The 71744-nt window shown below is 43.0% G+C and overlaps 2 protein-coding genes across 6 annotated transcripts; both read right to left on the bottom strand.

Moving 5' to 3' along the window:
* Positions 1-27842: 27842 nt before the first annotated feature.
* Positions 27843-56009, bottom strand: LOC125698644 (monocarboxylate transporter 2-like). Of its 4 annotated transcripts, none has more exons than XM_048957286.1 (6): positions 55648-56009; positions 51905-52061; positions 51393-51650; positions 36614-36757; positions 31971-32846; positions 27843-30186 (listed from the first exon to the last, which is right to left on the bottom strand). In XM_048957286.1, the coding sequence occupies exons 3-6, from the start codon at positions 51607-51609 to the stop codon at positions 29894-29896; spliced, it is 1530 nt and encodes a 509-aa protein (XP_048813243.1). In that variant the 5' UTR covers positions 51610-51650; positions 51905-52061; positions 55648-56009; the 3' UTR covers positions 27843-29893. The 4 variants fall into 4 exon arrangements, with proteins under 4 accessions (XP_048813243.1, XP_048813242.1, XP_048813244.1 ...); XM_048957285.1 differs by having other exon boundaries at positions 51905-52058; XM_048957287.1 differs by lacking the exons at positions 51905-52061; positions 55648-56009 and adding an exon at positions 44759-45018 and having other exon boundaries at positions 51393-51410.
* Positions 56010-62093: 6084 nt separating this feature from the next.
* On the bottom strand, positions 62094-71179 carry KBTBD8 (kelch repeat and BTB domain containing 8). Of its 2 annotated transcripts, none has more exons than XM_048957283.1 (4): positions 71050-71179; positions 68909-69119; positions 67279-68393; positions 62094-64685 (listed from the first exon to the last, which is right to left on the bottom strand). In XM_048957283.1, exons 2-4 carry the CDS (start codon positions 69055-69057, stop codon positions 64222-64224), a joined length of 1728 nt encoding a protein of 575 aa, XP_048813240.1. In that variant the 5' UTR covers positions 69058-69119; positions 71050-71179; the 3' UTR covers positions 62094-64221. The 2 variants fall into 2 exon arrangements, with proteins under 2 accessions (XP_048813240.1, XP_048813239.1); XM_048957282.1 differs by lacking the exon at positions 71050-71179 and adding an exon at positions 70959-71029.
* Between the last annotated feature and the right edge of the window lie 565 nt (positions 71180-71744).

Below are 71744 nucleotides of genomic sequence, written 5' to 3'. Positions count from 1 at the left end.
GCTGCTGTGCCTTCGCAGCTGCTCCCAGTAACCTGGTTGGGACCACATAAATGTTTGCTGGAATGCCTGGCACCAGTACCAACCTTCTATTGCTCCATCCTGTAACCAGGGTGCTCTCTACTTCATGACCTTTGAGAAATGAATAATCTAAATAGTACATAATAGCTAACCAAGAAACTAAAGGGTCCATCTTAGTTTAAAAACAGGTACGTTCCTTCAGGCTGTGGAAAATTACTCATGCATGCACCGCCAGAGGATCCAGCTTGTTTGGAACCATGTCCTTCCTGATCTTCCCCCAGTGACACCATTAAATGCTGCCTGATCCGAATGCAATAGGACACCTGAGTTTTACCAGCTGAGTCTGTGTGGCTTTTAGGACGAGAAGAAATCTGTCCTTTTAATAGTCTTCCCAAAAGACTTCATTTATTCTTGTCAGGGCATGCCAGCACCCATTTTTAGATGCATTGAGCCGATTGTCTCTTTTTAATTGCATCAGTAATATTTTATGTGTGCTGAAGTGGTATTAAAATTTAAATTATTTCAGCAAGCTAATAATTTATTTTCTACCTGGCAGACAGACAGTCTCCCATGCATAAGACTAGACCAAGAGGAGTGAGAAATTGAGTATTGGATGTACTTTAAAACTGAAGCACCTTCTGCAGTCCTGGAGGGTGCAGAACAGACACTTTTGACACAGTTGTTGCGGTTTATCGATCCTATTAACATTATTTTGTGGTAAATCAATGCTGGAGTTTCAGTCTTGCAGGAGACATGTAAATGAGAAGATGAAAAAGCATGCCAAGACAAATGGTTTCCTGATGGAAAGAGAGATGAGCAGAAGGGAACAAGGCATGCATAGAGCAGTGACAGTGCATAAAGGAGGAGCACAGGACTTTACTAGAAGTCATCCTCAGTTTTTGGTGCAGAATGTGGTTCCCCGAAAGTCCTTTCAGTAGCTGGGACGAGGCCTTGAGAGGCACTGAATTCTTGTAGCTCCTGTCACTTGGGCAAACTCTGGGCCACATGGCCTGCAAAGATCTGTAGATGGGTTTCTCAATTTTGGTTCCTCTATGCACTGACCTAGAGAATCAGAGCATCCTGGCACCTGTGGCCCTGCATGTAGAATGGTCTTTGCTTGGATTTGATAGCAAGAGGAAGAAGGGAGACTGCACAACCTGCTATCTGGGGTTGGATGGATGCCGTGCAGCCAAAATGTGCTGCTCACCTCCCTGTGCTGTGTCTTTGGTGAATGCTGCAGCCACACAGCATCAGGAAAACCCAAAGGTGTTAAAGAGGAAGGGCAGGAAAGGAAAGTCTTACAAAAAAGTTACACTGCTTCTAAAGTGTTTTAAGGGGCTTTAGAATCAGATTTTCAAGTAACTGAAACCAGCTGTAAGGCACTCAATCTTGTCAAAGCATTAGTCCGCAATTAAGTAGTTTGCACTCTTCTCTATTGCAGTTTCTGAATCTTCTTTTTCTGTAATCTGACCAACTCTTTGAAAGGAGCATGAATTTGCACAGTCATTTGTCTGAAATAGGCTATGTTTTTTCAAATGAAACTAGAAGTTGTGCCAGAGAAGTGAAATCCAGCTCAGTGCAGGAGTTCCCCGATGCTGCAATCTGCAGGTTGCTCTGCTTGTGTCTGTACCCTTGTGCATTGCTGCAGGAGGGAAGCATCACTCACAGATAATAGGGAAGGTCCAGGTCTGCAGGCAGTGAGGTGACAATTCATATTACAGAATGACAGATTAGAAGTTTCTTGTGAGATCACTTCCCCATTTGTACATTACAGTTACTGTGGCTTTGTTTGATAGGCAGCTTGATCAGAGGAGCTATCTGTGCATGAATGAATGTAGATACATTGTTGTTTTCGAAGTCGATTCTGATTTTACAGATCAAACCTTGTTCCCTGGTCATTCATCTGGGTTCTTAATGACAGGTAAAATAAAATTTTTGGTAGATATTTTGGTGACAGGCTGTAAGTTGTACACTAAGTCCTGATATCCATCAAAAGTCTTGTGATTATTTAAATTCTGGGGCTATGTCAGACCTTTCTGGGATGCTGCAGCCCTTGGTATACTGGATTTAACACTGACTATGAGCTTGCTGTATAACTTTTTTTGTTCTAAATCAGATTGTAGTCCTTGCATTTATGATATCTTTTCACTGGGGACTTTTGCAACAGCATTTCTCCAGAACATGTTTCCTTTGATCCGTTTCTTACCTGCTCCCCAGTGCTTTGGTTGGGTTCTTCAGAGCTCCCAGTTCTTTGCCAAACAGGGAGTAGCTTGTTCAGCCTCAATTCTCCATTCATTTTAGAGCTGCAGATCTGGAGCTGTAACCAGCAGAATGAGGCACCAGGTCCCAACCTTTCCAAAATCCTCATCAGGGATCATGAGTCCATAGATGAATCTGTACGTTACAGCATCCTTCCAGAAATGATAAATGTAGTTCAAAAATACCCACGATGACTAAACAAATAGATCGGGGCTCATTAAAAGCTGCAGACTCCATTGCCAGTTTAACACAAGAAGCAATTTAATTGGGACCTAGACTGCTTTGTGTAGCTTCGTTAATGTAATTGAGTAATGCATATTGATTTTTCATGGGGCTCAAATTCTTTTTCTTCATCACGTATAAGAAAGCCTGTTAAGGAATTATTAATCACACTATAATTGCTTTAAGATCTATGCTCTAATTAAAACCATAAATTCTTTATTACATCTTTATTTTAATTAGACATCCAGAAAGACAATAATTTTTACAAGAAAACTCGTACAATAAAATTACCTCACTTAGCAATGCTACAAGGAGCCCGTGCTTAGGACACAGACTTCAATAGGGCTTCCTAAATTAAGACATGCGTGATTCCAGTCATAATCAAAATTAAAGATGCCCTCTGAATGTAATTAAATAACTTTAGAATAAAAAGATTTTTTTCCTGTGCAACAAAACTGTGCTCATCCACTGGAGTAAGACTTTACTTTCTACTTTTCTTTTGTCTTTTGAAAAATCTGGGATTGAAGAAGCACGTTCTGAAATTTTAAGAGTCTAATCAAAGGTTTAAAACATAATCCTTCTGTAATGAAAATAAGCTTATAATCATAACCACCTTCTGGTATTTTCTTCTGGGTGTCTTTGTTCGTGCTGTGATAGGTACTTTCCACCTGCCAGGAGGAATAAGAAATAAGCATATTTGTTCATCTGTGTCAAAGGACTTGGTATTTCTCTCATTTAACCTACTGGGAAATTAGTCCCAGGGAACAGAGTTGAGCCTATAGTTTGTGTGGGTTGTTTTTGTTTTTGTAAACTGTGGTCCTCATGGTTCTCTGTTACTGGAATGCAGCTGAAGAAGCTTATTGTGTACTTCTAAATCATTGTTTCTTTCTCTAATGTGAAATGGCTTTGTGGTTTGAAATGTAAGCTAACCCATGGCTTGCTTGTTTATAATCTAAAACTTCTTCAAATAAGATCAGTGCTTCAGCTGACTCAGAGTAAAAACTTCCATAGTATGTAAGCGTAACTGAGAGTTCATCTCATCCCATTTCAGGATAAAATTGCTTTGATTGTTTGAAGTGTTCATGGAGGAAGCCTCATAGGTTCCCTGCTGAGGTTGCCATGTGCTGGAAGTGCTTGTCATGGTTCCACGGTCTGCTCTTGCCATGGTTTATGGTGTCAGCTCATTGCACCCAGGAGAGGACCCCAGGCTTCACCAGACATGATTTTACCTGTATTTATTTTCTGGGACAAGTGTGCTACCTCATTTCTATTTGCAAAACAAATCTTGAATTGTGGCTGTGTGCAAAGCACCAGATGTGTGCTGCAGTGGTGCGTTGGTACAGAATCGAATTCCCATATCCTGTTTTCCTCAAAGAACCTGTTGTGTGTCTCCTTTCAAATCCCAGGACATCATTTCAGAGTGATAATTTACAATTTGGGCTGCTATGGTCTGATTGAAAAGCCAACACAGTGCATAAATGACATGAAGAGGGGTCTATTTGCTGCTACCTACTTCACTCATCGCTGAAGGAAGCCAGCACACAGCCAGCACGCTTGTAAGGTGGTGTCCTGATAGTCACTTGATGTTCATTCAGAACAGGTGAAATAGTTTTGCTGGAGGGTTCATAATAGTGGCAATTAGATTTGCATTCCTGGCTCAGCTGCAGCCCTTACCTGTGCTCAGCAGCCACCGCTTACCTCTGTGGTGCCACACAAGTATTCGGGCTGCACGTTTAGTGTTCAGGTACACCAGACTCAAACCATTGCCTCCACCTGGGACCTGAAGCCAGTGTCACCTCTCTGGTCCAAATCGTGGGGAGGCTTTCCATTGATTTCAACGGGAATTAAATCAGGAGGCAGTGGAGGAAAGGAAAAATAAGTAAAATGTGAATGGAAATGTTGGAGAAATTTCCCCAGAACAGGCTGCCTTGGCAAAGCATCGCAGTCAGTCGGGCGGATGAGAGCACCAGCTTTCATCCAAGGAGTAATGATGTTATGGGGTGGGAAGGTGCTGGAAAACCAGTGCTTGAGATGCAGAGGGCTGTCTGCCACAGACAGATTAGCAAGTAGATCAAACAGCATTGCCAGCCGTGCACTCCTTTGCCTCAAACGTTTCACTTATTCGGCAGTCTTTGTGAAGTTTGCAAGACATATCTGCCCTGGCTCCCACTTTAGAGAGTGGGAACAAGATGATTTTTTCAGGCTTGAGTTCTGAGGCTTTGCTTTCCTGATCTGTCTTCGCTTAGCCTGAAAACAACTCAGCAGGTCTTCTGTGGGAATTAAGCAAACAGACTACGAGGCTGGGAGCATGTTTTGGAGACGTGAGCTGAGCAGCTGAAGTAGGGAGTGAAGGGATGTGCATCAGCAAAGCTCTGTTTGAGCTATCTGTCCTGTGAGGGTGGGTAATCTGAATTGCTGGGTTCGTTGTTGCTGCAGAGGTGAGATGAAGTAGAGCAGATTACAGCATTGCCTCTAGAGTATCTGGTCCCCTCAGGTGTGATCTCACCTCAGTGATACTGATTGGACCACTGCAGCTTGTGCACCTGGGTTTACTAGGATTATTTTTTCCCCCCAAAATGGAACAAGAAGTCTGGGATTTACCTTAGAGGTAGTTAACAATCTTCTTACTTAGGCAGCTATGTTATTTAGTCTGTCAATATATTTTGCCAATAAATCAAAAGGGATTTTTGACATCTCTAGCTTTTGAGCTCCACTCAATACTATTCATTTCATAGGAATCCTTGTGTGTATACCATATGCAAACATTCAGTATTCCTTTAAGAATCAAACAATGTGCAGTAAGCAATTATTTAGTCAGATAATTTGTATCTACTTTGTACCCCTAAGTCACTGATATTATTATTAAATTGAGATAGAATCTGTTTTTCCCATCTGAGAAGTAAATAATCTTTTTTTTTTTTTTTTTTTTTTTTTTTTTTTTTTTACCATTGGGAAATGTAAGGAAGCAGTTATTCTCAGTTTCTCATGTGTGTGGCAGGGAGTGAGATACCACATGAGTGGAAATGTTGAAAAAAGTAATGCATACTGAAACTGTGGAGCTCATAGCTGCAGGATGCTGCAGGACCAAGGGAATAAAAAGCAATGGAAAAATTAATTGAACAAAGCTCCATTGGAACCCATTAAATAAATATCTCACCTGCAGATTTCTAGCAACTGGGAACATTGTGTAACTGAAGGCCAAGTGGTCACTGTGAGAACCAAGGCATCTCTTACTTGTCGCTTTGGAGAAAGGATGCTAGGCTAGAATGGGTCTTGCTCTGACCTATGTTGCCTGTTTTTAAATGCTGGTAGATATGACTGAGAAGCTGTGAGTGATTATTTTACACAGTTACTTACACTGGAGATTTTCCTCTGTTTGGACTGGTATACTCATTTTTGACTTCCTTTCTCATTATACCTGAGCAAACCTGTAGGGATGTGAACTGTGGGCTTACCTTATTTCCTGAGCACAACATGACAGAGCTGCAGAAGGAACTGAGTGAACTCTATTTTCTTCTGTTATTACACTTCTTGTCTGCACTGAAGATTTTGCATAATCCCCACTTGTTCTGCGCTCAAAACATCTCCCAGGAAGTTGATGCAAATTCCACACGTTAGTACACTGACAGGTATTTCAGATGGGCAGAGAAATCAGAGTGAAAATTAAAATCTTAAGTCCTTTAGGCATCCATATTTGGCAGCACCACTTCTGCCATCTAAGTCATGTTGCTAGTGTCTCGACTGGGTAGTGAGATACTTCCATCTGCACTGACCTGCTGAGGTCTGCACTACGACCGGAGACTGAACCTGGCCCTTCTTTCACTTGGTCCCCTGTGAAAGCCCCAGAAGTGAGCACCTTACTCAGCCAGTCCTGTGGCAATTGGCAAACCTCCAGCCCAAACACTGCTCTGCAGGTCCTGGGCCACAGCCAAGCAAGCAAGGGCTTTGAGAGGGAGAGGCAGCTACAGTGCAGAGAGTGTTTTGTCCATCAATTACCCCCAATTCTTCATCCAGAAAGATTAAAGGCTGTTTGTTTGCAGTTATGTGTAATGTCATGCTCTGTTTGTCATCTTAATAGCTCTCCTGGGATCATAAGACATGCCTAAATGCTACAGTGCCACCTCTCAGAAAACAGCCTACTAAAACTAATTAATAGTGCACCCTAGTTAACACATGCAAACTTGGCATTATTAGTCTAATTAAAAGGATTTTAGCAATTGGAGTTTCTTTCTCTCTCCCCCTTGCAGATTCCAACATATGCAAGTCAAGTAAATTAAACCCATTAATCACCATTGGTGCAAATGATATAGGTTCCTGTAACATGGGATCATCTGTGAAGAGAGATGCTAACAGGCCTCATTATGTTTAATTTCGCTCCTTAGCAAAGGATAATAAATACAAATTATAACATCACAATAAAATATTTAATTATTCACGAGTTTGGTAAGAAACGCAATTAGCTTACTGGTATGTGTCTTCATTTGGGTGATAATGGATCCAATTTAGGAGCTTAACCATTTCAGGAGAAAGGTTGAAAATGAGAGTTTTTCCAGAATGTTATTATGAAAACATGGAGAATGAGCCCATTTGCATGCTCCCCATTACCTCCTGTGGAGGAATCCATACAGGTACCCAAGCCTACATCTGAAAGTGTCCCCCATATACCTGCTGTGTGTAGGCTGCAGACCTCTGCAGTCCTGAAGGTGTGTGTGAAGGTAAGGGCTGGCTGGTGGTATTTTTAGACATAGTTCCAGTCCATTCGTGCCATGGGGCACAAATTTGCTCATAATGAGAACACCCCAAGAACTGCTGGGGTTCAGAAGCTAAACTGGAGCGCTGCCTGCTGCAGTAATGGCTGCTGCTTGGTTTTATGGAACCCTAATTTTCTGTACTTTATGTTCTCCTTATTGCACATATTTATGTGACAGATGTGCGCGTTCCTTAATCTCTTCCTCGTTACCCTATGAAATTGTAGCTGCGTTTTAACTGCTTTCAGACTAAGATAAAACAGGAGAAGAAAACTTCAAACGTATGGAAATTTGCAGAGACCCCGGACTGACTCATGGCAGGGAGATTGCTGAGCACATCGTTAGAGGAATTAGTTAAGAGTGGTGGCCTTTGGGTTCCTGGTGTCTGCATGCAGATGTAAGGGGAAGCATTGCTCAAGTAGCCATGATCCCAGCTTCGATTATGCGTCATGCAGGAGCAAAGGAAGCTTAAGAGTGGATTAATGCTCAGAACAGATGAATTTGAAAATGTATATCCAATGCACTTGCCATGCACCTTGAGCTGTAGCCTTTGCTTAAGGAAAAAGGGGAAAGGGGGGAAGGGAAATACAGTCAGGAGATCCAAAGGTGGCTCAGCCCTTGCATGAAGATGTGATTAGCACAAGTCAAACTTTCTTTGTAAGTTAATTAACAGTAAGGAGAGCTGATGGATTTGGCAGAATATAGTGTTTTTACCACAGAAGGAACAGGACCTTTATGCCAAGATTAAGAAAAAAACTCACTATTTTTGCTTGGTTTGAATTATTTGGACATTACCATACCCATTTTACTAATTCTGGCATGATATCCCCTTCACAATTTCTCATTTCTAAACAGATTTCTAAAGAATTTGCCATACTGTGAATTATATTGTCTTTATGAGGAAGGCATTTGCATTAGTGCAATAGCGTGTGAATATAAACGTGCAATCAACATTATAAATGTACTGTGAGTGTTATTTTTTCCTCTACTAATTCTTCTGAGCAAGATTTACTGTCTCGGTGAGATTTTCTTAAAATAAATTAAATATAACATGAACTAGATAGTTGTTCACATGGAGCTGGAGCTAGAAAGGCTCATTAATCACTGGTTTAAATCCCAGAGTATCCAGTCATCCTAATTAATGATTCAGTGCTGAACTTTACTCGGGCAGTGGCAGCAGTTATTGCCATCTCAGCTGATGGGGAGAGATTGCAGAGAAGGAAGCAGTGCTTTGGGATGGTACAGAACCAGAACTGCCAGCAGGCATTTTTGTCCCTACCAGCATCAGGGCATCCCGACCCATAGCGATGGAGCCTAGTGCTACACGATGGCACCACATGGATCGGGGGTGAACTGCAGCTCTTCAGATAGCAAAAAGACACAGTGAGGTGGAACAAGAGATTTATGTTGGTTTTGCAGTCTGATGCTACAACATCTGTAAAGGGGAAGCTCTGTAGGGGATGCTCCAGCAGAAATTTGGGTAATGTGGAACATATTGGAGTGATTTCAACCCCCTGGGTTCCTGGTAGATTGCTGACTAAGTTGGTCCTTGTGGTGGAAAGCAGGACCCAGGAAGGGGAGCATCTTGAGCCAGGGCTGTGCATGGTGCTTGAGGGGTTCTGGGGCTTCATGCAAGGGAGCAGAGCTGCTTTGGCACAAGCCAATGTGTAATTAAGGACTGCAGAAGGTAAATTTGTTCTTGCAATAGGCAAATCATAAATCAAAATCCCTTCGTTCAAATGAATTTACCTGCTTTTCAGGGCTACATTAGTTCTGTATTTCATTTATCTGCATTTCTAATGTAAATCATTCTCACCATTTCAGTACTTTTTTTTGCTGCAACATTTTAGCATGTAAATGCATTGCATTCCTCATAAATGCTAGGAGAGGTATGCTGTCTTCCTGCTTTGCTTTAGGTACTTTGTTTATTATATATTGGCAAGAAAGCCCATTAGAAAAGTGTTTTATTGTGCCTTGGAGAACAGAAGACGCTCAGCCCCTAGATCAACAAAGCAACAAATTACAAACGTCTTGCTACAGACCCACTGCCTGGACGTCCATTAGTTAGGTGGTCCTGAGGGGTTGCATTTTGCTAACATCAGGGACAGCAGGTTTTTTCGTTGGAGTGCAGTTATGAGGGAATTCTTGTGGGAGAACATTAGCTTGAGTGTAATCTCAGGACACAGAAAATCTGCAGACAATACCTTTTGTCACCTATTTGGACTTACAGTTTTTGTCTGTTCTTGGTGTAATTAACTCAGGGCCATTCTCACCTGTTTGGCAATGCAAAATCAGGGGCTCAACAGCAGGAGTAATTTTTCTTCTCGTTGGTTTTTAGGCTGGCTGGTGGGAGCTGGAAAATTTTAGCATATGTAATTTGAATTATTTCATGAAACATTTAACAAGGGCCTATTTCATTCTTCACTAAGGCAAGTTGATATAAGAAGGATGGTGTTATGGTTAATGTAAATCATAATTATTACCAGGTGCATCACTGAACTGGGAAATTGTGCTAAAAATGTAAGTTTTGCTCCATTTCATATTGAAAAATTACTTTGCAGCCTGACAGCCATTAATCTCTGTTACAGGAATGTTATTCTTTATTTTGGTAAATTACAGAGCTAAGACATAACAAGGCATAAATAATCCGGCCGTGGGAGGCCTCTGCACTGAGCTGGGCCAGGGGAAGCACCAAACCCTGCACCTGCCACCCCCAGTGCCACCCCATGGACACTTTAGCTGCATGTGCAGCCAAGCCTACAGCAAATCCTCCCCCTGAAACTTGTCTTCTGGACATATCTACGATCGTGCTGGTTGTAATGATGCTCAGCAGCTTTGTAGCTCCCACAAGGCTGTATCCGGGAGAGATTGGTGGGCTGGCACTCCTTGTCTCTTGGCATTGTCAAATACTTTCTAAAAATAAGTTTTTCTCTTAGTTTTTCAGAAAAGGCTCCCTTTTTATCCTTCAGCTTTAATCCTAAAGCAGGGTGTGTTATCTGGCTGTGCCCAGCGATGCAAAGGGAAATGCAAGGCTGTGTGGCTTTATTTAACCACAGGGATGAGTGGCCAATCCAAACAGAAGCTTGAGATCCTTTCTGACATGAGGCTAAGGTGCTTTCCCAGAAGTGATCAGCTCCATTTTGGGCTTGGCAGATAGATAAAACCCTATGGCAAGTAGGGCTCTAATAGTTGTCTGTGTAATAGTCTCTCCTTAATAGAAACATACAATTGTTAAGGTTGGAAAAGACCACTAAAATCATCTAGTCCAAACACCAACCCATCACGTATTTCTGGTGACGTAGGTTCTGTTGGCTCTACTTGATTCTCCGTGAATCCTCCTTCAAGGATACTGGGTGGGTGTTGGTGGGCAATTCAGAATTGGTGATACCGTTCCGCGCACAGACCATACCTCTTCTCTTCATCTTAAATGCTTTGAGAAGACTCTCCATGCTGGTGTAACCACTGTCACTCTTTATAGTTATACTTCAGAAGACACCACAGGACGTTTGTTCGCGCACAGTTGCCCACCATGCAAAGCTTAAGGCTAAACTTCCTTTGTGTGCCTGTATCTCCAGTTCTGCTGGATCTCAGCTCCTTGCACTCATGTGGTGCAAGCAGCAGAGCTGAAGTGTAGCCTGTGAAAATGATGACAACAGCAAAAGGGGAACCATAAAATGCTGGATGTGTGGGTTAGCTTGACAGCACAGTGAGGACTTTGCCAAACCTGAAATGTATGCCCGGATAGTGCAGAGTTGGCAGAAGAGACCTGAGCCAGCTCTATTGTCACGATTGCACTCAAAGAAATTGCAGCAACAGATACAGGTTGTGTTGTACTTTGGACTTGGCTAGAAGTGTGTAAGGCAATATTGAGCTGCCCCTTACTCCCAAGCAAGCAAGAAGTGAAATTAAATACGTTTCCCTAAAGCTGATGACTAAGCCCAAATGGTGCTCGTGACCTCATTAGTAACTTACCTGATGAAATCTTATTTACATAGGGATGTAATTACATGCAGCTACCTTCAAATGATTTCTAAAAAAGTATTGGCTTACTCCTTACTTTAGCATCTGGCATATTATGTTATAGAAAGCTTATTTCTCCTGGAAAATCATTGAAGTGAAAGGGGTTTTAGAAGGACCATAACCATTTGATAGCAGGGGATGCTGCTCCACAAACATTTCTCTATGAGCCATTTTCTGGGCTCTTAAAAGAAATCCAGCATCTCAGCCAGAAAGAACAGATGTGAGGAAATTACAAAATGGTTGCCAAGCACTATGAATTAACTCTGCTGGTCAGATGTTCGCCACCCCCAGTTGGTTGTGTGCTAATCTAAGAGTAGAGTAAATCAATCATTATCCATTCTCAGGATATCTAGGTGGACCACAGGAAACCACTTGATTAATACGCACATCCTCACCTAGATGGTGGCGAGCTCTGCAATTCATGGTTGAACTGAAGGCGGAAAGAATTGCTTTTTAATAACCTTGATAATAACCCTTCTGATAGCTCCATTTAGGCATCATTATTGAATAATAGCTTGTGCATGTCATCAAATCACTCTGACATTAGAACAGAAAATACACAAATACCCCTGGTCATGCCACTGAGCAAAACAAGAGACAAATCCTCTACAGGGGTAAATTAAGAGAGCTCCCTTGATATTAACAGAGTGGAGTGGAATTTCTAAACAGACACTGAACCAAAACGATGCTTAAACACTTGATGTGCTGTGTATAATAATGATATTAAAATAAAGAGATTTTGTTTAAAAGCCTTAACCGTCTCCTTAGTTGTCTCCTACACCATCACACCAACAGAGAAGAATGTGGAATATTCCTGCAGCACTGAGAACACCTTATAGGGGGAGATGTGCTCATTACCAGAATACACTACTGTACACTCAGCAGTGCCAGCATCAGTGAAATGATGGTAAACTGCATCAGCTGCCTTTTGTCTGATGGCATACTTTGAGCTCACTCCCAGTGCTGGGCTGTCTCTGATTCAAGACTGCATCCAGCATGAGGTAGCTGATACCACTTGCACAGTTAGCCCAACTTCAGTTATGCCTGCAGTGTGAAATAGCCATTTTGTGGAGGCTTTTTTTGTTTTTTGTTTTCCCTCCATTAAACCAATTACTAGCTAATCATTTTGTGTATCACAATACGGCATTAGTAGAGCTGATCCGTGCAAGCCCCCTGTGTATAACAGATTTGGTTTAACTTCATTTGTGGGATTAACAAACAAATCTAACAGCAAAACTAGCACTGATGGAAGCAAAAGGCAAGCAAATAAATGTCACCATGTTCAGTGTTCGATCTCAGAGGTGCTGATGGAGCACTCTGCCCTGCTACACAGGCAACAGATGCAACCAAAGCCAATGGACATCTCTTTCAGATGCATTTAACCAGGGCAACGTATCTATTGCCTGATTTAGTAACTGAAAGCTGTATTTGCTCTGAATTTTGTCCCGACTTGTTCCTTATAGGTATGCTGTAAAGCAGAGATGATGAAGGAATGCCGTAAGAGGATCAGACTTCTTGAAGGGGGATTTGGAAGAGCATCTGCAGGGTGACCATTTCTTGTTGTCCTCATTCAGCGATCTCTGGCTCAGTTATGGAGGTACAGTGATAATTTGTCTTTTACATTCAAGTCCTTCACAACTTGCCATAGTTCGGTGCCTTCCAAATGCCAGTGGAAATCTCTCTACAGAATCAAATCCCAGCCTTGCTAAATCAGAGATATAACATGAAAGGTGCACTGTAAATCAGTGTGTCTTTGTAGCTCCATTCACATGTGAACAGTGTGCTAGAGCCTATGCACTAAAGCAATAGAACTCTGGCAAACAGATCCAATTCTGCATCAGCTGACAAAAAAATATGATTTACCCTAAAGATTTGCATATGGAAAAACTGTTACAAACTCCCAGCTGGTGTTTTTTCTCACCTCTTGTGTTTGTGGCAGAAAGGGATACTTGGAGCTGACAAGCTGGTTAGTTGTCAATTAGCTGGTGAATGTGCTGCAGATAATGCAGCCAAGCAAAATATGCCTGGGTGGTGAGGCACTGGCACAGGTTGCCCTGGGGTGGTGGATGCCCCATCCGTGCAGACACCCAAGGTCAGGCTGGACAGGCTCTGAGCTCCTGATGGAGCTGTAGGTGTCCCTGTGCATTGCAGGGAGGTTGGGCTAGGTGGCCTTTAAAGATCCTTTCCAACTCGAACAATTCTATGATCGTTGCAGGTCTGGAAGCACAAATTCCAGCCATCCTGGAAAACAACCCTGGTTGTTTTCAGGGGGTGTGAGAACCATCTAGGAGTGGGAAAAAATCAGGTCAAGAATATCTCACATGGCTTCACACTTGTGACCCCTCAGCATTGTGTTTTGTGGATTCCAGTTATTTTTGGCTTTGTCTTTTCTTTGCCAAGCTTCGGATTGCATAGTAGAAAAAGTGTCTGTGATTTCAGCATAAAATCACTGCTTGCTGGTTTCTGGGAACACTAGGTTTGTGTTAAATCTAGTAAACCTTACTGATGGTTAAATTCTTCCCAATCCCTTTGAGGTGAACTGATACAATACATTTGCTGTTAAAAGTGTTTATTTAAAGAGTATTTTGAGTTTTTTATTCACCTTCTGTGAATGTGTAATGCACTCAGATCTCCCTCTTATACATTGTTTATAAGTTAGAAGTCTCTAATTCCCTGTGTTGATTCAGTTGTGATGTGGCAGGAAAAGTGATTCAAACCTAATACTGTTATCACAGGACCTAAGTGAATGCCTTTCTTTCTGTCTCTTTGACTCTCTCAAGGCAAGAGTTTCAGATAAACTTCTGGCTGCTAATAACCAAGCTTCAGAAATCTGTTTGATACTCACTTGTGAGCATGTTGGCATTGCTCAATAGCCAAAGTTGCTTTTCCCCTTCTCAAGGACTTAGGTTACTTCAATAATGAGACTTAAAATGTTGGAGGTATTATTATTTTTTTCCCATTTCATAGAATCATAGATAGGCTTAGGTTGGAAGGGACCTTAAAGATCATCCAGCTCCATCCCCACCGCCCTGGACTGGCTGCCACTCGTCAACCAGCTCAGGCTGCCCAGGGCCACATCCATGGCCTTGAGCACCTCCAGGGCTGGGGCACCCACAGCTCTGGGTAGCTGTGCCACTGCCTCACCACCCTCTGTATAAAGAATTTCTGCCTAACATCACAAAAATGAATCTTTGTCATCAGCAAGTGGATCTCGATGGTTATGTGTGTTGGTAGAAGACATGCTGCCCTGAAGAGCAAAAGTGTGATGGGAGAGGGGTAGTCTCACTTGATGGGTCTGTCCCCACCACCATCCCTCTGCATTGCCAGCTGTTCCCAGTCCTGGTGCCAATCCTGATGGGGCACATGGGAGCTCAGAAGAATATCCTGAGCTTTTATTTCTGATATAAGCTTGGAATCGTTTCTGGAGTACAACCACCAGGCAGCAGAAGCAGCTGCTGGAGTGCAGAGTGATTTTTATTTGAAGAGTGATGCAGGTTAGAGAGGATCTGAAGTAGAAATGTGCTTGATTTCCTCAGCTCGAGGCACTCAGTGTCCTGTGAGTACTTGTGTGCACACCTGCCCACTATTCATCCCCATCTGAATGTGACAGCTGTGATGTGGGGAGAAGAGGGACCCTAAACATGCCAGCACTGGGCTTCACCAAAGCAAAGGAGGTGGGAAAAGACTTCACCTGAAACTCAAAAGCAGGGATAAGAGGAGCTTCTTCTCCTGCAGGATCTGCTCCTCCCTTTACCACTGTGACGCAATGTAAAGAGAATGCAACACAGGGTGCTCAGGATGAATAATTTAGAGGCAGACATGAAGCATAAATCCAGTGAGCTGTGAATATGTAGCCAAAGCAGCAACTGGAAGCTGTGTCTGTGCATGATTTTCAAGGCAATGTTGCCTTTTAAACTGTTATCTCCAGATGTTCATCCTTAATGGAAGCAAAGCTGGAGCTCGGCCTCCTTAACACAATTTGTACAATAGCAGCCACGTGTTCCCATCTTCCCTCCATTGTATTTATCACATAAAATGCAAAATTGCAATTTTTCTGCTTTATTTTTCTACTGTTCAGTCTTTCTATTTAAGAGCTATCACTCCCAAATCCATCAAGTAATTGTATTTTGTATCATCAAGCAAAGTATTTTGCTCTTATTATGGAAATCTGCAGTTGTACTGTGGTGGGCTACAAGTCTCAAAGACATGAGCTATCCTCTGACTGTATACCAGTTTATTAGGGTTCCAAATTGTTGATCCAATTTGGCTTCCAGGGGCCAAATCTGTATCTAATAGGAACTCAGCTGCTGAAGAAACAGATCGAGGCACATTTAGAGCAGCAACTGAGAGGTGCCAGGGCTGTGGGGCTGAATGGCTGTCACCTTATGACAGGTCACAAGGTGACAGGTTGTGAAGGATTGGCTGTTTTCCCTCTTTTTCAGGCTGCAAAGATGGGAGCAGTGAAACAGGTGGCCAAAATACACAGTGAGTTATGTAGGCTACGTTGAATTTATGAGAGATGAAATTTGCTACCTCATTCCACCCATAAAAATTATAAAGAGAACAGAAAGTGACATAAAATCAATCCATTTCCATGACAAAGCTCATTATGAGCAGAGAAAATATAGTCCCATATTAACTTGTTCTCATTACTGTTCTAAGATTTATCATGTTGGGTGCAGTGTGCAAGGGAGGAAAGGAAGACGTTCTGTGCTCGTACCTTTAAAAGCAAACAGACATATAAGCCAAATGATGCTCATTATGTTCAGCAAGAGTGTATTTCCCAAGCTTCTGAAGGGACACAACTCTAGCGGTGCCAACCAGGATGACTGCTCTGTCTGGGCTGCTGCCACCAACACGACTTCTCCCCTGGTGCCCATGGAAACAGCTCTTAGAGGTGAGATGCTACCTGGGGGCTTGACGAGGGGAAAGAAATCACTCTGAGTCTGTAATGTCTGTAATGTCATACCTCATTGAAAGAAGGTGTGTCATGGCTATTGAAATGAATATTTTTAATACTTGTGAATAAGTAGCATTAAAGCTGATAACGTGTGTAATGTTTTGCTCTATAGCATTTATCCTAAAATGCTTGCTGATGTGGCAGTTACCTGTTTCCTAGCACTTTACTGTAAATGTAGAAGTTGACAATCTGTGGAAGGCCGTGGATATCTCAAGGGCACTAATTATTTGGCTTACAAATATAGTAGAAAGATTTTAATTGGGAAAGCTGCTCCACAAAGCAGATCTTCATAGCTCCAGCTAAAAACCTGACCCTGTTCCCATCAGCATAGTTGCTGTCAGGTCAGACTCTGAATGAAACAACTGTGAAACCAAGTGTAAGTTTAAAGTTTTCTGACACTGCAAAAATCAGCCCAGACTCCAAGACTTGAGCAGCACGGCAGCCCAAGTGCTCGTTCACAGCATTCATCACAGACCTTCATCCTCCAGTTTTCTTTCTGCTGTGGCTGGGGCAGGGCTGCTTCTTCCAGAGTCTTTCCAAGAGTCCCTTGGGTAGGTGCCATCATCCACCTGTGAGGACACTGCATCCAAGCTGCAAAGGCTGACACACATTGTGTCTCTGATCTTCAGCTGAACTCGACCACCCATCAAAGTGGCATGAGTCATATCTGCAACAGGCTGTACTCAGCATTGGCATCTTTTCCCAGGTAACAGTGATGGGAAGAGAGGTAATGGCCTCAAATTGCACTGAGGAGGTTCTCGTTGGAATTAGGAATTATTTCTACTCAGAGTGATGAGGTATTGGCACAGGCTGCCCAGGAGGTGGTGGAATCACTGTCCCTGGAGGTGCTCAAGAGCCATGGAGATGTGATACTGAGGGATGTGTTCGGTGAGCATGGAGGGGATAGGTCAGCAGTTGGGCTTGACGTTCTGTGGTCTTTTCCAGCCTTAATGATCTATGTTTCTACACTGGAAGGCTTGTCCCAAAAACCCATCAGGAAGAACTGCTCCAGGCAAGGGCTGCCAAGGGGCGTCCGGGAGCCTGGTCTCACCCTGCCATACATTGCTCCTTGTGTTCTACTGAGCAGATGCAGCTCATTTTGGAGCTGACATCTGGTGCTGTCAGAACACATAACTGGTGCTGATGTGCAGTGCAAGCTGAATACTCTGACCTTCTTGGTGCATTCATTTGAGACGATAGTGTGTGCATTATAGAGATAAAACAGTCTGTGTGGTGTGTGTGCTTTTGTTTGAAAGGGTGACAAGGAAAGAGTAAATGCACAAAGGGAAGACCTACAAATGTGACTGATGGAAAGCCTTGCTGGCCAGCTGAACCAGGGAAGAGATGAGGATAAATGGAGGATATCATATTCTGATCAACACAGGTGTTTCCTCAAGCCAGGATTACCAGCACAGTTTCTGCACCCACTCAGACTTTGCCCAACTTGTGCCAACGATGCCTAACCTAGCATCAGCTTGAATGGAAACTTGTATGTGGAGCAAGAGCTGAAGGAGCTCGGTTCCCCCTAAAATGCTGTTCCGTTTCAAATTCAGTGCAGACAGCCCAAAGGATTCCAAAATCACTCAGAAGGAACAGACAGAGGCGCATAGCAGCACATGCAGTGTGACTGTGTGAGCTTTGCTTGCTTGGGATATAAGCTAAAAAATAATGAAATGCAGAAGCCTTGTTACCATCACAGCTGAACAGTCCTTTCTGACATATTCTATTAAGTCGCTTCTGTTTCACTCAGTTTTTGCATTACTAGCACTCCTTTCTGAGAATGACCTTTTCCATTCCAGGCTTTCTACAGCTATTGCCATTCTTCATTTAGAAATTTGCTTAAGTGTGTTTGCAGAAACCATAGATTTTTTTATTATTATTTTTAATTCTGATGAATCTTCCCTGATGAGGAGAAAGGAACAAAGAATTATGCTGCTGACCTTTATATCTATCTATCTATATATATTTAACAGGATCTTTTTCCAGGCTGAAAATCATCCGTTGACTCTAAGTAGGAGTAGTTCTTCCTATTCTGTGTCAGTGAGTTTATTTAAATGTTTCCTAAGCACAGCTGTAATGGTGTTTATAGCACAGCGTGGTTTGTGGGGAAAGCTCACTTCCTCATTCCATTTAATTGAGAAAGAATATTGTTAAAACATTTAAAGAAAAAGGGAGATGTTAATAGAGGAAAGTGCTGAGGGCGTTGTCATTCTATATTTTGATGAGACAACAAAATACCTCCTTTATTAGCATTATGTCAGTTATTTTGCAGGATTTGGGGTATAACTCAGACTTCCTATCTCATGGGCAGCTCTGCTGTCTCTCCATGGAGCAGGAAAGGAGGTGGTGGATTAATTGCTGCTGTACTGTACCTGCACCAGCACAGCCCTGCAAAGCACAGAAGGTAAATAAGTTTTAGCCTGACCTCTCACTGTATGCAAGATTTGTTTGGCTGCATGTTCATGAAATACTTGTTCCATGCAGTCTTACTGCATTCTCTGGTAGCATTACTTATTACTTAGGTCAGGGGACTTTGTTGGTGTAGGATATTTTGCTGCATAAAGAAAGCTACCAAGCTGTAACCTTCATCACTGAAGGAGTTGTTCCAGCCACTCTATCACTTATCCAAACCATGCTACCCTTCAGTGGAGTGCCTAAGTCTTGGTAACTGCACCTGGTGCTCTGAGCAATGATGCTTATTAGTGCTTCGTGATCCCTCTGTATATGCCAAAGATAGATGGATGAAACTGTGAAGCTCAAATTGCTCCTCCAGCAGCTCCTGCCCAGCCCAAGTGCACCCCTTCCCTGCACCTGTAAGGTCCCTGTGAGAGCAGGGCTGGGCTGGTGATGGTGACATTGACATGTCATGCTGTAGGTCCAGCAAGGAGCTTCTGCACAACTTTCTTTACAACACTGGCTCCTGGAAGGTTCTCTTCATGCCATTACAGTGCCAGCTGTGTCAGGGATGCACAGTTTCTGATAGCTGCATGCAAGGTGGGGAGAGATCACTAAGCCACTACTTTTTCTTCTGTTGAGTGATGGTTTCCCCTCTCTCAGTGTCCGGCTGGCATCTCACAGCACTGAGCAGACTTGAGCCATCAGATTCAGTTCTTCTATAGGGCTGGATAATCTTCAATTTTCCCTGTTTAAATGTGTCTAGGAGAGACTTGCTTTGTGCCACAGCCCTTTCCTGTGCGATGGTTCCCACTGATTGCAGCACTCAGTTGCAGAGCAGCTGCTGTAGGAACTGGAACTAACAGAGAGCTTTTTCCCAATCACGGAGCAGAGGAGTGGCACCAGTAAGTCCCAACATCTCCAGCACCAGGCAGGTGCACAGCAGGAATGCTCAGCCCTGGCTGCCAAGCGCCCGGGCTGGTTTGAGACAAACCCCTGTTGTTCGCCCATTTTGTTCCATCCAGTAACAATGAATCCCCCAAGGATGGAACACTTAGACTCGTTTCTGTTTGTTCAGAGCACATCAGTCTGTTGTTCTTCCTGGCTAATCAGATAGAGCGGAAGCTAAAACAGTCTCAGTTTGTTGTTCCATTTTATTCTATACATAATCACTGCTGCTCGTTTGCCTCTAAATAGCTGCATAAATACACATTAAATGCAGTGACATCTCTTTTGGGACTCGCTCCAGGGCTTCCTGGTTATTTTCTCTCTTGGAAAGAGATGAGGTTCTCAGATACTGCCACGTTTCTTTCAAAATCCTCTGTGCATGTGTGTGTGCAGCAGTGGATATCATCATGCTGGGCCCACGCTTCTCCCCTGCAGTCACAGAGGTTATAGTGACATTAAGTGAATGCATAAGAATCCCATGTGCCTCCATGCCACTTGTGAAAGAGAAATAAGCTCTCAGTCTGGACAGTGATGATAGCAGCTTTTTTCAACCAACACTTCTTGCACTGTTCCCACCCTGTTCTTTCTGTGCTCTTTCTTCCCACCCCATTGCTGATTCCAGGTTCCATTTTAGGGAGCATGTGGGATTACAGGCTCTTTGCTCTGGTTTCCATCATCCATGTGCAGCCACTGTCAGCTTTTCAGAAAGTCTTCCTGTTCATTGTGGAGCTAACAGGCAGACATCAGCATTTGGGGCTTTAAATCCTGAGGAACATACAGGTGCCAGGATCTAAATTTCTTGCCAGCTGATCTTTACCTTTCTGGTAGCCAAACAGCATCTTGGTGCTGCATACACCAACCATCGGCTCTAGAAAACCATGGTTACAAAAGTCTCAGCAGAATTCATAAAGAAATTAATTCTGGATGTATTTCTATGCTTCCTGAAGTCATTTTCCGGAGATGAGCAGGAGGAGGAAATTTTCCAGCACCTGAGAAGAGGAACTTCCAAATTCACCCATTTGGGTTCTTGCCCAGCATCATTCCCAGGGCAATGCCAACCTGCAGGGACCCCCAGCTCCTCAGGGCTGTGGCACTGGGTGGCTCAGAGCAGGAGGATGCTGAGCCTACATCTGCTCCTAGGTCCTACTGGTGCTCTTTATTTAGGAAGATGATCCCTGTTATTAGTACAAATCCTGAGGGTGAACACCTGGGGCAAACTTAAAACTGAGGTTCTGTGGCAGAAATGAAGACGGAGCCCAGTTCCTGGTGCATCACATCCTTTTGTGTTCTGCGTTTTCCTGTCTATGTGATAATGTGTCCTTGTTGCCGCCTGAGGGGGCAGTGGGTTGGGGTGGCAGTGCCATAGTAGACAAAGGAGAAGTGTATTTTGCTGTTCTGTTTCTGCTTCCCTTCCCAGATTTGCATGTAGCTGAGGTAAATGTAATACCTAAAGATGTAGCACGGTGATAGCGATCGTCTTCAGATCGTAGCAGTGATCTGACAAGCAGGTAGGAGTCTGGGGGAGAAAAGAAGCCTAAGAGATTATAATAGAGCACAGTTCTGAAAATTAGCAAAATCAAAGCAAACAGTCTGGAGAAAGAGCAGGAGAAAAACACGCGGTTTCTCTACCAGAAAACGCATCTCTTTTGCTATCAGCTAATGAACGACAACCAGGTTGAAAGGGGGAGGAAGAGAGCAAGGGGGGACGTGGAAGTGCAGTGCAAAGAGCGTGCGCGTCCAGAGGTAAAAGAAGTTGAGAAGGAAGCGAGGAAGAGAAGAGCGGGGCAAGGCTGCCCTCTAGCGGCCGCGCTGAGCTCCCGCCGCTGCTCCGCTTGGACACGGGCTGCTTGCGGGGCTGCCCGCTCCTGCGCTGCGGTTCAGAGCTGGGTGGAGATTTGGCCCTGATTGACTGATTTGGTTGGTTTCAGCCTCTGAATAACGCTGTTCGTTTCGTGTTTTCCATTAGCAGTTGTTGCTGAATGGCTTTACTGACAAAGGTTGCTTATCACCAAGGTTAGAAAAGACCTCCAAGATCATCCCGTCCACCCTCTGTCTTCAGAGAGAAGCCTACGAAGTTATTCAGGAAATTATCTCACCCATCACTATCATTTAAAATAGGCAATGATTTTTATTATTTTTTTTTCCCATGTACAGTATCACCTTTTTTTGATTAAAGAAGATAAGACTAAGATTCCTTCAAACTGTGCTGGCACAGTTCATTCAAGAGAGTTTTGCACATCCCATTGGGGGCGTTTCTCATTCTACAGCTAACATCATGTGCTGAGAGATGTGGGAATTCATAAGAAAGGTGGGTTTGTTCTGTCTCTCGGTGTCTGGTGCTGGTTTAATCCTCCTCCCACTTACCTCACCACTAAGATCCCCTTTTGTAGGTGAGTATCATCTCATATTATGCTTTCATTCCAGAAAAGGCTTTTCCTGCCTCTTGCTGACATCTTTCCTATTTTTTTTTTCCTAGAGCAGCGCCTCTTAAGTGATATCTGCTCATCTCAGCCCTTGCAGATGAAGCCTGTGTGTCACAAAGCTGGAGACAATCGGATGCCCATTTGGGTGGATGTTCAGCCTGGTCCACGCACCCTTTCTAGCAACACATGTCCTGCATGTCCTGAAGCCACTGTTCAGCCCTGCACACAGAGGAGGAGCCAATTCCTGAGCCTTGCTGTGGAATCTTCACTTCCTGCAGTTGTTACAGGTGACAAATGCATGCTTTGATATGCTCTTCTGCTTTTTTAGGTCTGCTTTTTCACATGCACCCCCACATCCAGATTTTCTATGCGTTGCCCAGACCTGTCCTTCAAATCAGGTGCGTAGGAGCTGTGGCCCAGCAGTTTGTCCTCTTGTGCAAAGCCTCTGAACCCACACTGCACACATTGCACAATGCAGGACCTCACCTCCATGTTGAGGGGAAGGCCCTGCCTACCTGCACCCACTGTCATTGCTCAAAGGAAATGGCTCCTTCTGAATGAGCCCCAGCACATCTCTCCAAACAGTGCTGAAATGCCTCCAGCCTTAGAGTACACCACATTTAGATGCCTTGAGCATGTTTCCATCTCTATTTTTATGCATTAAGATCAATTTCATGAACTTTGCTAGGTAAGATGATTGCCATCAGCAAGAAGAATGTAGTAAATTAATTATAGATGTGTGTTAAATTACTTTCATTACCACCTTCAGTTCTGGGAGGGAATCATGTGAGCAGGATGACTGATGAAACAGTGTTTTCACACGTTCCCCCAGTAATAGGTATTTTTACTTGACTGCCACTGTTGTTTCTCAGTTCAGAGAAGCTGGAATTACACATTAAAGGAAATGGAGGTTCAGTTTAAAATTAACATCTAAATATTGCCAAACAGCTGTGGCTAAGGCAGGAAAACAGTCTGTTCAGGGTCTTCTGTAGACATCCCAAAGTGATGTACGGAGGTGGGCTAAGGGAGGATTCATCATCTCTACCATCAGACACATCCAGCTCCAAATTAGAGAGCCCCTCATGTTTGAGGTGTTCCTTCTACACATTGTCAAAGACATCACAGCCAAACTAAAAGTCAACACGTGGAAAGTTATTTTCCATATTCACCTTATAACAACCTTGGTGCAGGGTATTTTCCAGGGATTAATGACCAGGCCAGTTTAATGGCTCTCTGCTGAACTTCAGGCTATCAACTTTTCACAGCCTATCATTAATCCCTGGAAAATATCTAGGTTCATGATAGATACGGGTGAAAAATAATACACTGTGTGAAGGTAAGTATATTGCTAGTATTTCATCATATGCTGGCCATAATTACTAACTTTAGATGCACTTCAGAATGCAAGTAAATTAGCTACAGCTTAGTTACACTGTAATTACAAAGCTACTTCACTGCACATCTATTTATATAGTGTGTAATTACCATCTTCTCTAGTTGAAAGTCGAAATCATGATGTAATTTTCCTTTGTGCTTTGTACTGTAATGTACTACATGATGCTGTATTTTGAAGTATGTCTTTAACAGGTAGGTCAGAGGACATACATCACTGAGTAAATGAAGTCAATATGGTTCTAGGCACAATGTTAATGATTCTGTTAAAAAAAAAAAAAGGCAATAGTTTGCTAATAATAAGGAACAGAGGAAAAGATAAGCCTAAACTGTAGGGCTGTTTTCCAAAATGTTGAGCTTAGTGATAGGACAACACTAACATCCTATGTGTTTGGGATTTTCTAAGCAATCCCATTAGCAGGAGGTCTCCAAATGGAGGCTTTTCTCCAGAGGAGTGGTGTTTCTTCTGTTTAAATATCATAGTAGAGATGATTTTTGCACTCCATGTAGGGGAAAACCCACATGGCTGTAGCCCACCCTCCAAGGCAGCAGGGAGGTTTTGCATCTGATCTTAATTAATCAGCACAGTCTTCCTTATTAATTTCTTGGATGAGATATGAGGTCTCATTCATCTTTCCAGTATCAATCCAGAAGATCTTCTGTCAGACAGACTCCTGACAGGCTTTCTGGAGAACACAACACTTCTTGCAGGAGTGCGTGCTTGAAAAATCCTTCCACATAATTACCCACTGTGGCATTAAGTTGACTTTTAGGAGTAGCACTAGTAGATTTCAGAAGAATAAGTACAAGGGGTAATCACAAATCATCCCCCGAGTCATAAGCTAGGAATAAATGTTATCATGTTGTTGCCCTGGTTGGAAGAGGAGAAAGGAGGTGATCAAGAAACGTGGAGACGTGGTTCTTAGGGTCATAGTTTAGTGGGCAGTATTGGTACTAGATGATGTAGAGGTCTTTTCCAAACTTTATGGTTCTATGGAGGGAGAGCCCAGCCATGGAGATCTCTCTTGCCTCCACTTTAAAGCAACCCCACAGTCTCTTAACACATCTGTCCTCACATCACTGGGGAGTACAGCCTCTCAGTGCAAGGCTGCAGCTTGTGGGCTTTCCCTCTGGTGTCTCTGAGACTGGGGTGTGGGTGCATGCATCTGCAGACAAGGTAGGGACCATCTTGGAAGCCTGAAGCACATCAGAGTTCCTTCCTTACTCTGACTCTGCAGGAGCAGGCCTGATGTGGTTTCCATTAGGCTTGTACAAGTGCCAGAAAGAACAAAGAAAAGAAAAAAAAAGCACCAAAAAACCACAGTAGTCTGCTGGGAAGTTAATTAGACTTGGCAAGTTTGCTCAACAAGCACTTATTATATGTAGTAGTAATGGGTGATAGGTTGAGTCTGCGGTTGTTTCACTTAATAATGCATGGATCTTCCTAGATATCCTGAGGATCTCTGTCTGGAGTCATGTTTGTGATCAGATGGCATAACTAATGGCCGGGGCTGATTACATGCTGATTAAAAACTACTTAAGAATCTCGTCTGTCCAAGAAGGGGATAAAAAGGCCTGCAGTACAAGGGAAGTGCTTGTCCCTATATATCTCCTTGCAGTGGTATTAATGCATCAGCTGCTAACAGCAGGCGTAGATCGACTCTGCTTTGCACATCAAAGGGAATGCAGGATGCAAAAGGAGGCTGATGTGTCTGAGCTCAGTCAGAATTAGATCTGGAATGACCAGAATTAGACCTCTGGTGAATTAATACCTCTGATGAATGGATATCTTCCCTTCCTCGGAAACTGATGAATTTGACCAGGAAAGCATAAAAGCAATATTGGGGGTAGGTGGATGGTTGGACAGATGATCTTAGAGGTCTTTTCCAACCTCGGTGATTCTGTGATTCTAAAATCTGCTGGGTGTGTGTGCCTCATTAGGTCAGAAGCAAAACAGAGCTGCGTTCACCAAAAGACTAAAATATATCCAGGCCTGCTGGGACCTCCCCTAACCTGTCCCACATCATTGGCTGGGACACTAATTCAGCTAAATGCAAGCTTCTGGAGAGATTTTAGTAAGCCTTAAAGGGTCCTTTCTTACAAAAACAGCAAAGCTGAGGCACCTGGGACAGCTATGGACACCTATGCCAAATATCTGCCACTGACTTTCCTATATTTTCATACAATTTGATCTTTCTTGCACAAGGATGGCTTGCAACTCTTTCTTTACTGAGTTTATAGTGTTTCAAAAATGCCAAAATATGGGCAAATGAGACTTTGAAAATGCAGTAGACTGTGACAGCCACAATCAGTGTGAAATCAGTGTGTCCAGGTAAGGTGTTCTGTGGGACCATAAGGGACAGCAGAGCAAAGAGGAAATATTTTCAGTTCAAAATTATACTTAGTAGTAGCATTGAAGAGATGTAGAATATGTGTCAAAAAGCAGTGATATATAAATAATACAACTTTAAAAAATGGATTTTTCAACAACGTCCAAATATCCTAAGAGCTTGACTGTCAGGCTACAATCCAGGTGTATGCCTGTATTGCTAAATATGTGTGGATTGTAATATTTGTTTTAATAGAAATTATACAGTGCTGCTACCTGTGATGGCACACTCTTGACCTTTGTGGCAATGATTTTCCCATTTACCTGTATGTATAGGTAATATAAAAAATTATATACATATTATATATATATATATATTTATATTTTATATGTATGTATATAGACACACACATAAATATGTATATGTATATATATATATATACATATAGACCTCTCTCTCTCTATGTATATAGAAGTAGCAATACTTCAGTAAGTGCCAAAGCTGATGGCAGATCAAGTCTTTGTTTCAGAGCTGTGTTACTGCTATGGGAAGCTCTGCTGACAGTTATGAATGTCAGTCATCAAAACACTCTCACATGGTTCTGATAAGCCTAAATAATACCCTTTTATAGTCAATGTCACTGTCACCACGGAGGGCACAAAAGTCATCTTTTAAATTCGTTCCTCAATGTAATCTGAATGTGCCTGGATTGTCTACCAGGCATTTTCTGAACACAGTCAAATAAATTTGGTGTCAGCTGCCATGGGAACTGTCCTGAGTAATCTCATGTAGAATAACACAATTCCATATTTCAAACACATCTATATGGTAGCTAACCTAGAGATTCGTGGCAGGGTTTTGTGTGCTAAATTGACTCTTCTTTTTTCTTTTTGCTTTGAGATTGTGCTGAGAGTTGCTGCCTGGTCTGTTGGTTGTGGGGAACAGTGGCTCAGCATCGCAGACAGCTTCTTGTAGAAGCTCTGGCAATCCTGGGAACAATATTCACACCTCTTGACTTGCTTACACTGGTGCTTTCCAGGCCTCAGAATGCATGTAAGTACAAAGTGTTGTGTCCCATTTGTCTCCCAGCTCACTAGATTACATGCACAGGCAGCTTCTACTCCTTCACAAGAGCTCTCTTTAACGGATATTTTATATCACAACAACGATTTTAATAACTGAAAAATGTTCTTAGGAAAGTTGGAGAGTTTTCCAAGCCTGGATTACATCTTAAGCCTGTAAGGTATTGAATCCCAGGGATTTGATTCAGCAAAGCAGTTCTGGAGCTACTCACGTGCTTAAAAGTGCACAGTTATTTGGCGTTGCTTTGCTGCATTGATCAGCAATATGTTGTGATCTGAAGTTTGAACCCACAGTAGGAAAAAGAGACGGGGTGACAGGGAACAGGCAGGCAACCAACCTGAAAAACAGCCTTCATCTCCAAAATTACGTTAAGACAGTCTGGCTTCCTATGTGATAAAGAGTACTTGTTTCCATGACAAGAGGCTGGGGTGGGTTAACAAAGTACATGCTTAATATAAAAGACATTTGAAGCCATAAAGCTCTGGTTATTCAGCACAGCATTTTTCTGCTCCTAGGGACAAGTTAACAAAGGTGTATCCCTTCCAGAGGATTTTCAAAGACAGCTAAACAAACAAACAAACAAACAAATAAAGCCTCTCTATTAGAAATGTTACCTGTTTCAGTGAAGTTGACCTAAAAAGCTGACTTTAGACAAAGAGCCTTAGCACTAACTCCTGCAGTAAGGAGAGCGGAGGATTTGGGTCATTGTTCCTAGAATTAACTGATGTGACCTGGTGAGAAGATATGAAAATAATCTTGCCAAATCCTCACCAGGTCATTCTCAGCTACTTTCAGACTTACTATGGGCTCCTGCGACTGGAGGTGTGAGTCAGACTGGCTCCAGTCACTGCAAATATCTCAATGTCTGAGAAACTGTGCTGTAAGGAGTTTCTGATGCAAGCCCTGGGGTAAGAGGCTGCAAATCAGAGTTGTATTACCATGTACATGGAGCTCAGGCTGGGGTCCTGCAAAGATAAAATACTTAGCAAACAGAAAGACAGAGTTGCCTTATGGATTATAATGAATAAGTGTCAAATCTTTTTTTTTTTAAAGACATTTATTAAGCATATCAAAGCATCCAGAAGGTACATTAGAAGATGTTCAGGATCTCCTATTAACACCTTTCTTACTGAACATCCATAGATACATTTGACAGAAATAAGGAACATTAAAAAGAAAAAAACCAACAACAGCAACAAAATGCTAAATATATTGTACAAATTCTGGTTGTTTTTGTTGTTGTTTTTTTTCCAAGAAATGCAATATAAGGAATAAATTTGAGTCCTACTGCTGTCAATAGATAAAAACCATCATTCTTCAGTGAAACAAAAGGTTTCATTGTAGAACTTTGCTAGGAGATGTGAGTGATCTACATTTAAGAGGACAGTTGTATCTGTGGCAAGATTTTTACAAGTCATTCTTCATAGCATGTATGTAAGTGATAATTAAATACGGTTCTTGGGTGAGAAAGATATGGGGAAAAAAAAAAAGAAAAAGACAACTTTATTTGGTCACATGGGTTCCACTGATGCAAAGAAAGGTGATAGCTGCCCTATGGACAGCTGATACCTTCAGGTTTGGGTCTTCTACCTCCAAAGTCTTTGTTTTTATCTGTCCACTTGGAGCTAAACTTGAAAAGACTTATGATTCAACTATGGGATGCCATGCTCAGCATCCACAGCTCTCAGGCAATGGCTGCTTATTACAAAATATATCAGCGCTTGCTGTCAGACCCCGGATCAACATTATCACCAGCAGAGGAGAGATTCCTACATGGCCTTGTTCCACTTCTGCAACATTGACCCAGGGAAGCAGTATTTCCTGCAGCAGGATAGCATGAGGCCACCAGGTATATTGCAGCACCATTGGTGACTGGCTGGGAGGAGGCAGCTGTGTTCAGATTCCCTGCAGGCTGAATGCACAAAGTTCCATCTCTAGGACAGTGTTTTAAATCATTAAGTTTAAATAGAACAAAGCACAAAGGAGGCAGGCAGTAGTTTAATGCACACTTGCTGGTATTTTCTATTTTCCAGCAGTAGGATGCCTGTGCTCAGGTGGCAGGCTGTCAGCTCCTTTCCTCAGCTGCTGATTGCTTTCTTCTGTATATGGCCAAGGCTCCTGACTCAGGGCAATGGATCCCATTTCAGCTACATCATGTCTAAGCTTTATTCACTGACTTGATGCCCATTTCAGTTGTACAGTTAACTAGTTGTAATTATTGCTTCACCAGGGTGTTGTAAAAAACTAAAAACTGTAAGGCACTTAGATATTGGTAATATGTGACCTCATAGGGGAAAAAAAATAATAATAAAAAAAAAACTTGAACAAAATTTAAGCAGTTTAAGACTAAGTTTCTGCCCTGCACAGACAAATGACCTGGAATAAGGACTCCTGCAGCATGTGAGCTTGATGTATTCCCCTTGAAAAATGCGATTTTGCCAAATGCAGAGGTCCCTGATAAAGTCCATGCTCAAGCTACCATGAGCCACTCCGAGTCAGCTCCTTCCTAGCATGCTCTGGCCACAGGGACAGGCTGCTTTGCTGCTAGCACAGGCACGCACTGCCCTTGTGTGTTCAGTTGACTCTAGCTTGTGTATTTCAGATGAGCATCTGGTCTATTTTCTTTTCCCGTGAGATAGAGGTGGTACCAAATTCCTGGGATAATTCTGATGATGCAATCAAAAAGTCTAAGTGTTTGGACTGCATGGTGAGTAGATCCAGCCACCACAGTGCTCAATGCAAAGCCCATAGAAGCTGGTGGAAGGGCTCAGCATTGACCCTGCTGGTCATTGTCCTTTTCACCAAACAGAGCTATAGTACTGGGAATAATAGTAGGGTAGTGATTACAGGCCCTTTGGAAAATGGGAAATGTCTGAAGAAAAATGGTTCAGATCCTTTGGTACGTGGATGGATGCTGCTCTGTGTGTCCCAGCACTTTATAAGAAACTAAATTTGTTTGTGTTCTAGTCTTCTCTTAAGACAAAGAAAACACATGGCAAAGTACAGGACAAAATTTAGAAAATCTGGTGTGATTTCACAGCTAGTGCCAACATAAGCAACATGGAGGTAATTCCCTGTCCAGCCACAAGAACTGGTTTAAACTTCATTTGTGCCATTTACTTCTTTCTTTAGTCCTTCTTGTTCCTCTCTCAGAGGTTCCAACTCAGGTCCCTCCTGCACGTGTTCTTTGTTCCAGTTATTTCTGCCTTCGTTTTCTGTCCTTACAGGCTTAGTATCCTCTTCTTTTTCCTTTCTTTTCTTCTCCTCCTTCGCAAGCATACGGTAATTATAGTAGTTCATGATGAACAGGAACGTTCCTGCCAGGACCATCACAGCCCCACATTTAATGAACATATATTTATAGTCCCCAAAAGTATCGATAAGTGTTCCTGTAAAAGACATATTAAAAAAAAAAAGAAACTCAGAGATGAAGGAAGGACTTCTGTGATATCAGTTCCTATCTGTAAAAGGACACCCTTGTGGCTTTAGGATAAAATAAAACATTCTCAGTACTTCTGCTCTCTTCCCCAAGCACTCTGATGCCACAGATACTTCACATGTGCTCCACTTTACAGCCTGTGGTGGTTAAGGTTGATGTAGGTGACACTACCAGAAGTTTGTGCAATGAAGTGGAACGGGATGGTGGCAGCTGTCTGAAAGCTGGGTGTTAGGTGGCACCTGGCCACTGGGTCTGGTCTCAGACTAGTGACAGAGCCCCATCAATTTGTTCCACCATGGGTCACTCTCCAGCATTGGAGGGGACTCAGCTTTTGGCCACAGCTGCCCTTTCTGCACTTCTACCTGTGATCTGAGGATTAAAGTGCACAGCGTGGAACTGGAAAACATTAGTTCCAGGGAAAGCAAAGATGATGCTTTCAGTGTCAGATAATTTCAATGCCAAGACAAATGTGACTGGTTCCTTTGAAAGGTTAATGCCTCTGTTATGGAGTAACAGAGTAATTGAAGGGAGACGGCTTAATTGAAATGTCAGTGTTCTCCATTATGTCAAAATGTAATGCAAATCTTATTGGGATTATGATCCTAAGCATTAATTCCCACTTACTGGAGCATCATGGACCATTCGTAACATCCCAGATCCTCATGAAAGAAAGACCAACTCCTAACCTGGCATTCATAGTGCAGATAGACCTCCTTGAAACTGGCCCATCATCCATTTCCTCACTGACTTTTTGGAATATGTTCTCCTCCTTAAAGTGAGGGATCTTAATTACTTCCTGACTGACCCTCGATGTGAAAAGCTGATGATCAATTATCCCACTGCATAACACTAACAAGGGATTTTGTGGCCACCAAATACGTTTCCTGATCACAAAAAGAGTAATTTTCAACTGTTTTTGGTGACTAGTTCTTCCTGAATCACTCTTAGGTGTCTTCATACTCTGTTTTCAATGCACGGTGCATTTCATGTGGGTGGTGAAACATCAACCAAATGTTAATTGCAATTTTTTTTTCCTTTTCTGCTAATCAGGATGACCTAGAGGTCTCCTAAATAGGTTTCAATGAGAGTTTTAATGAGTAGAGTATTGGAAAATACAACAGTAGGATACCTACCTCTTTTCCTTTGAGAATAAGATAAAGCCATAAAACACACTGGGAACAATTTACTTAGTTCATTGAAGCAGAACCCTGCAGTAGGTTATTAAAATGCCAAAGAACCAATAAATTTGCTGCTTATTAAAGTAGCAGGGAAAACCCTACAAAACTAATATTACTGATTATTACATAGAACTGCTTCAGCCTCATTAGCAATCTCTGGTCATTAAGTTCTTTTTTCCACACAGAAAATTATGTAGCTCAGAAAACGGTCATTTTTAAATTGTGTTTTCTTTGTTTGTCATTAATTAAATAATGAATCTCTAAGACAGCAGGAAGATACAGCTGCTTCTGTCACACTACAGCTACATGGTAATATGAAAAATTGAAAGGCTCTGCATCACTCCCCAGACTGTTGACTTCAGCTCCAGTACTACACAGAAAGGAGCAGGGGAGAATTACTGGATGAGACACCTAAGGTTGCCAGCAGAAGAAAGGTGGGTAGGAAGAAGAGTAAAAAAAGATTCTGAATCTCTTCTCACAAACTGTGTTGGCAAGAAGTTACATGCAGTTTGAGGGAGCAACTACCCAGTGAAAGCAGGAGGAGGAAGGCACTCACCTCCAATGGGTGGTCCCAGCAATATCGTGCAGCACTCTGCTATGGTGACCAAGCCAACAGCGCTTGTGAAGCGGGAAGCTCCCACGAGGTCCATGAGAGTTTCAAAAAGCATGGCACAAACCATGCCGAAGGCCAAGCCAAAAAAGACAGAGTAAATGATGAGCCCTGTGTAGCCAGAAGCCAGTGGGCACAGAAGATGGCAAGTGCCATTGAAAGCAATGGAGAAGCTGAAGAAGTACTGAATCCGTGGCCTCACCCACTTGCTGTTTGCAATGATGCCAGTGGTCGGCCTGGCAACCATATCCACGATGGCAAGAATTGAAAGGAGGAAAGCAGCTGAATATTCATCAATGCCAATGTGCTTTGCATAGGGTGCCAGAAAAACAATGGGGGCAAAGAAGCCCAGGAACATGAGCACATTTCCAATCAGGTAAATCAAGAACCCTCTGTGCTTAAAGAGGGAAAAATCAAGGTACTTATTGAATTTTTCACAACAGTCCCTTTCTTCCTCCTCTCCTGTTTTGGTCTCCATACAGATGTTAGTGGGACTGTTCATTTCTTTGGCATCCTTAGTGACCTCTTCTTTCAGAATCTCCTTCCCTTCCCCAGCTGACTGGGGTTTGACTGAGACTTTGTCTGCACTGATGGGTCTGAAGAGAGCTCCAGCAACACAGCAGTGTAATAAAATTGCCCCAAGAATTAAAAAGCTGCCCCTCCAGCCGTAATTGTCAAAAAGGAATTGGTTGAGAGGAGCCAAGGTGCAAAGCATGACAGGGCTCCCTGTCATAGCAAGGCCGTTCGCGATAGGTCTTCTCTTCAAAAAGTATCTCCCTATGATTATCACTGATGGCTGGAGGTTGAGAGCAAGTCCCAGTCCTGAAACAAAGACAAACAATTGAGACATACAGAGAAAGCTTTGTTGTGTCTTCAAATCATTGTTCTAGGCAAATTCGTGGAGGAACCAGTAGCTCTTCAATATGAAATTTGGTGCTAACCACCAAAGCACATCCTTCTCATGCAAACTGCTGCCAGCTCTCCCTCCATGGGTGGTGGGTACCCAGACGTGCCCACAAAGGTCACATCAGACTTCCCAGATGCTCCTCATTTGGTGGTGTGAGCGAGCCGTGTCTGATGCATAAGATTAAGAGGTCTGCAAGTACACAGCAAAACAGCTACTGAGGATAGCAATTACACAGGACCGCAGAGTGTTTCTTCTAATTAAAATTTATTTTTACTACATGTAGATATCTAAATGATATTATAAATCTGCATTGCTAATTCAGCAATCCAGCTTCTCTTGCACAGCGCAAATCTGAAAGAAACACCAAACGCAGTGATGGCCTCAACGCTCTGTGGTTCTGTTTAAGAGCACTAGTGAATGTTAATCTCTTCTTTTTACACATTTCTAAGATTTGTAGTATTTCCTTAAAAGATTAAATTTGCAAATCTCCATCAAAACGACATTTTAAAATTATGCCACGTATTTTTCACCCTATCTGGGAAAGAATGAGCCCCATTAGAACAAAGAAGAAATGTAATCCTTGAAGTGATTATACCAGAGAACATGAATCCTGAAAATAGGGTCATGCAGATTTTTTTCTTGTTCATTAGTCTATATAATTAGTTTGTTTAACTCTGCAGTACATAATTAGGCATATTGCTTTACAGAAGAAAATTTAGAAAGGTCAAGGTCCTCAAAATTAATTAAGGAATGCTATCATTAGTCACTGATAGGGTAGAAACCAACTGATGCAGGAGAATTTGACTGATGTTGGATAGCTTAAATTTGAACAGTTTTACAAAATTATGCTTTATGCTAAGTCTCAGATATGTATTTTTTAATTACTTGCAAGTTTACAACTCCAAAAAGAAATAAAAAAACTTCACTGAAACTAGCCTTGATAGGAAACATATTCTCAATATGAATTTCTGCTTCTGGAGAGCCCATGCATTTGGTAGGTCATTAGGAAATACAGCTTATTCCTAATTTATAAGGGATGGGGTTCATGCCTATGAGGAGGACTGACCCAAAAACTGTGTAGGCAAAACACAGCATTGTGAGAGAGCACAGCTGGAAGTGCTCAGAAATGGGATTTATTTTCACCCAAGAAGATGCAGCACAGTAGACTAGAATCTGCTTGAAGTCCATATTCCCAGGCTGGTAGATATGTGCAAATATTGAACTGTCTTTTTCACAGAATCCTTTTTAGATCTATTCCATACCATGAGGTGAAGGAAAATCAGACTGGATGCCAGCTGCCCACTTAGCCAATAATCAACTTGAATCTTTTATTATATGAACATTAATTTGCCAGTCAGACAAATCTAATTTAATATTACATCATGCTCTTCCCATTAATTAAATTTGGAGAGTTTCAAATTGGCTGACTGGAATTTCAATTTACTTTAACCTTTTGGCTGGCTTTAGGTGGAAATATTTATTCCCATTTTATTCCCGCTTTTTGAAACTACAGTAACTTTGCTATGATTGAAGTTGTTACTCAAATAACCACATTTTCTCCCCAGGGATATGACAGAAAGGTCTATTGATGCTGTTGCATGAACAGAACCAAGCCCGTGATCCACAAAACATCCTTCCCTAGATTAAACTCATCTCCCCCAGGAGGAAGTAGTGGTGCTGCACGAGTGAGATGAGTAGTTATTGATCTTGTTTTTCCTTTATTAGTAAGGGAAGACCCTATCAGGTATTTAAATGCTCAGCCTCAAGAGCTAAAGACTCAAGTTTAATTTTTCTATGTACTTCACCCTAGATTCCATTGTATTTAATGATGGCCCTGTTGATAGAGATTAAACTGAAATCAGACCAGTCCATATCGGCTTGTGTTTAGCTTTGAAATCTGCTTCTTCTACCTCAGTTATGTGCCTGAACATCTACCCAGTGTGTCCAGGCTGGCATCCATCCAGGCCCACAGCTTGCACGCCCCATTTCTTTGTCTAAGCACTATTGAGAAACAAGCAATTAGTGAGGAAGAGAACCTGGGTTTTACAGCATGTGCAGGGAAGTGCCTCATGCAGCCCACAGCTCTGTGCTATCATGGACAGAGCTGCTTCAGAGCTGCCTCCAACAGCAATCTGACAGGAGCTTGGCCCCTGCTCTGCATACAAATGGAAGGAGACAAAATCAAGAAAGCAAGCAAGATTGCCTTGTCTAATCCCTGTATTGTAAACAGGCACTTCCCACTCTGCTCCTCTGAAGAGATTTCTATGAACGTGCCACAGGCACAGGACTGTGGTGGATACCTCCCAGTACCAACTGTCCAGTTGTGCCTCCATCCCTGGGCATTCTGGAAACACAGACCTTGACATCAGCCCAGAAAGAAGACTGGAAAATGTGTGATGATAAACATCATTTTCTTTTTAGCAAATCACCCCTGCAGAAGGCTCTCTTTCTTGTACAGCAACACCATCTCATGTGATGAGCAGGCAGCTTCATAATTGCCCTTGAATGCTTCCATGTTAGGCCTGACCAGCAACAGCACTTCAGGCATAATTAGAGGCATCAAGCATGTTAGCAGGATTACAAACATCTTCCTCTCTCTGTCAAATTAATATTCCTTCCCCTGCACAAACACCATTCCTGGAAATGATGGGTTATTAGCTAAGATCTCATCCATACAGCCACCCTCATATGCAGCATACAGGGGGAAGGCATCTCCCATGAAAAATGTGAATCTCTCTGAGGAAACATCCCAGCTCTACCAACAAGGACTTATGGTTTCCACGTGCTCATCCAGCATTAGGTAGCTTGCTAGAGGATGCTATTTTTTGGTGGGGAATAACGCAAGTCCATGCATCACTACATTTTGAGATGGAATCCTACATGAGGGTTTGTTCAGTACTGTGCAGATTTGATAAAGCAATGTGGGTCCATCCCTATTTGCCTTGATAGTGGCTGGTTTTATTGATTTTAAAGGGTGGAGTCACACTTTTCACGTACAGAGAGCCACAATACTTCATGTGTCTGCACTGAGCCAGGGAATGCTCAGGTAAAGCATGTACCTTGCAACCTCAAAAGCCAGTTTTGAACTACTGGGCCTTTGCCTTCTCCTAATAGAGTTTCCAACATGGAGATTCATATTTCACTACAGAAAATTCAAAGGATAACTTTAATAAGAAAATATAATTGTTGTGGGTCTAATGAATATTATTTTCGGATAAAGACTTCCTAACCTGGCACGCAGGCAAATGCAACGTAAACCAAAGCAACGCTGTAATTTCATTTCATATGTCTCAGAGAGGGAAGCTAACACACAATTCCGTCAGAGAACGGGTGCATTCTTCACAGATGTATTTGTACCTGGGAGGGCTTGCCCTGCCCTGGGCAGAGCACAGTCAGCCTGTATTGACTTCAGCAGGAGCTGAGTGGCCATCCTCACCATTGCCGCTGGCTGACAGCACTCAGCTGCAAAGAATACATCCCTGCACGCGATGGTCAGCCAGGGACATGGAGCTAAACTGGGAACAGGCTTCGTGCTAAAGCTCAGCTGCTGCAGTCAACAAGCCAGGAGGCCCCTGCCAGCTTTATGCCATCACAGTCCCATTGCCTTTAGCCCAAAGGAGGATGCCCAAGCCATCAGAAATGAACTTCAAGTGCGAGTCAAAAGAAAATGCTTTCTTCTTACCTGTAATGAAGCCCACGCAGATGTAGAGCTGCACGATGCTGGTGCAGAAAGCAGCTGAGACCATCCCAATGCCACACAGCAGGCCTCCGAGGATAACCACGGGTCGGCTGCCATAGCGGTTCACTAAAATGCTGCTAATGGGACCTGGGGAAAGAGAGAAATGAGGTCCTTGAAGTGGGAGTGTCTGACAGAAGACAGGTAAAACTAGCAGGATCAGTACCCCTGGGTGTTGTTGACAGCTTCCAGTGTGAGTTCAGGAAGAAAACAGAAAAAGAAAGTCGATGTGCACTGCTTGGGGATGGCAGTGTGTCCCATGCCACACGGTGGCTGTGATGATGACAGTCCCTGCCCCAGGAATGAACAGCTTCATCACAGCAGGCAAACAGTGATACTGGGTGAACACGCAACCCCAGCATAGGAGCTCCGTGATTTATTAGGATGCTAAATCACACACACAAAGCAGTGGTTCGTATTATGAGGCTGATATCATGAACACTGTTGCATTTTTAATGTCTCTACTTAATGCAATTCCGATACTGCTGACCAGGATTTAAGCTTGAGCAGAACAGTTAATTAATTCTTAATAGCAGCCTCCGTTGGTAGAAACAGTTCAGGATGATGGATGAACTGGTTCCAGGGAACCAGTTTGGTCTTGTATTTATTAAAGAAGTAGTTCAGGAAAACACAAAATTATGAAAGAGAGAAATGGCTTAACAAAGACTGCAGATACCAAAAGGAAGCATTTAAATCTGAGGAAGTGAAACAAGATTGTGGCTTTGGACAGAAGTTCTTGTTTACTGTAGCCCAAGTTAGTTCTAAGACCTGTAGAAATCAGAATCACGTATGTTGGAAGGACTGTGGAGGTTTCAGGTCCCAACTCCTGCTCGAAACAGAACCAATTTTGCTGAGTGTTTATCTAAGAAGAGCACAAAGCTCTCCCCTGGGGCAGCCTCCATGAAGACAGTGTCCCAACCACACAGCTCCCTGCTCTCCTGAGCAGTCAGGGGGGATCTCAGGCAGGCTTTACTGCAGGTCTGGGTGACCTTCAGCTAACAGTGTTCATCTGTTATCATCAACGTTATCAGCTTTACAGAGGGATAATCAGCCCCATTTGTTTGCCTGCCCGGGTGGAGAGCTGTAGTCTCAAGGGTGCTATCAGCCCAGGCTGGGCCATGCCCACAGGGAATGGCAAAGAGCTTAGGAGCAGCCTTAGTCTCTGCACCCTGAAACCTTAACTTCAAGGCACCATGAGCTTGTTTTGCTAAAGCAGCACAGCATATGGGATCACAGTCCATGCTTGTCCACACAGTCCAGCATTTGGGCTCTCTGACCAGTTCACTCACATCACACTGGTGCTGAAGACCTTGAAGATACCAACTGCAACCAGGGAGAGGAGAAAGCCAGGAGTAGGGCATCTGCTCAGAACCTTTCCAGACACTGGAGAATCCACAGCAAAGGTCACAACAAGTGCCCAGCCTGCAGGGAAAGCATCTGCCAGACCAATGCCTTATGAGACACAGGAGAATCCAACACATGGCCTCAAACAGACAGAAAACCAAACCTCCCTGTGCTGCTCACAGGACAAAGGTTTCATAGCAGTCCTGAGCAGACCTTTTGAATGCACTGAAGCAAATCACGTCCTCCAAATTACTTCCACTTAAGTCATCTGGACCTACAGAAACACAGAGGTGATTGTCCATAGTCTTTAAAGGAGCAGCCTTTTAGAAGCTGTCCCATCTCTCAGCAGAAACTCTAGCACGCAATATGTCACATAGCTGTGCACACTTCAGCACACAAACCCTGCCAGTGCAGGCACAAATCACAGACATTCACACCTCCACCGTGCCCAGGTGTCTGCAGTGATCAGTGTCACCCCAACAGATGCCAACGTACTGCTCCTGCCCTGCAGGACCCGCAGCACACTGCTCATAGGGATCAGCCATCAGAGGTGAGATCAGGCAGCAGCACTGTGGGGAGTTGGAGAGAACATCAAAAAGCTCGTGTCAGGTAAAGGAATTAAGAGGAGGGAACAACAAAGCCAGGACCGCAGTGGTGGGAAATGGGAAACAAGATTACTACTTTGCTTGCAGCTATTGCAAAAATTAAAAGTGTGACAGCATCTGGAAACAGAGTGGAATTGAAAAAACAGGACCTGTCATTTACTGGTTATTCAGCATGCATGAGAAGAATAAAGATGCTGTGCATTACCACACACAAACCTACTATGGGAACTTAGATCCCAAGGCACCTTTGCTTGCTCACACTGCCCTGGCATGCAGGAACCACAGGCTCCTGCCCTCAAACCCACCCCACCTGGCTAAGGAGCTAACAGGGGATTAGGCTGATTTTGTTTCTTAATTGCAGATCCAGGTGAGGACAGAATAAGAGAAATAGCCAACTAAGTGCCCAGAAAGCTGCCATTTGCCCTGCCTGACCTTGCAGAGGCAGCAACGGGAATGCTGTTGGAGTCCCTAAGAAATCATTCTAAGGAGCAAAAGCCATCTTGGCTGCAAAGCATGTCCCCAGGCATGGCACTGTGGGGACCTGAGCAGCATCACCAAGCCAGCATCCTCCCTACAGAATCCCCATCGCAGCAGAGAGCACGCGGCAATTTCTAATGGGGAAATTGGAGGTAAGATTCAATCATTGCCTTGCACCATGCTGTATTAAAAGGATGAAGCTGCTGACACAGGGCTGCCAACGGGGAGAAGGTATGGCATATCTCACCCAGAGGACCGTTCACACCATATATCCCCTGAAGATGCTGCTGGGACAATTGCGCTCCAGGAAAACTGACATCATGCAGAGCGCTGTCCCCAGCTCACATAAATCATCCTGGTTTAGTGCCCTTCCTGCACAAAGCCTCTCCTTTCTCATACCTGTGACAGCTTTCCATCGGCTGTCAGCTGGGGCATGGAAGGCCGTGTCAGAAGCTGATCATGGCTGCATGCAGAGCACAGCAGCTCGCCGCTGGGAAAGCACACAAGCCCTGCCTCATTTGTTAGCTTGTCCAATTACTTTTCACCTTGAGTTTTGTATTTGCAGAAGTGAAAAGGACCCTGAAGAGGAGACTGTAAAACCATGAAGAAAATGCAAAGTGCCCCGGGCTCTTCCCATCTCTCCTCCACAAAGCCAGGCCTTCTTGTCATTTCTTCTTCTTGAGCCACTGAACTATGGGGCAGGAAGGATGTAAGGCAGATGTGACACTTAACAAGAAATATCAATCCAGACTGGCTTAAACTCCTGCAAGTGTGACAGTGCTCAAGAAATAGACACCTGAATTGCTTTTCTGTTTTTCTCAGGAAGCCTTATGAATTTTTTATGGCCAGCAAAACTTGCAGTGCCAGTGCAAAACACCAGTGTATTTTTAACAAGAATTCTACTTCAAGTGTTCTTCTCTGCCTTACCTGTGACCACATACGTATCCCTCGTTTGTAAAGGCTGCTTTGTGATTTATTTTTATTTTTTTAACTTGACCAGATATTAAAAGCACCAACTTTCCCCATCGTCAGCAGAAACTGGCTGGGATGAACTGCTGCGGAAATATTTCTGCACCAGGCTCAGGCAGCCTTTAGTCGAGAAGCCTTTATGCAACGTGGGCTTATCCCAGGTTTCACAACACTGACCTTCTGACCATGCAAACACCGTACAAATACCACATATCTGCTACCAGGACCACATGATGGTCGTGCAGGTGATAAAACAGCAATGCTTCAAAGTGTGCTCCGCGTGGGGCGGAGATGTGGGAGCAGCTGTGTCCCCAGCAATGGGGCTGCATGCACAGCTCAGCTTTTCCCAGCTTTCTGAAGAGCTGTGGCTGTGCAGACGTTGGTCAGAGCTGCCCAGATGATAGTTTATGTTTTCCAATCTGCTGTGAAAACACAGATAATGTGCAGAGACTCAGCCGGACAGGACTGGCGGGGGCTGCGTGGAGTCACTGGGGACAGAAGGAGGGAGCGTACCCAGCTGGGAGGAAGGGAGGGAAATCATTTATACTAATAAACCAAAGCCTATTATTACACCAGTAGTAAAACAACGGCAGCAGCAGGCCTGCAATTTCCTCAGTAATAATCTCATTCCCTTGGTGGGATAACAACACTGCCATTGGCCTCGTAATTTATCCACCAGGGTACCAGGCCTTTGTAGCAGAGCAGCCTTCTCATTACCCAGGCAATGAAAGAAGTGCCCTGTGTTATTAACAGGCTGCCAGGACACAAGAGGGGCTGAGGAGCACGTGCACTCACCAGACACATCCTTGGAAAGCCAAGGACCCTACATGTACATTTTCCACGGCAGCATCCTGAGGTTAAAATTAAAAAAAGAAAAAGAACAAAGCAGATAAGATCCAAGCTTGAGAGAGACAAAGCATCCTCATCCTTATCCAGCAATCTTATCTGATCAGTACCCTGGCATTTCAATTCCCAGCCCTCACTACTGATGCACTGCAGAGCAGCCACAGGCCAAAATCTCCAAAATCAGGGCTGGAGCCAAGGTCCTTCATGTCACTTTGTATTTAAGCAATTAAATAACTGCTCCTTCAAGGGGACAGCATGGCAGGTGCCAAACACAAAGCTGCTTGTGCTCAATGCTTCCTTGGGCCGCTGGGTTGGACCCCAGCACATCACAGCTGCTCACCTTCAGAAGGTCATGGCTTCATGTTTTCTGAATTTCTTTCACGTAACTTTTGTAGCTAAGCTTTTACTTTAGCAGAACCACAGCTTTTTATCCCTTCCATCATGAAGTCCAGCTCCACATCAGCTCCCTACACATGTATTCCTTCTGATTAACTTCCCTTGTTCGGCCCTTTTTACACCATACTCTACCTGGGCACACTCTCCAAAGCCTTTGTCTATCTATCAGAAGCCCTACATAATTGGAATGAGAGAGTATGTAATGTTGGGCAATCAGAATCGTTAAGGTTGGAAAAAAACACTAAGATCACCAAGTCCAACCATCCACCCATCCCCACCACGTCCACTGACCAGATCCCTCATTGCCACATCTCCACAGTTCTTGAACACCTCCAGGGATGGTGACTCTACCACTTCCCTGGGCAGCCTGTGTCAGTGCCTCAGCACTCTAAGAAATTTTTCCTAATATCCAATCTGAACCTTTCTTGGTGCAACTTCAGACCACTGCCTCTTGACAAGTTGGCATCAATTTTCTTGCACCCCTTCCTAGAGCAACACACGAACACATCCTGTACTGACCAAGGGAAGAAGCCTTCACACATGTTAACTTCACATTTTGGAGTGAATTATAACTTACTCCTGGGCTTAACAACTGCCTGCAAAACATTATCAATTCCCCAACCAAAAGCAAAATCCTGTGCTTTCTTCTAGTTCATATTAATCTCTGTTTTTATTAAGTCTATCACATCTCTATTACTCCTGCCCAGTGACCTTTCTAGCTCCAATGAAGGACAAAATGATAAAGCTTTGTGACGAAGTCCACGAACACAGAAATATTTCACCCAAACCTATAGTGCTATTATTGTTCCTAACCAGAACAGGGCTATTTAAAAAAATAAAAAATATAAGCACATACATGGTGACCTTGCTGGGTTTGAGCACTTTCTGAGAGTCAGGAGAAGAATCCATACCATCATCCATTACAGAAATCAAATCATCTTTCACCTGGTTTCCTTAACGAAGTGGTGCTGCTAGCCCACATATTGCCTCGGTATGGGAAGATGGTGTGCTTCAGTGACGTGGGGAAGCTCCTTCAACCCTGCTGGGACCCTGAGTGATGGCCACAGTGAGCAGAAGGATGGCACGATTCTATGATCCAGCACTATACAGTGGAGCTGTGCTCATGCCAGGAGTACCTGGGCTTGGTCCCCAGTGTCTGCATGGGCACCACAGGTAACACTGCGGTGTGCCATTTGGTGTTCCCTCTTGCTTCAGCCTATGCAAAACAACCAGGCAGAACAATGCATGTCCAGTTACAAAAAGTGATGGAAAGACCATACTGCAGCCCCTCAAACATAATGCAGAAGAATAAGCCCTTTGCTCTTTAGAATCACAGAACCATAGGATCCTGAAAGTTGGAAAAGACCTCTAATATCATCTAGTCCAACTGTCACACCCCTGCCATCAGTATTTCTGCAGGACACACAGAACACCATCCAGCTCCATGGGTTGGGGCCCCTCCTGCCCTGGAGCTGTGGCTATTTTCAATCAACTGAGTTGAGTACAGAGACTTGGGTGAGGTCTTTTGGTAGCAGAGAAGGTTTTGATGAGGTTCAGACCACACCAGACAGAACATACACAGCTTTGATTAAGTTAAGAACTGCAGAATCAAACTCATTATTAATATAGCTTGACGCCACCGCATGTTGTAAGGTCCTTTCTAAACCTGTCACTGCAATTTATCATGCCAGCAATGTAATAAAATACAGCTATAAAATTTTGGATTAAATGCTCAAGGTCAGTGGTTGACTTTCAACTTCCCAATCTCTTGCTTGCTGCTGTAGCTGATGCTCTATTAAGCACTTACAAGCTCTGGGAGAAAGTTTCTTTGGAGAAAAGACTCAGTTGTTGGGCATCTCCAGAATTAAATCCCCAGATGTTTCATTCAATTTCAAAACAATAAATAATAAATAACTAGAGTAATGAATACTTCTTGGCTTCGGGATAAGGTTTTCACTTCAAAAACACTCTGATTTTTGTTGTGTTTGCAAGAAGTTGCTCTCTGTGCCTACCTTTGTAAGACAGGCAGGCGATTCCCTAATATCTGTAGAAATTTGGAGATGTACGAACAGCACCCTGGAGATTTGGGGAGTACCACAGCAGGCATAGCAAGAAAAGATCAGGATTCAGCTGTGCTCCATGAATACTAACAGCTACTGGTAATGTAAGGCATCACTTCTGCCCACAGTTCTCGCCTCCTTAAAGCCTTAGAGAAGCCCAGTGCTGCTACAGGAACATTGCTGCTATTTCATACACAGGTTGCTCTGAAAGTTATGCCCCCTATTTATTCCAATGGAAACTACAGCAGATACAAAGTGCATAAGAACCTTATTTGATAGAGAAGAGCACGGGGCTGCCTACTTTGCTGCACACTGATCCGTTTTACTGTTTGTTTGTGAGCAATGGAATTGTCTTCTGCAGCCTCACTGCGATTACAAAATGCAAACACACGTTCTGTCTACAGCAAGGAGTGCTCCCCCAAACAAGCCCCTGCTTCAAAGAGTTTGCCAAGGAATTGGAGGACTGCTTCCCGGGGATGTTTGCAAACAACAGCTGCTATCTGCAGGGCACTGGGACTCCTTGGGTGCGCTGCAGCAGGCTGGTGGCACAGCACAGAGGACTGAGCAAGCTGCTCTCTTTGTCTGCTACGTTTCAAACAGAGCAGTGGCACCAAGACTTTGCTCTGAGTTGTAACAAGGAGGATCACAATAGGTTCTGAATCGAGCATTGCTTCCGCTTGACTATAAAGCATCATTACTTTAACAACTGCTCCACATTGCATTATAGGGAAGAAGAAAAATACACAATTTTGGTAACAAAAAATATTTCCAGGATTGATTTAATAACCAAGATAAATTCCAGTGATGTTTCCTGCAATCAGAGAGCATACTTTCTGTCTATCTTCAATTGCAAACTTTATTAAAGGTAGACCAAGGCTCTCGCTGAGTCAGGAACATGCTATCACAATGATTTAAAAAAAAAAAAAAAAAAGAGAAAAAGCAAACTTGTGTACTGCTTTGCAACTGATAAGAATGATTGACCCTAGTAATTCCATTGCTGTGATTATAACCTGCCACAAGAAACAAGCAGCTGCTCTCCTGTGTGCTCACCCTTGGCTGAGCCCCCATCATTTAACACTGCCATAAGTTATCTGACTTCTGGACAGCAAAGCACCACTACCATCTCCAGCTACATACCTGGCTGTACTGGCTGTAGTTTGCATGTCAGAGGCAAGAGAAAAACCCCATCCCAAATAAACACCCCCTTCATTCAACTACGCTCTGCGTGTGGACGTTTCCCTAAACCACATTGGAAAACGCAATTAGAAAATAGATTTGCTGATAAAGCAGCACAGATAGGTGCTGGTGCTTTCCCTGCATGCTGCCCTAGAGCAGAGATACCCGACTGCTATCTGTCTTACAGCAGACCCAGCAGCTGGGGCAGGCGTACTCACCTGCGCCGTACGTCGTGGCCAGCATGATGGAGGAGACCCACGCGATCTCGCTATAGGACGTGCCAAAGAAATCCTGGATTTCTTTGTAGAAGATGGCTATGCCTTTGGGGAAGGCATACGCAAAGCCGATAGAAATGAAAGCCCCGAAGACCACCACCCAGCCCCAGCCACCATCCGGGGGGCCGGCGACTGGCCCTGCATCGCTGTGGGGCGGCATTGCCACAGGACGCAAGCGGGCACCTGGTGCTCCTTGGGAAGCCCTGAAAAATAAAAGTGCAGATGGGCAGGGTCAGTGCTGGCGGTGCTCCCTGGGCTGCACTGACAGCACGGCCCCAGCACAGCTTCCAGCTATTGATTTTTGCTGTCGCGAATATTGCACATATCGGCTAGGTTTAACAGTGCATCTCTATGGTGCCTTGGAGAAAGAGTGGGCCAACGCTGGAAATGCCAGTGGATGAAGCTAAGATTCAAAATAATGTCTCCAGCCTGGAGCAGCCCCTACTGGGAGCCCCCCAGGGCTTCCCCAACCCCGTATGAGACCCCACAGCCCCATGCAGCACCCACCTGTAGGAGCAGCTCTGAGCGGTGCTGGATGGGACGGGACAGCCTCCTGAACCCCACCCCATGCTGAGCCAGCAGACCAAGCCTCCTTTACACATAATGCTGCTTTTTTTTGTCTCCTCCTTATCTTCTGTTCCCCACCCCTACTGCACCAAGGACCAGCACCCAACCACCCTTTTGGGGTTAATTAAACCACCCACAGTAATTTAAACAGGAATTACTGTTTTTCCATGTTTCCATCAGCTTTCTTCCCTTCTCCTTACGAAGTTGTGCACTGTTCTCCTATACTGCTACAACACAACAGCGCTTGGCAGATGGACACCCGATGTTTGGGGGAAATATCAGGGCTGTTTGCTCTTGCTAGAAAGTTGTGTATTGCTGCCAGGCTCACGTCTTGCTCAGCCTTGCCTCCTCCTGGCTCAAGTAACAGCCTGACAGGTTTCAGAGGATATTTCTCAGCCCCAATGTTGTGCAAATTCATATGGATTTCGTAGAATTGTAGAATTGTCTGAGTTGGAAGGGATCATTAGAGGCCATCTGGTCCAACTCCCCCCAGTGCACAGAGACACCTACAGCTCCACCAGGTGCTCAGAGCCCCATCCAGCCTGACCTTGGGGGTCTCCAGGGATGAGGAATCCGCCACCTCTCTGGGCAACCTGATGTAGCCACCTCCATTTGTGTGCAAACATGAAGACCGGCATGATTTGGGCAGGTTTGTTCTTTAGGTTTCCCCAAGGACATGAGGAGATGGACCCACATGGCATTCCTTCTCATTTTATCACCACAAATTGCTAACTTCTGGCTCAGGTGCAAACATGCCAGTCATTAATGAAATGAGAAGGAGATCCCCTCCTCCCTATCCCAGCCTCCCTCCAGCACTACCCACACAGCGTGTGCCACCATAAATCCCACTTTTCTACACAGGCAATTAAGAAATAATGGAGAAAGGAAAGGAATTGCTGTCTGGCTCTGTCATTTTCCTGGTGCTGTTAAGCTTTACAAATCCCCTTACAATACATCTGTAAGATGTTTGACACGTATTACAGCCATTCCTTTCTTCCTATAAAATTGAGTAAACTCAAGCAGAGAAGGAGTCCTTGACTCCCAAGTGTGGGGCCACAGCACCTTGACCTGGGGAATTTTGTCGTGGTGCAGCCCAGCACCACTTTATGATCTGCAGGCATTCACACAGCCTGCTTTTATGGTGCAGCCCTGCAAACATGAAATCTGCCCTTACAAAGGACAGTGAAACCTCCCCAGTACAAAAAACCCTGTCTGCAGCTGAACAAGGGGACGTGGGGATGGGATGGTTTTGTCCAACCAGGCACAGCACAGCTCCAACTGCAGTCTGGGCTGGGAGATGAAAGAGGTTCCTTCTGCAGAAATGCTAAATTTAGTGCAATTTAATGAATTTCCTTTGCAGCAAACACTGGCATGGCATTTTCTGGGTAAAAGTCCACAGAAACTGGATGTAACAACAGAACTAGAGCAGGAAATCATAGCTACAGGAGATACTGGAAAGGGAACAAATGATTTCTAAAGATCCCTGAAAACCATCCCTTTTTGCATTGGTGTTTTTGCTCTGATGAGATGGTCATAAGCAGAATGCATCCATCTGAGGGAAAGCAGGTGGGGAGTTCTTCCAACACCAAGCCTGCAGCAGAAATCCTGGGCTGGGGAGAGCAAAAAGGGCTTCCTTGCAATGCAGGGAGATGTGGGGCAGGAGCTCAGCCCCAGGGCCGAACTCCACTCCTGCATCCACAGGGATGCAAGGCAGGTTTGTTAATTTGTTGGCAGGCAGCAATAAAATTGATTAAAATTGCAAAATACTTTTTCCACTGACTCATTTCCCTATTGCAATCCTCCATGTAAATATATGATAGCTATTGTATTCCCAGCAAACTCAGCTCCAGAGCTGAGGAGAGAAAAGGGGCAAAGGGGAAAAGGGCTGGGAACAAGCCCAGGGCTGAATCTGCTCCCTGTCTACCCAGATTTTCCTCCTCCACCCATTTTGCACTCCTTGCAGTCCTTGCTGATATTTTAAGTCTTGATTTTTTAAATCAAGTGTCCTTTGCTTATTGAAGCCTGAAGAGTGACCAGTGTTGGCCACCTGTGGGTTTTCCTTATCCCTCCCCTCAAAAAAAAAAAAAAAAAAAAGTAAAAAAATGTGGGCTCTTCAGAGAATGGAAAGCATTTCTTTTCATTTTTCCAGACTGGATGGGGCTTTGAGTAACCTCATCTAGTGGGAGGTGTCCCTGCCTTTTGCAGGGGGGTTGGAACTAGATGATCCTAAAAGGTCCCTTCCAACCCAAACCATTCTACCATTCCATTCTTTGTGGGCCAGGTTGGTGTTTAGAAAGGGTGTTACCTAGAGCCTTTTGCTCAAGGTGCTCTATTGTAGTCAGAGGTGGGAGCTACAGCTCTGTAAATCAACAATGTTTTTCTCTCGTTGAGCCTTTTGAAGTCAATTAAAGGCTTAAGAAACTGCTAACACTTTAAGAAAAGAGGAAAAAAAGAAAAAAAAACAACAACCTGTCCCTCTCTCTGCTGTGGGAGAGCACCTGGAGAAGTAATTGCCCTTCTTTCAGTGCCCATGGTTCCCATTCCCACAACATGGTTGTGTTTCTCAAAGCTGTACTGCTGTCGCTCTCTATTTACTAACAAAATGCAGTAGTAGTGAAGACCAATCAATAACACAGGTTAAAACTGCCCCTCCATTTATGAAAGAGGTTATGAGCAGCACTAGTTGCACAACCAAAGGGCTATCCTTGGGGACACAGACACAACACTGGTACCTTCCTCAGCACAGTGTCTCATGAGAGATACACCAGTCCTCCAAAAATACACAAATGCATTTACTTTTATAATAATATTTTGTTTTCTAAGGGATCAATCCATCCTAATATAGCTAGTTATTTGGCAAAACCCACCATATATGCAAAGCATCCTACTAAAGCACTGAATTCCCAAAAACCACAACCTAAACACAACAGTGACATCAATTTTTCTGCTTCTCCCCTGTTTCAGGGTTTTAATCAGTAACCCAAACAGAAACATTTGTGTTGGTAAGAAGATGGTGACAATTAATTTAAATCTAATAACTGGAATGTTTTCACTAGGGAATTAAAGCAAATTATTCCTTTGCTATTGCATCTTTGTCTCATTTACATCTTAATCCCAGTAGGGCTTTGCTCTGATATGTCTGGAAAATCTGTTATAAGAGAAAAAACAACATAGTTGGAGTCCTCAAAGATGCAGAGTTCAGCTCTTAACATCAATGGCAGATGTCATAGAATCAGAATCATGAAGGTCGGAAAAGATCTCTAAGATCACCTCGTCCAACCATAAACCCGCCCCCACTATGCCCAATAACCACATCCCTCAGTGCCACATCTACCCTTGTCCAGCCATGCCAAGCCGTGAATGATAAACAAAAAAATAACACAAACACCATGCTTTTCCTAAATGTCACCAAATGCAGAGCTGAGTGGCATTTCAAATCATGCACACAAACAGGCAAGAAAACAGCTAGGGTGGAAGGCTGTGCTGGAGGTGCTGTCACACTCTGATCAATGCAGAGCATGTCACTCATTTGTACTGACAGCAACGGGGACTCCACTGTAGGATGTGGGGTTCAGATCTCCTCAAGTCCAGGCTGACAAGTGCATACCTCCTTGCTCAAGGTAAGCATGCAGTGAAGAAAAGCCCTTTAGCATTGGGGAAGTAAAATTAGAGCTATATCCCATCTTTCTCCAGTCTACCTCACCTGCTGACTGATTGCAATTGCTCCCAGAAACCTCCCCATAATGTCCTGAGAGGCAACCCATATAACCTCCATAGGAGCAGGCACCTCTGCCTTGCCCCGAAGACAAGGCTGCTCCTGCTACCTCCCATACTGCAACATGGAAGCAAGAAACAGAATCAACCAAGGGAAGAGGTTATTTGTGCAACGGGCAGTATGGACAGCTGGGTGCTACATCCCTGCAGATCAGCCCCTGTGCTCTTAATGCAGGGTGATGCAACATAGTGTTACTGTAGGTGAAAGCAGCCAGGCTCCTGTGCCTGCATTTTCCGTGTTTCTTTGCTCTTCTGGCTGACCGTTGTCCAGCAGATCGAGCATGATGCTTTAGTATTAACTTTCAAGGTCTTACATGGATTGTTCTGTAGGAGCTTGTTGAACTTTTGACACCGTACATCCATTTCACCCTATGAGATCAAAGAGAGGAGACACTGGGTCCAGTGCAGTGTTTGCTGAAGCTTGCTGTAATCCTGGGCTTGCAGAGTGACCTTCCAAATAACCCCTCTGTGCCACAAACATGACCTCACGTAAAGCAGCTTCCAAGACACACTCATCACCTGGATTGTCCATACAGGGCACTGCGACTGTGGTCTTCAGTGCAGTCAAAATTTCAACCAAAAACAACATCCAATATCGTTGAGGTTCCCTGTGCATCCCCTGCACATCCATGATCCCTCTGGCAAGGCTTGCTGCTGCTTTCCTCCTCCCTCCAACACAGCCTCAGTGGGTGCTGCAGAATTGCCCTCTATGTTATGCTCATGTGTGAAAGGAAGATCAAACTGAGTAATCAATTACTTGTTCAGGTATTTGTTTTCCAGGATGAAGCTCCTAAATCTCTTGTTATTTCATACGATTCCCTTTTCTATGACTATGCTGCTGCTGTCAGATCTATGGAGGTGTCAATGCCTCTTACTGAAAACAACATCTGAAGAGAGTCAAGATGCAGATTTGCCATAGCAAACGTTGACTTGGGTGCTGGCAAGGCAATGTGTGAAGGCAAAGTGAGCCTTCCAGGAATGTCCTCCTTTTGCCTTCATCCACGACAGAGGGCATGTGAAAGGAACTCTTTTTTTTTCTTAATCACCACACAAAGCTATTTCCTAAAGCACATGATATGTGTGCAGCCCATGGACAAGATGCACGTCCCACTCTTGCAGTGCTCAACCCAAACAACTCTGCTATGAAGGATGGGCACCAAGAGGATCCCTCCAGCCACAAGTTGTATTTAACAGTCCTTCATTAGAGCAGAAAACAGGCGTGAGTTAGCACAGCCTAGGTATTAATCTTTCCACATTTCACCCCTGCAACCCAAACTAAAAAGCACCAAGAGCCAAGCAGAGGCTGCACCTCATGGGCTATCAGCAACCTACACAAGGTGGCCCCTCTGCTAACTATTAACAGCAAGAGCCATGCCAGCAGCTCAAATAAAAGCAGTAGACTGATACTCGGCATCTGCATGAGGCAAGCATCCCTCTGAACACAGCTGCTCAATGGCATCGATGCAACTGAGACCCAGGAACACACACTCGACAATTTAACTGAAGTGATAGAGGGGTGCATTTGTCCATTCAGAAGGCTCCTCTGGAGAGCAGTTTAAAATTTAATCCCTTAATGATTGACAGCAAGATTGTAGCACTAGAATTAGGGAATATTTAAAAACACGTTTATATACAAACTCAAGATTTACACCAGGAATATCCGACCGGGGCCTCACTGAGTGAAGAGGAATTGTCTGGGGCTGCATACAAAATATGCAATATAGTTAGTATACATAGGTAAGAAATCATCTTTTCGTGTATATATTTGTAATTAAAACATAAGAAAAAGAGGGCAGCAAAACCATAAAGCCAGCAGGTTGGACACATAAGATTTACACGTATATATGTTGTGCCTGCTCATCAACAGAGCTTTAGGTTTCACTTCCCAGTGTCTTCTCTATAATCATGGGTGCCATAAACATTTTTTATTTTTTTATTTTTTAAAAGGCAGTAAAGAATAGGAACAGAACAAAAACTATCATGCCAAATATACTGTAGTAACTGTCCAAATTTAAAACAATTTCCCTATGGCCACACATAGCAAGATTTCCAATGAAATAACAAGAGCTGATATCATCATACAAGCTGTCAATAATTACTTGGCAGAGGTGCTTTTCTTTCTTTTGCCAATCCACAGAAAAAGCTTTGTTTTAGATCATGGCTTTCCCAGGACGTTCTCAAAAAAATACATTCTCCTATCCCATATGAGGAAAGGTTGAACTCTTGCTTCACTTACCTCCCCCATAGGTGGTAGCGCACATGATGGATGTGATCCAGGCAAGCTGGCTGTAGGAGATGCTGTAAACAGTCTGGAGCTCTTTAAAGTAGATGGTGAAAGCTTTGGGGAAGGTGTGCGAGAAGCCCACAGAGATGGAGGCTCCAAACACCACCGCCCAGCCCCAGCCACCATCAGGGGGCACGTAGCCCAGGTCCGAGGTGAGCGGAGGGGACATTGCGACTGCAGAGTCTGAAGCACAAGCTGAGTCCCAGCGTCCTGCAGGGCAAAGCAAGTCTTACAGAACGTTCATATTGTGCCAGAACTGTAAAATTATTTAGACTCACTCCTGAAGCCTTTTCCCAGCTATTCAAAGCTTTATGGCACAAATCTATGACAATCAAAACCACCCTTTCCTCTCTTACATCCCCAGCCAGCCCTTCCATCTGCGCTTGAAACACACTTCCTCAGAATCCTTCCCCAGCTCCCCGGGTGAGGACAGACCCCACGTAGCACTGCAGCCCAGCTCTCACCTCACTGCTGGCTGCCGTGGGTTTTCCTCTCACAGTCGCTCAGTCTGTCCCTCTGGGGAGGGGAGAGATGCCACACTTGTGCTGTTTTTAGGGTAAATGCTCCATTGTGCATTTTTCAGACGCGAGTGGAAAGCCTCATGATTTCAGGTTATCCCTGCTTAAAAGAATAAGTCCCATTACATGAGCAGCAAGCAATCAGCCCCGCAGTGCCTCCAGCTCCCCGTTCCGTACCACGATGGGGCTTTCTGGGCTGATTGCTTCCCCAGAGCCAACACAGCAACTGCAACCACCCACCTGCAAAGAGGCCAGAGTTTGGAGCAGCAGTTCTGCTCCTGCCTGGTGCCCGCCAGGTTAGCAGATTATGCTCAGGAACAAGGCAAATCAAAGAAGGCATTCAACCATTTGCATTCTTCCCATGTTTCTCAGCCATTAAAATAAGAGTAAAATAAATAAATAAATGAATAAAAATAAACTGATGTGCTTCTCAGGAGTTAATCCACAAGTCTCTTTCTAAGGTCAAGACGTGAAGCTGGAGGGGAGAGGAGCAAATCCAACATCTGAGGAACTTGTGGATAAAAGGTGGGTTTTTGCCATTCTCTATTGCAGATGCAGAAGCAAGAGAAGCCAGTAAGAATGTGCATCAGCAAAACAAATAGGGAACAATGCAAAGGGATCAGCTGGACACACTCTGATGGACCCCAGGCTGCTCACTGGGGAGACAGGGACCTTGCAAAAAAAAAAAAAAAAAAAAAAAAAAGAAAGAAAGAAAGACAAAAAAGAAAAGGCTATTCAGGGAAAGTCCAGAGTAATTTGCATCTATCCATGAGCCCATCACCTCTTGAGAAGCATAGTTTGCTCTGCACCTCTTACTGATCTAGGAGCATTTGTAAAAGGTCAGAGTTGCAAAAGCATCACTGCTGGTGCAGTAAGAGGTTTTGCTGGAGAGGGGTGGGCACACATCAGTCCTGGTCTCACCCTCCTCGCTCAGCACTGCGGGCACCGATGGCAGAAGGACATGTGTTCAGGCCCCCTCCAACAGCGTCAGGGGTTGCACTCGTGGACTACAAACTTGGCTCCATCAGAAGCCACAAGTAGACTCACTGATTATTACCCTGAACTCTCACTGGAAGATGAAAGCATGGAACAAGAAGTCCTTGGCTAATTGCCCTTCAAATTCCCTTGCTTGTCTGCTTCCTCACTTCTAAGCACTCTTTGAAAGGTCCAAGTGCTGCTGCACTCTTCACATGGGTACTCTGAGAGCCACCAGCAAATGCACACTTAACTGCTCAGCTCTCTTCTAACACGAAATAAATCCCCTCAGGCCAGTCCAAAGCAGGTGAGCAAAACTTAGATGTAACTAGAGGACACATTAGCCCCAAACCCCAATATTTACCAAATCCAGTCCTGAAGAACTACCTGATTTGTGAGCTGTTGGGTTTGCTTAGGTTTCGTTGGTCTATCAAATTAAGATCAACTAGGAAGCCTCAAAAATTAACAAATAAATAAGTAATAATGTCCCATTACTCTATGACACCATGCCAGAATTTCAGTAGCAAAGACAACAACACCTGCAAAGTTTCTCCTATTCTGACGTCAGGTAAGTAAGCAATCAGATAGAAATTGGTGGAATACTATTTTTTCCATGACAGAAATACAGAATACATGGAAGAACTTACTCTGACAGAATCTATTTTTTCCTATTATTGAAGTTTTTCCAAGGGAACAAAAAATACCGTGCAGACTTTTCAAAGGAATTTTAATTACTGCAGGATAGAATTTTAAGAGATTAGCCTTAAGGAGTAATAGTGGTGATGTTGGAATGATCATCTATTGACAAGAAATTTAAGAGATTTTATTACTTATCAAATACACGTTTCATTGCCCTGTTACTTCCACTTACATTTACACTACCCAATTTAAGCCATTCAAATACTGTTGAGAACACCAAGCTTCCAGAAAAACATTGACATATCCTAGAGGCTCTGACATTAGGCAAAATCAAATTAAAGGGTGAGCATAGGGAGGACACATTCCTTATTTATTATCGTAATTGATATTCATATATTCACAGTTTACCCAAAGTTCAGGCTATGCAAAAATTCTTAGACCCCTCAAATCCAATTTTTTTTTTTTTTTTTTGGATGTCTTTAGAAAAGGTTGAGCCTGAACTTCAAATATATTTTCAGGGATTAACAAGAAAGGTTATTTTTTATTACAACCAATTTGTTCTAGTTGTAAAACCGTGACTAATTGCACACCACCTTTAAAGTCCAAATGCTGTGAATATATTTGTTCATTTCATTTCATTTTCTGTTTAATGGGAGACTTATTGAGAAGACATTTGAATGAAGTCAGATGGTGGTATAAGCTTCGTTGTCCAGCTTTTTGACATCAAGTCTAACTTTCACATAATGCTGAAAAACAGAGAGGAACTGAAGGTAAGTGAAAACGTGGTGGGTGCTGAAAATATATATAAAAATCACAATAGTTTTTTTTTTTTTTTTTTTAAATGATCAAACAAGGCTTCCAGAGGCTAACTTGGAAGAAGTACAGCTTTAATGATTGCTTGAACAAGGCTTAATAGCCTCAGAATTAAGAGTCAGCAATGTGACACACATACATCCTCCCCTTTCTCCTGTGGCAGCCCATTGGTTCCTTGGGATATCAACACTAAGGACAGTGCAGGACCTCTCCCTCACTTGGCATCTCCCATTCCATTGCACCCACCACCATTCTAAACTAATACTAACACACACTACTAAAAGTAGTTACGTCTCTGTCACCTTAACGTTTCCCTACACCATTCCCCATCTGCTACAGGTTTGCTCTGTATTTCCATTTAGCAACACAGCAGCTCCTTCTATAACACCCACTTAAAGGAAATCTTTTACATTTTGATTCTCCTTTCTCAATAACTGTTCTCTAAACTGCTGATGCCATCTGGGAAGCCCTTCTTTCATATGCCAATGCTTATCTACCTCCAGGACCACTCATGGTTTTTCCCCTCAATATCATTCAAGTCCTCCCACGCTAATGAATTGAATTACAGATCTGCAGTTGTTCAGGTCACATTTAAAAGGGGTATTGCATATTTTTGCTGTCCTCCAGTCTGTGTATGGAATTGAATTTGTCACCTCTTGCAGATCATCCCTTCTCACCTCATCATCAAGGGATTTTATCCTTGCTTTATCTAAAGAGTACAGAATCTCCCTCCCCCCTTCCCCCCCTCCCCCCCCCCCCCACCTTTTTCTAACTTTTAGTGTAGCAAAGGAAAATTCTGAGACTTGTCACTACATAACCACAATATAACTCAAATTCACTGTAGAGCCCTCATTTCATTTTTATTTCCTTTTGTGGTTCTATATGTCTGGACTTCCCATTTTTCCATCTACCATTCCCCATAGGCTTCCTGCTTTAATACTAAAACATCTGAATCTTCTTTATCCACTATTCCTCCCTTCTATTTAGAAAACTGGCTGAACCTACAATAAAAAACCTGTAGTTAAAGAAATTCCAGGATTGTGCAAGAAACCTAAGGCCACTAAGACCTTAATCCAGATGACATTGCTAGTTAGACTCCTTGATTTATCAAGCTTTTCCCTTTTAAAACCAGATGCACAATCTCAGTCCTCCATTTCTGTAAGCCAAATCAGCTTCAGAATATTCTTGGACTGTAACATTATTATTATTATATAAAGTGAGAGCACCATGACAAATCCAACCCAAGCCCAACGCGACTTCACCTGGTGGTCCAGGGGCTCCCTGAGGCCAAGCTCCCTTCTCGACGGCTCTCCCCTCAGCAGATACTGCTACCCTTCAGGCTCTCCTTCCTTTGGGGTTCCAGCCGTGGGTTCCCCTGGCAGTGACCCACTCAGCTTTTTAAGCCAAATGCTGAACTCTTCCCCCGCCCCAGGTTCAGCTCAGATCAAAGGTTGAGATCAGAGGCTCTATCCTCGAATCCAAGACTTGCCTGTAATTCACAGCACCCTCTGCTCACATCCAGCACTAACAGCATCCCACATCAACTAACCCTTCACAAACAGTTGATGGCTCTTAGCCCACCAGGGGCAAGTTCAGGGCAAACTCCCCATTTGCAGCATTTTGAGCCCCAGACCTCTGTGGATGTTAATAAATTATTTGTTAGAGATCCTTTCTCCTTCCTCCCACTCCCCCAGTACATATTAACTTATTCTTTCTGTAGGACAAGTTTCTGCAGGCTCTGCTCCTGCTCTCCTCTAGGCAATCTGCACAGAGCACACCCCTCTTTTGCCAGTCTTGCTATGGCAATCTTAACCTTCTGGCAGAAATTCCCTTCCATGACCCCCAGGTCACCTAAAATCCTGCGTCGACTTATTTTGATCATTCGAGAACAAAGGAAGGGATTCATAGGCCACAGTGACCCTTAACAAGGGGCAGAATTTCACCCCGGAGTGATGGGAGGGGATACAGAAAGTTCCTGAATTTGTTGCCAGTATCTGAGCAGTGGAATTGGATGAGGGAAAGAGGAACGTCCACAATGCGAGCACGCACCATGCAGAGGTTTACATAACCCAATTTCAGCAGGAATGTTTCCGTAAGACTTATGCTGCAAATCCCCATTTGGGGGATTTAAAACATTCCCCCGCCAGGTTTATAATCCAAGCACTGCACAAGAAAAACAGGAAAAAATCTGACCGTAGGCAGGCCTGTGTAACGTTCTCAACCAGTCTGAGTGGAAAAGCCAACAGAAAGGTAAACAAAGACAAAAGTGATTCACTCGATCTGACTTTGCAAGTCAGCATATGCTGGAGCTCCTGCTTCCTGCCTCACAGCCACATGCACCATCCCTGTTGTTCAGGATTGTCCAGCAAAAGCTGCTTCCCTATAAGAACACATAACACAGCCACATCTATGTTGTTCAGGATTGCTCAGCAACAGCTGCTTCCCTATAAGAACACATAACACTGTGCTATAGATCTCTGCTGGCATTCATAAGAAAGGCTTGTACCATTTAGTCATTTATTACCTTTCTTAAAAGGTTTCACAGCGTTCTCCACAAGAAATACAAGCAGATCTGATGTTTTTCTGTGTTCCAGAAGGCATAAACAACACTGTCATTCTGCTATGAGGATTTGTTACAGACTGATCCAGATGCACGTGGTCCTCTGTTCTACCATTACAAGCTGCCAGCTAAAGAAACCGCAGTCACACCAGCCCAAGTTCACAAGAGTACTTTCTTTCAGCATCAGAACTTCAGGAACAAAATTACCATAAAAACTTCATGGCATTACAAATGGCGAAAATCCTTTTGATTTTTAAAACAAAAGTAGCTTCTACAGTTCAAACCTTTCTTCCAGAAAAGCATTTTCTCCTCTCCCTGCAGATACTAGCTCAATAGCTCCCCTGGCTCCAACCCACTCTTAGAATGGTGCTTTACCATCTGTATCAAACCATGAGTTTGCCTACATTAAATTACATTCTCCCTTTTCACCCCAGTACTTAATCACATTCTAAGGTTTGATCTGATGGAAAAGAACAGCATATTGGCCACAGCAGATAATCAAGTTATTCCACAAGATCCAGAAGTAGAGGTCTGTGTCCACTTGCACTGAAACCTTCCAGTTTCACATCACATTGACCGTGTGTCAAAGGTTGTTACGTATCCACAGAGATAAATTCATTTCCATTCATTTCCAAGGAAGTGCCCCACGCTGTGTTGCAGCATTGCAATTGCATCTCAGGGCTGGTTGAATGACAAGGGCTTTCCCATCCATATCATTCTCTATTAATAACTGCATTTGAGTCTTCAAAGCAGTTACACTGCAACATCGGGAACTTGCTATTGTCATAAGCACCCTTTATAAACCACATTTAATATGCAATTTCTAACAACCCATCTGACAAACATCACCTGCTCTCATTTGTGGGATACCTGAGGAAGTGGGCTCTCAACATGGACGTTCTTTTAAAGAAAATAGCAAGTGTCTGAACTGCAAAGACTTTCTGCAGGTAGTTACCGGGCTGTGACTATTAGCACGCTCTGCAGACACAACAGCAACTCAAAGTATTCAAACTGCTTCTCAAAATGAGTTTTGGTCAGTTGCCTTAGCAGTTCAGACTGATAAGAATAGCAGCAACTCTCATGCTTCATATACACCTATGACAAACTGAAGTTTGAATGATTGATTAGATAGTCCTTTTATCATTTGCTCTCCATGCATTAGTTTGTTTGTTTTTTTTTTTTCTTTTAATCAAAACATAGCAGATATGTATTTCTTTTGTTGAAATAACAAAAACACAAAGGAAAATTGTATTTGCTCTGCAAATAAAGTGTTTCACTTTATATATTGGTTGTGGAAGAAAGCTAAATTGACATTCACTAAATATTCCTGCCCTGAACCTATTTCTCAGAGTAACTGAAGGAATATGATCAGAATCAAACTAAAAGGACATACTACAAAACTTACCTGCAAGCATTTTATGCAACTACATTCATTCATTACAAACCCCAGTTTTAGTAATTAGTCTGCAATCGAGGTAATTACAGATGATCAAATATTACTCCTCCAGCACTGAAAGAGAATCAAAACAGACTAAGCAGTCCATTCACACTTCTCACATTCAGACAGCCCCTTGTCAGCTTCTGTGCCAGAAACAGAGCTACAGATCACGTGCAGGGCTAAGGCAATGGAGCACAGAAAGCATTCCCTTAAGTGGGTTTATTTGGTACTATTTTCGTTGATGTTTTACAGATATGTTATCACTGCTGGTACTCAGTGACACTTAAAGATCTAAATAAGCACATACTGTCTTCTAACAGGTCAGACTACACACTTCAGAGTCAAAGCGAATCTGCCAGGGCACGCAGCCTCCTCTGCCATTCCCTGCTGTAGGGCCAGGCTAAGTGAGAAGGAGCAGCAGTGAGCCATCTGTACAGAGCTGCCTGCTGCAGCACAGCCAAGCATTTTCCAAGTGAGGATTTGAAGCATTATTTCATAGCAAAATGCACATGGGGTTTAGTACCACTGTTCAATCACTCCCAGTGTTTCCTACCACACAAATCTCATCTTCTAAGGGGGTACCAGGTTAAATGTATGGGATTGCAGTCTTTTAAAGAAGTAATAGGGCATATGTGAAATGAGGTGGCTAAGGAGGACTGAGGTCCCATTGTTACCTCAGGAGAAGGGAAAGCTGACAACTGCGCTTAAGAAAATCCACTATGGAAAACTGCACTGTAAACAGTTTGTTAGCTTTCCTGCTCTTGAAATAATATGTTAAACAGCACCCTGATGACCTAAAGTTAGCTAAAGTTAATAGATACCTTCCTCTTATTTCCATTATGATTTATGTAAAGTTCAGAAACAAGTAGATCAGTAGCAAGGCTCATGTGACCTTAACCAGATGTTAAGAAAACAGAACTCAAGCTCTGTTTAGCTTAACTCATCCCTTTTGCAAAGGCAGAGAGGAGTACGTCTTGCCAAGAGATAAGAAGAGCAACGCCTGGGTGTGTATTTCTCTGTACATTGCCTGCACAAGTGTCCTACTGCCAGATATGACCCTGAGCAGCATACACTAATGTGCTCCGAGGGGCTGAACTGAAGGCTCAGGGGCAACGAAGAACCAGTGGGTGGATTGCCATGGAGTAAACCTGATAGATTATTTAAGAAACGCCTGTTTATTAGGGTGTAAACATTCCTCCAGCAGATACTTCCAAAACAACATGCCTCTCCCCAGCCATGACAAACCAAGAGTGCCTTCCAGATATGATTGTTATGAGTTGGCTGGAAGTTCACAGACATCTCCATAAACGTTTTATAAACCAGGTATCAGCTACTACTTGCTCACAGACATGTTTTTGAAGTAGCCCTGAACAGAGCATAAGAACCATTCAGATTTATCTGAAGAGTGAGACACACAACAAGGCTTCTGCTACTACTGCTCAGTTGTTTCCTTTTTTTTTTCCTCCACCAGCCAGAAAAAGTTGGGATAATTCCAGCAAGCTTCTGTTGTTTTAGCTTTGTTGTCCCAGCTACAGACCCTGAATCAACTTGTTCCAAGGTGCAGTTTGGCTATCCTTTCCTTGCAGTCTCATTATTTCACAGTGATATACTTTTTTCCCCCATGGACTACAGATGGAGGTCTCTTCCCCCCCCACCTTCCTCAGCTTCAGCTCTTTAACGTAAGTCCCAACAGTTTATTACACACTAACACATTGCTAAACCACTGTCTAGCACTAGATAATCTTTTCCTGCAAGTTCCTGAAGTCTTCCTGAAGAAGAGAGGTGCTCCAACCAAAGAAGACAGCAGACAGGAAAATTGAGGGTAGGATGCTTTCACTGTTTGAGTATTGGGTAACTACAACTGTGAATTCCATCAGTTATAGAACTCTCAGTCACCATTTAATTAGCAAACTCCAGAGAAAGGTGAAAGTATAGCCAAATCTAGTTAGGCATGTCTGTGTCCAGGCCAAGTCCCTGGAGGGAAAAGCAAGCAAAGAGAGCATGCAGTGCTGATTTATTCAGCTCACTTTAAAAAACAAAGTAAAACAGCAAGCCCATCTCCTCCATGCTGGCTCTATCACTTTTTGTGCTGGTTCTTCAAGAGGAAAATTCAATTTTTAACAGAAATTGGTCTATAGTCTGGCAAAAGGAAGTGTACAGTTCTGAACTGCAATCAGGAGCAATCATTTCAAACTCACCCAGGATGATTTAGGATCATTGTGCAATGTTCTTCAGAAGGGTGTGTGCTGCACCGAGTAGCTCACAGCCTGAACATCAGCATGGTGGCCTGTGCACAGGGAAGTAACTTTTCTACTCAGCAAGGACAATGAGAAATTCATGAAGTGATATTTTAGGGTTTGTCAATATACAGACTCCTTAACATCTCAGCAGGAGTATCAGCAGCAGGTCCCCACCTTCAAAGAGCAAAGGGGTAAAATACTGGCACCTGTACAAGCAAATGGGAAGTTAGCCACAAAGAATGAGACAAAGAACAAAGCACCTTCCACCCCAAGCAGTGGTCTGGAGCTGCCTTAGAGATGTGACTCAGCTCCTGTAATGCCACAATAAATAGAAAAAAAAATTAACAACCGTGAAGATGATATCAGAGGGTCAATTTTCAGAAATCACCAAAACTCATGCAATGTATTTATCACAAAAGCAGTTGCCCTCAATTGTATTTCAACAATAGGTTTATTTTAAGAAACATAACATGACATTAAGTAAAAATGCAAAATTGTGCAATTATGGCAAAATGTTTAAAAATCCACACATTTGCCCTCATAGGACTACAGTACTTCTTACTAACATACCTGAGCACTGAATGTTGGGTGCCATTTCTAAACAGCTTTACAAACAGGGAGCTCATCATTTTCTTGTAGAACATACAAACACTGCATGTTTGGTGCACCAGAATTGCTTTTAGTTATCCTAAATTTTACTGGAAGAATCAAGCAGAAATTACAAAACACTTCCTTCTAAAGTAATCAGTAATTTTGGAAAAGATTTACCCCTCTGTAAATCCTTACAAGAAATTAATTTCATAAAAGGGAACAAATGAATGCAGAAAAAGTTACTGAATGGGGAGAAAACATACAGGTTACTGTTTAAATTTTCGCAGTACCTTTGGTGCAATTATTTTTTCCTGTGCTGTGCAAGGTTACTTAAGCTCGACTCTAAAGCAAAAACTTCACCAGGAATCTGACTTTCAGCAAAATGGAGAAGCATTTAAGAATTGGCAAAGTCTCACAGCTATATTACCATCTCAACAAACTCCTCATGCAAAAGATTCCGTATATTCTACTCCCACAGCAAGTTCCAGGGTTCAGCTTTGAAACACATTACAGGCTTGGATCACACCCTCAGTTTGAATGGTTAAACAGAATGGAGATCTTCGTACTTTAGTGCAGATAAACAAAATTAACAAACCTACTGCAGAATTAACCACAGCATATTGTACTTCTATACATCACATGACCAGTCAATCGCTAACTCAATTCTATTTCATAGTTTCAAGTAATATATTGAAATTTTTTTCTACTAAATAAATATAGAAGATTGTCAAAAAGCAGCAAGAAGTCTCGTAAATATTCAACCAAGCTTAAAAAAAAAAAAAAAAAGGAAAGTTATATAACACTTTGCAAAAGAATGGTTTTACACACAAATGCAACACTGTTAGGGAGGGTGCTTCAGAAAGCTTGCAGCTAGAGGCCTACAACAGCGCAAAGAGAGCCAAGGACTAAGGATAACTTTAAAAATGAAATTAGTTGTACTAAAAAGAAAGCTCTTACTCTTGGCTATGGATATATATAAAACAGTATCCAGAAGAAAACTAAACAAAGAAACAACACGCCTCAACACTGTTGTAAAATGCAGTCTTAGCAAGCATCAGCTTTACTTCAGAAAAAAAAATCCGGCGCTTGCATCTGAAAGAAGCAGTTTGGTAAATCTCTGAAGATGAGGTATGTAATGCAAAGAGGCATTTTTTTTTTTTTCCTTTTCATTTCACAGTTTTGTTTTTGTCTTTTTAACATTTTGTGCAAGAATTGAGAAATAGATCCAGGCCGGTATCTGTAAATCAGAAAGATTTCATTTGGGAACATAAAGACCGCATGGCGAGTGAACATTATCCAAATCCTCAGCCATGCCAGGGGGATAAACATTAGTGAGGTCACTATTTGGCTTACTGAAATATCAGCTGTTAAGCCAGATAACAGTAAGAACTTAGAGCCAGTGATGGCCACTGCCATTTCAAGTTAGTTGGTTTATTCCTTCAGTAGATTTGAGAAATAGGAACGAGTAAGATTGCTCACACCTGTTGCTCTGGAAAAACTAGACCTGCAGCAAACCAAACGTGGCAAGTTACAGCTGCTAAGGTTTTTAGGATTCCTCTTTTCCCTTTCATGTCAAGTTTCCACTATTGAAGTAGAGGCTGAACTTGGAAATTTTTTTTACTTCTGGAAAAGTAAGCTACATGTTTAATACATAGAGAAAAGTGTTGCAATACATTGGATTCCTATTCTAGATTAGCATCTAATATTATTTAAGCCATGGACACTTGTTATCAATTTTGCTTTAATACACTGAATAACGAAGACAGCTCAGTAGTGCAAAATTTTCACATTATAGATCAGAATGAAACAAAGTATTTGAGGGCTCAATCACAGGGAGAAAAAATATAACTTGTCAAGTTAAGCCACACATTTTAAAGTTACTGGAGCACATGCTAACACTGCACACAGCACTGTACTTTAGTGGAGACAAAATGAACACTCCACAAAAAAAAGTCAATATTAAGGCCATATCCTGTCACCATCCTGTGCAAGAATATCACTACAGTAAAAATGTTATGTTAGAAAAGACAATATAATGACAGAACAGGGCCTGGAAACAGACACTCAATGAAAACTAACAGGCTGTCTTAAACAGCAGCGTAACATTAGCCCATTTCAGACAAACAAGTATTAAAAATGTACTAGCACCATCAACTTTTGGATTAAAGCCCTTTATGGGATGAAAAAAAGTTTTAAAGCAGTGTTATAAGTATTTTTTACAGCACTACACCTAAACGGCAGTAAATAGGTGTTGGGATTTGTTTTCCATATCTTTTAAGCTCAAATTTCAACAAAAATCCATGGACAAGAAGTGGCACAGCAATCTGAACAGGCCTCCTTCCAGGCAAAGGTACTCCGTGTTCCAATTCTGACTTGAGTTTGTCCTCCCAAACTGTAGTGCACAAACAACAACACAAAACATCTTTGCAGACTTCAAAAACAGTACAAAAAAAAAGAGATCATTATGAATCAGGATCTATCATTCCTCTATGCAATTTTAATTTCAAATGAAAAAAAAAAAGCCAAAAAAACCAAACAACTTAGTGATATTGCCTCAAATTTTACCCGTATTTAAAAAAAAAAAAAAAAAAAAAGAAAAAATGAAAAGTCACTCCAAAACAGCTTGGACATCCTTAGCTATTAATGCTAGATTTTCTTTCACTGTAGTGCATAGTTATCCTGACTCTTCCACTTAACTTGCTCTTACCACAAATACATCTTCGAGTATGACATGATTAAGTGTTCACCAGAAAAAAAAATGCTGATAATTGCACTTCGTAACCTCCTTCTCATTTCCCAGGAAAATATCAGTAAATATGAAACTGAACCAGTAATACCCTTCACAGACTGCAACCTTTAAAGAGCACCCATCCCCACATACAAAAAAAAAAACAAACCTGTCTGTTTCAGCTTACAATAAATACTGACAATTTCTTTGTTTTAAGACGTTTTCTCTAGCATCAGATCACCACTGAAATCACTAAGGCCTGTTACTGAAAAAAGAAAATTAAATAACTTTCTGAAGACACTGTGGATACAACTTAGCAACTACACATTCAAAATGCCGGCCTAAATCCCAGAGCCTATCTGGAGTCTCATATACTTTTTGCCATTGGTCAGTGACCTCATCATACTGATAGAGAGAATTCTTCCTGCTGGTTCTGAAAACGTGCTCTTCAACAGTGACTTGAGTAGCTCTGACAAACAGGTGGAGTTTGTTTTTGAGGAGTACAAGTTTTATGTATGGATTAATGGATTGATCACATGGGAAGTCTTTCTTTCGAGTCCACTTATTTTGTTCAATGTCATAGGCCTCTACGGTAAACATACGTTGATGGTTTCCACAGGTTCCAGCTATGTAGTAGATGGAGTCATTGTACACAGTTGCCAAGCCTTGGATTCTAGGCACAGTCATTGGAGTCAAAAACCCCCAATAATCCTTCTGAGGATCATAGCAGAGAAAAAATTCCCCTGGAAAGAGAGGAAAAATAAAACATAACTTATGCTTTATTTCCATAACAGCAATTCTGCAGCTATTAAGTTTACAGTTATATTCTTCCACGTATTAATGTCTACAAACTCTTAAAAGCCCCGATCCTAGAACAAAAATCCAACATTGTCTGCTTTCTTCAAAACTCACAGAAATACTAGCAGCAAAAGCTACTCTGGCTTTCTATCCTAGCTGAAGAAAACTGAATTTGAAGTATACCACAAACACTGTGGTGGAATGCATATTTCCCACCTATTCTTTACTACTTTTAAACCATGCTTAAGAACGTGGGATAAAGCCTGTCCAAATTCCAGCCTTCAAGCATCCAAAGTATTTATTCTGTTCTCTGTTATCTTCATGAAGTGTAACCTACAGAAAAAAATCTCAGAATTGAGTACTTGAAAGTTGTTAAATCTGAGCAAATAACGTGTCTTGCACTACAGACTCTGAAGCTGTTTGTATCACTTGGCTGGGTTATACAGGTTGACTGGGTTTCAAAGGATGCCAGGTGAATACTTGCATGAAGCTGTGATTCATCATTAGTTTTGTGCCTGGACTATAAGGCATTTCTTCTATTGACTGCACAGAGCAGCTTATGCAGACTGTAGATAGCAGAAGCTCAGATGACAGAAAGCTCATGCTCTGCAAACTTGGTAAGAAGAACATGGATAAAGATTACCTTGTCTTTTATGAAGCTCTGGGAACAAAGGGCTACAATTTGCCAAATATTAGCACAATTCAACTTCATGCCTATTTTACATGGATATTTTAAACAATTTTAACTAGGCTGCACTCTAACCAAGCTCTTCAAATGTGACAAAGAATACAGACATAATACAATAAAAAGAATGGAATGCAGCTTAAGACATTAAGACCTACAGGTAATGCATTTTCTGATTACTCACTTTTGTTCCATTGTGCAATCTCCTATGACTGATGCCTGCAACCGAGCTGGCATTTTAAGACTCATTAATCCTTACTGACTACTTCAAACTTAGAAGTTTTCTCTACAAAAATTATTAATAGTTAACTTATTATAGACTATTAGAGTGCAATTCAGTCAAGGCTTTCACCTATCACACAAATAGGAAAGTTACTCATTTTCTGCAACATGGATTATTTAATTTGCTGGTTAGTGCAATGACGTGGTTTATTTATGCAAGCATTGAGTTGTCATTAAAACCACTGAAGCACAGAACTATTGAAACTAAGATCTGTAAACAAGATGCATTCTTATTCTATAAGTCGTAATGTCTCTCTAAAAATTATCTACTTTATAGTGGTTGCAAGAAACATTTAAAGGACAAACACATATTCTAGGTTGAAGACTCCTCAGTGCTCCTCTTCAATGATCTAAAGAGGATGTCTGACCCAACAGACTGAGAAAACTAGCAACAGTAACAACTATTTAGAGCCACAACAGGATCAGATGTAATACGGATACGATGAAAGAACAAAGCCATCTATAGGTCCTGTGGAAGCCCTCCAACCTTGCTGAGTGGCAGGAGTGCAACGTCAAGAAGTCAGGTTGACTTCTGATAAATTACAGGGAAAGTGTTTGCACAGGAATGGACCTTAGCAAAATAAAACTAAGATACTCCCCTGTCCAATCTTTCTTTCCACTTGGGAGTCTTACTACAACCTCAGCCTATACAGCCTCAGCACTTTTAAGCTTAGAGTGCAACAGGGTCAAATACGTACAAAATTATGCATTTCATGTAAGCTACATAAATAAAGTAAGAAAGGGAAGAATAAATGATTTCATCCATTCCCATAACAATCCTTTTTGGAGTCCTAAAATATAATTACCAGTCTAAACGAACTGCAAGCATCTTTTCTGTCACACCACTTTCATCTGCATCTTGGCAATAAATCATTCAGGACATGCTTTTTTTAATCCTTATTGATTATTCTGATGTACCTCTCAAATATGGATATAAACACTGCTGGTACTACAACTGTGCTTAAATCATTAAGTTAGGCATCAAAATGCAACAAGCTTGATCACTTATTGGAAGATGGGATGGAAAGACCACACTGTAATTCCCAACCAAATGAAACAAGCTAATTAGAAAAAGATCAAGCACCTTCCTTAGTTAGCTAAAAAGCTAACTAACAGAAAGCAGGGTGGGACAGAAGGAAGGCCTACCATGGCTAATTCATTTTTTTTACAACTCACTAAGAGACTCCAGGCATTTTCACAGGTTCAGCTAAATAAAATGTAAAATACTTTTTCATTACAACAGCTGTTCTTCAACATTAGTGCATTTCACCCAAATAAAGATGTAATAAAGAATTTCCACCGTACAACTTAATACTAAATTGTTAGCAGAAACAGCAGTTGTGGCAGGATTTGATACAACTCAGTGACACATGCCCAGGGCCCAAGAACTCAAGCAGTAACTTCATTCTTCCTTGCTCACTGCCCTCCCCAACTTTTCTCCCATTCTACTGTCCTGGGCATTCTTTAGATGTCCCAGAAACTTGGGCTTTCTAAGGTGCTTTTAAGAGACAGTTGGCTTGAACAACCCCCACTTCCAGTAGAACACCATAAAGCCAGTCAAACCGCCTTACCCTGTAAAACATAGATGTTATCCTTATATTCCACAGCACTATGAAACTCCATTGCTACCGGCATTGGACAGACAGCCGTCCAACAGTTCTCTCTGCTGTCATAACACTCCACAGACTTGAGAGAGTTTCGCCCATCTCCTTCATAAACACGACCACCTATTGCATACAGTTTACCACAGCAATGAACCAATTTGCAGCCTATTCTGGCTCGCAACAAAGGAGCTTTTGGAATCCACCTATTGCCAGAGTGATCGTACATCCAGAAATCACTCTCTGCTCTGTGATCAATGGAGACCTCACTGCTGCTTGGTCTGTAACCACCCGCAATATAAATATCATTATCAGGAGATACAAGAATTCCAACCTCCCTCAAGTCATTTGGTGGCTTGCATAGTTTAAACACTCTCCCTGTGACCGAATCTAAACAAGGCACTGTTTGCTTCTTTCCTGAGTGTTTGTGGGCAGCATCAAAGCATATGATCATTTCAGAAGCAGTCATTCCAAGCCGTTGTGTATAGCCATTGGCACTATGTTGTCCCTTTTGTACACAGCTTTTGGCCATAGCCTGTGCAAACATGGGAGGGATTTTCTCTAAAAATGTCTCTTCCAATAGAGGCATACGGATGCATTTGGCAAATATTTCTGGAAGGTGCACTTCTCTCTTATTTTGTTCATGCTCAAACCACCTTATAATGCTGTCATAAACATGTTCTTCTTTGTCTACATTTAAGTCATCACTGTCGAGTATACTTATGAGCTGGTCTTTTCTCAACTGAAGAAACTCTTGCTCTTTGGTGACACTCAGAAACTTTTTACGAATGTAGTCTTGTGATCTGTCTTTGAGTTCCTGATGACCATAGTGATCAGCAAAGATAAACACCCCAATGGAGTTCTGTGGGTCCAAGTGACTGATCATGTATTTAGCACACTGGTCTTGTATGGAAGGGATCTGGAAGATACTAGCTGCAGTGAACAAAGCTTGAACGTTGGCCTCTGTCAGCATTACTCTGGAGGTATATGCATAGTTCAACACTAAATGCATTGACTCTGCTTCAACACCAACTATACGAACTTCTTTCTGGGTACTCTCTGTAAGGCCGCTAGTGAACATAGATCTACAAAAGAAAAATATTCAGCAGTTTATTTGCAATTACCTTCTAACTACAGATCTAAGAAATTTATGCCATACAGCTAACCCCAATACAGCTAATCCCAACACCTCTGCCCTTCTATGGGCACAAACGCATTTAACAGTGATGTTACACTGTTCTGCTCGGGATCCTAAACTTAAAATCAGTCCCAGACTTAATAGGTCAAAAATGCTAACTTGGAATTACTTCCTTAATTATCCCACTAATTCCATATAAAAGTTCATTCATTTTAAAAGCAAAGCTCTTGACATATTCAAGTCATCACACTCAACTTTCAACATGTTATTCATATGCATATTCCAGCAGGACAGAATACTTAACTTTAACTATACTGTTACTGTAAAAAGATACTTACTAGGTACACTGTAACGTCAATAGTTACATGGAATGTTAGTAAAAGTGTGCTTTTTTTTGGTCATTTAATGAAAATCATTTATAATTCCCCTTTTACTCATCCCTAGATCAACAGACCACTGTACCTGAAATAAGGACTGATTGCAGCAAGAACATTTCTATGACAGGAGAATGTTTTCCCATGATCCACTTCCACTACAATATCTGTCAGTTGTCCTTCATCATACATGGTTTTAAGTTGTTGAAGAATACTGCAAGCATGGAAGGGGTCCATTCCACTGCTGACTGTGTTTGAAGGAGGAATCCCATTCACCGTTTGTGAAAACTTACTTGGTTCTACAAAGCAAAATTGAAACCATTTAAAACAGAAAAAGAGAAAGCACACGTGCAGAACAAATATTTAATGCAAGTTAATACTCCATATGGCCTTACTGTCATCATCCGTTAACAGCAAGTCTAACATTCCCAAGGGTGAGTAAATATATAAGGATATATGGGAGTGGGTTGAGTTTGTTTGTTTGAGCTTTTTTTTCCCCCCTCCTTCCCTAGTTTACTAACTTTAAGAAAAAATACAGGGTATTTAAATGAATGCCCTACTGGATATCTCTTGGGAGGTGTGTTGGAGGGAAGGAAGCATCATAATGTTTACTGACCTCTAAAATGGGAAGAACAAAGAATGCAGAAGAGTAGGACTAGCCCACAACCTAAATCACCATTTCACAAGTCTGTATGCATGTACTTAACTTCACACTGAAACAGGAACCAGCTACTGACTTCCACAAATGATGACTAACAGAGTAAGAGAATGAAGAAACAGCCTTACAGTAAATATACAGAGCAACAAACCTAGAAGATGAATTCACATAAATCTGTATATCTGGTTACATGTTTTTATTTACCAGTGAAATGCAATTACCACTTAAGACTTCCCAGGTGTGAAAGTACTTGCATATCATTGTGAAAACAAGCAAAGAGAACACACTCCTAAGTAACGTGATATGCTTAACCAAGTAAATCCCAAAGTGAAAATTGAGTAATACCTCAAGCACAAAAAAACTGTTTTGTAATAGCAACAAGATTTTTACGCAACAACAACAAAGGAGAACTCAAAAGAAAAACATTAGGTGGTAAAAGCTGCAAATCAGGTGATGCTGCTGACTGCAACTGAGAACCTTCAAGAAATGTAGGGCAACACAAAGGGGAATAAAGAACAGTGAACAACAACGACTGGGAGATAGACATTTTAACACATGGCAACACACAGGAGCTACAGTTTCTCTTACTCAGACACAGTTTTGAGCACTCTCAATTAAATCAGTGCAGATCTGCTGGTCAGGCACACGTTTTCCTGGTAGGCTTAAGGCCAAATATTGTCAGTGCCTCTTCAAACTACTGTTAGAAGTCCTCAAAACACCTTTCCTCCCCCCTCCTCCCCCCCAAATAAGTTAGTAAATACTATACTTAAGGACAAAATCTTCAACAGGGGGATTGATTGCAGTAACTAACCATCAACATTCAAAAAACTAACCAGTCACAGGGAAAGTGGGGAACTCAGACCTCTTTCAGAAGTAGAGTTAGTGATAAACTTCCAAGGAAATACTTGGTACACGGTTGCCAACGTTTCCTACCTGGCCAAACCTTAATGTACAATAAGGCAGCGATACAGCTGCCACTGAAGGGGAGTTTCAGTTACATTCTAACACTGAAAAGGTTCAAAATAGCCCCTCCCTGACCCTGCCAGTCACCCAGGCAATGAGCACAGGCAGCTTCCAGCACTGATGGAATCAACCAGGAACGCTCACATCCACGTATACGTTTTGCTCTTTAACCCTTAACACCGTGCACCTCACGGGTCTCACGCAGCCACTCTCACTCACCACCTCCGTCTCCCTATCACAACAAGCACCTTTTTCTTCTAATATTCTTCCCACTCACACCCCCGTTTTTCCCAGCACCCCCCAGGACTCCCCACGCTCACTCTACACACTTCCACACCACACTCCTCTCCAGATCAGCCCCCCATCCCTCCCAGCCCCTCCCACTGAGACCCCCTTAAACCCGACTCCCCCAAACCCACATTCCCCCACGCCGCACCCCAACCCCGCAGGCCTTACGGGGCCTACCAGCTCGACCCCCACACCCTAAGCCCCGGCAACCTTCCCCAACCGCACCGACCTCCTAACGCTGCCATTCTCGGGGCCCCAGCTCCGGCAGCGGGAGAGGGGGGGGGGGGAAAGGGGGAGGGCGGCCCGAGAGGAAACGTCACCTGCGCCGCTTCCTCCGCGCCGCTTCCTCTTCGCTCGCTCCCGCGGAAGCCAACCCCCGCTCCCCGCACCACCCAACAAGAAGCACGCTGATTGGCGGGGCGCCACCGAGGCCTGCTGGGTAATGTAGTGCTGGCGGCGGAAGGAGCACGGCTTCTGCCGCGCGGGGAATGCTGGGACTTGTAGTCCGCAGAAAGCGAATGGGGGCGGCCCGGGCTCTGTTCGTCGCCTAGCAACGAGGAGGCGGGAACTGAAGGGCGGCCATTTTGGGGCCCTCAGGCAGGGTCGTGAGGATGGAGCGCGGCCGGGAGGGAGTTCGCTCCCCTTTGGACACTGCACAGAAATGGCCCTTCTGTATAATAATGATTCCGGTCCCTGCTCTGTCAGGTGTTGTGCTGCGTCTCTCCTTTTCACATTGACCTGCAGCTGCTGGCAGCAATTGCCAGCTTTCAAGGGAGAGCAAAGATGGCACCCAGCAGGCAGGGGCATCGGCTGCCATGGTCCCTGCTGTAAAAGCAAAAGATGGCAAGGAAAAAAAACCAACAAACAGGCAACAAACAAACAAACAAACAAAAACCGACCCAAAGCAAACACAGTATTTGCTGCCTTCCTGATGCCACAAGGGCAGGGCGGAGTGTGGTCACAAGCCCCAGATCTTTCCAGCCTCTTAATTAGGAGCAATGCACAAACTCACGTT

This window comes from Lagopus muta, chromosome 11 (genome assembly GCF_023343835.1).
Source record: "Lagopus muta isolate bLagMut1 chromosome 11, bLagMut1 primary, whole genome shotgun sequence".
Lineage (NCBI taxonomy): Eukaryota > Metazoa > Chordata > Aves > Galliformes > Phasianidae > Lagopus > Lagopus muta.
Note: the sequence above shows the minus strand (reverse complement) of the source record. Positions and strands in the feature narration are given on the sequence as shown.

Bases quoted from the DNA above. Each gene is read 5' to 3' on its own strand.
- LOC125698644 (XM_048957284.1), bottom strand. From the start codon at position 45,417: ATGTGTAAAGGAGGCTTGGTCTGCTGGCTCAGCATGGGGTGGGGTTCA. The intron at 45,019-45,322 runs GTGGGTGCTGCA...TTTATTTTTCAG, and splicing joins GCTCAGAGCTGCTCCTACAG to GGCTTCCCAAGGAGCACCAG. The intron at 30,187-31,970 runs GTGAGTGCCTTC...TGTCTTTTACAG, and splicing joins GCTGGGACCACCCATTGGAG to GAACACTTATCGATACTTTT.
- KBTBD8 (XM_048957282.1), bottom strand. The intron at 68,394-68,908 runs GTACAGTGGTCT...TTTCTTTTGTAG, and splicing joins GCAATCAGTCCTTATTTCAG to ATCTATGTTCACTAGCGGCC. The intron at 64,686-67,278 runs GTAAGGCGGTTT...CTCTCTTTCCAG, and splicing joins TAACATCTATGTTTTACAGG to GGGAATTTTTTCTCTGCTAT.